Source organism: Solanum verrucosum, unplaced genomic scaffold (genome assembly GCF_900185275.1).
Source record: "Solanum verrucosum unplaced genomic scaffold, falcon-dt-bn FXZP01000060.1, whole genome shotgun sequence".
Taxonomy (NCBI): domain Eukaryota; kingdom Viridiplantae; phylum Streptophyta; class Magnoliopsida; order Solanales; family Solanaceae; genus Solanum; species Solanum verrucosum.
In genome coordinates, this window is record NW_026020129.1 from 2,805,699 (window position 1) to 2,872,361 (window position 66,663).

The 66,663-nt window shown below is 30.1% G+C and overlaps 3 protein-coding genes across 3 annotated transcripts; 2 read left to right on the plus strand and 1 right to left on the minus strand.

Moving 5' to 3' along the window:
* Positions 1-33,781: 33,781 nt before the first annotated feature.
* Positions 33,782-35,412, minus strand: LOC125826832 (probable receptor-like protein kinase At1g49730). The gene is made up of 2 exons (XM_049506175.1): positions 34,980-35,412; positions 33,782-34,395 (listed from the first exon to the last, which is right to left on the minus strand). Exons 1-2 carry the CDS (start codon positions 35,410-35,412, stop codon positions 33,782-33,784), a joined length of 1,047 nt encoding a protein of 348 aa, XP_049362132.1.
* A 3,691-nt stretch (positions 35,413-39,103) lies between these two features.
* On the plus strand, positions 39,104-51,814 carry LOC125826825 (arabinosyltransferase XEG113). The gene is made up of 13 exons (XM_049506167.1): positions 39,104-39,615; positions 41,953-42,249; positions 42,357-42,562; positions 45,568-45,673; positions 47,106-47,362; positions 47,548-47,683; positions 48,491-48,585; positions 48,681-48,734; positions 49,070-49,183; positions 50,432-50,530; positions 50,615-50,731; positions 51,156-51,242; positions 51,358-51,814. Exons 1-13 carry the CDS (start codon positions 39,444-39,446, stop codon positions 51,523-51,525), a joined length of 1,908 nt encoding a protein of 635 aa, XP_049362124.1. The 5' UTR covers positions 39,104-39,443; the 3' UTR covers positions 51,526-51,814.
* Positions 51,815-53,269: 1,455 nt separating this feature from the next.
* Positions 53,270-56,077, plus strand: LOC125826345 (pentatricopeptide repeat-containing protein At4g19220, mitochondrial). Its single transcript, XM_049505652.1, has one exon. The coding sequence runs from the start codon at positions 53,270-53,272 to the stop codon at positions 56,075-56,077; it is 2,808 nt and encodes a 935-aa protein (XP_049361609.1).
* The last annotated feature ends 10,586 nt before the right edge of the window (positions 56,078-66,663 follow it).

Below are 66,663 nucleotides of genomic sequence, written 5' to 3' on the forward strand. Positions count from 1 at the left end.
CTTAATTCTCAAGTAAACACTTCGAGTTTTAGTATGCACATCTAGACATCTTAATTCATTTTTATGTCAGTTATAAACTCTAATTTGCAAAATGATTATATAAATATCACTAAAATTTATGTGTTACATCAGTATCGAGTGTCCGCAAGACACAATAAGAGTAAATTGAAGTATTTAATTGTCAATGGAGGCTAAATAAATTATCTATATGTATATTTTCAAAGTTAAAAGTACTTATTTGTTAACTAAAATCAAATTTATATAATTGTTTATTATGCTTGTCATATCACAAAAAGTAAAAGTAAAATTTATCAAAATAAATAAAAGACCGACTGTTGACCTAAAACTAAAGAAATAAACCATTTTATTTGTCTCTATCTTTATTTAATTTAATTTAAATCATTTTCCATAAAAGGAATGCTTCATACTACTTACGCCATTTCTACTTCTCTGTAAGGGATATCGTATTAACAACTATATCCCATTTAAATTATCTTTCGTAATTTTTAAAAAATAATTATTTATCGTTTTATAGATGCATGGCAAAATTAACTATATTTGTCCATTTATCTTGATAGTATTATTTTTAAATATTATAAATACTTCAATAAAATAAACATTTAATGAAGATAGACTATTTATTAAGAGGTTAAAATAATTTGAAATATTTCCTAATTTATATTTACTTTAAAAACATGTAAAACAGAAACACAACAGATAATTTGAGATGCGAAGAAAAATATAATATAATTATACTCATAAACTTCTTAGCCTTTTAAACATAATTAAACAAATAAAGAATAAAATTAATTTGTAAATAATTCCATTTTATGATCCTTTAGTAGGTTATAATCATTAGGTCTTTCAGAGAGTCGTATACAATTTAGTTTAGTTATATATTTTTATTACTATATATGTTGATAAGATTTCTCTTATACATCAATGTTTCTCAATCGACACCAAGTATTTTGAACTTTAAAGGATAATTTGATATGAAAAATGATATAAACAAAGATATTTTATGAATTATGATATTTCATAAGATTAGTTATCATACAATTTATATCAAAAAATTCATTTCAATTTTATGATAAAACAAATAATTCTAAAATTGATCATTATCTCTAATCAAACGTGGAATAGAATAATTTTATATTTTATTTTGAGATTATTGATTATTCTTTATCCCGTACCAAAATACCGCCAAAGGTATATATCTATAGAGAGAGAATATACGCATTGAGAATCGTATGTAATCTATATATTACGATATGAGACTTCATATCTTTTATGATATCTTATTATATTATTATATAAATTATTTTTATGTTTAGATTTTGCCAAGTGTCCAGTTGACCTATAGGGATTCGAGAAAAAGTTTGACCATGCTGATTTGTGACTTGACCCAATTTTGATGTATCCTTAATTTGATTATTTTAGTTAATTATTACATACATTTGAAGACTTTTGAATGCATAACTACAGGAATTTCCGGGATATTTTCTAAGAACATTATTGTTGAGTTTTAGTGAGTCTCAGTTTGTAAAAAGATAAAAGTAATTTTTCATTCGATGTTTGATATTTACATTAGAATTTGATTATTTTAAATTCGTGTTATGTGGATTCTATTCGGAGGGAAGCATTCCATATTAAGAATTTTTTCATATTCAGAGCTCAAACTCAAGATCTCGGTGATAAGTGAAATTATTGAATTTTGAAGATTTGAATTGAATTAACTAACTAACAAAAATTATTGGAACTTATATTAGAAGGTTGGTTATCAAAATTTGGAGTTTATTTGAAATATTTTGGATCAACCTTGGAGCAAAAATATGTAATTGAAATTTTCACACGACAAATTATATATACTGATCGTTAGAATTAATTTTGTCCATAAGTCTCGACAAATTATCAAAAAATTTAATCAGAATATTAAAAGTATTATGGTGATCATCTGTCGAGGTTTGTGTTTAATTTAAATCATAATGATCCTCATAGCTTGCTGTTAAGACAATTTATGATTAACAAAAAATATTTATTATTACATTAATTTTCATAATTAATCACAAAATTGTGACCGTGAATTTGAATTGTCAAAATTGAACTTAAAAGGCGTCTCTTCATCTCTTTTTAAGTTGTAATTATATTTTAAATATGTTGTAATTAAACGTTGGTTATATTTAAACAGTAGTTCTAAAAATGAATACCAAATCCTGGTCTAGAAGAATAACACTAATTAGTAATTACTATTAAGCAATAACTGATTAACTAATTTGATCATTAAATTTTTTTAATTTAATCAGCATAAATTTTTTGAAAAAATGAGTGTTAATTAAGGGGTTGAAAGTCATTAATTCAAGAACGGACGTGGCATTTGATCCCAATTCCCATAATTTCCCGCAAAGCCTACCGCCAAAAATATCATTAAAAAAATAATATTACAAAAAAAAAACTCAACATATTACAAAAAAAATTACTTTGAATGTTCAAGGTTCAACATATTTTATTTTACGAAAAAGAAAGTTTTTACTACTAAAAGTCTTCAGTCTCCAAATTAGAATTCAAATAAAGAAATATTATTACTTCGTCAAATTTCAATCATTTAGGGGTGTTTCGTGGATGATAGTTATTTCTTTTTTTATTCCGCATAAAATAATTCATAAATTTCCTTATGCATAATTTAACTTATATGTAATTGTTATTCATTTTGACAATTTATATGTAATAAATCTGTGTGATACATGTCATTTAACTACAAACGAAGGAGATTTTGGTTAGAGATATGCCAGGAGTAATGCAAGATTTAGTTACGTAATTAGGATTATATTATTCAGATATTTGTTAATCTTCTATATAGTTTGCATAAAAAAATACATAAATTCCTTCGTAGTCCATAACTTATACATTTATATTAACTATATAGAATTATAAACTGATAATTAACCAAACCCCGTATTTAATGTGCTGAATTTTATATAAAGCAACTAAAATACTACCAAACGAAACATTATATTAGTTATATTAATTTTAATACATAAATAACTTATCTCTTTAACCAACTTTTCTTTCATAAAATTCCTACTTCCAGTCTTATAAGAAGCATGAAATATACCTACTTTATTCATTTAAGTTCTGTTTTGTTATTTCCCTAACAAGAATACATGCATTTTTCATTTGGAATAATTGTTTTTAATTTCCATATATTTTGAGTATTTTTGCAAGGTAGTTTTATAAAATTGTTTTAGAATTTTGTACTTCATGGGTTATAGTTTTGTTGGTGGATTAGGAAAAATATATCCAATAATTTAGTAGGAGTACTATGTATGGTTGGGGTTTTATAACTTAATAATTGGTATTAGTTATATCAGTACTATATTATTAATAATTAATCCTTGATTAGTATACTTACTCTCCACATAATTAGCAGGAGTGGACCAGACTACCCCTGTGTGTATTGTTTGCCAGAAACGAACTTTTTACAACTACAACAATTATTTAGAATTGATTTTTCATATAGTACTCAACTAATAATAAATGTATAAATATATATAAGTATCAATTGAAATTTAAGGCGATTCAATAATTTTTCCGGATAACATTTTTGTGGAGCACCAGGGAAAGAAAGAACTAAAAATATTTTATTTTATTGTAATGCATGGTGGTATTCGAACTAATTATGTATATCGATACATCCATCGAGTCTGCTTCATTTCATTAGCACAAGTATTGATTAACTTTTTCTTTATCTGCTATCTACTATTCCATAGTCTATTTTATAGGTTTCTAGCTTCATTGACTTGCGTAGTCAAGATTCAGTCACAATTATGATATTTCATCTGTCTCAATTTATGTGACATTATTTGACTATTGACACAGAGCATAAGGATAAACGACGAACTTTAAAGTTGAATCGTTCTAATTATGGAAAAGTGATCATTTTTTTGGACGATTTTTTTTAAAAAAGAAGTGTGTCAAATACATTGAAACAAAGGAGGGAGTATTTACTTCCTATATCCCTTTGTGGCAAATCTAAAACGATTCACGTCTTTTTTCCTTATTTGTTATTTGTTGGAATGGTGAATCATAAAGATAGTATATAGTCCGTTCTATATTTCATCATTTTCTAATGTTTTAAAAAGTGTAATATTACTATAGGTTTAGAATATGATTCTATGTTCAATTCTAAATAGATATATACTATATAACAATCTCAAAGGATATTGCTATAACACGTCTCACAAAATTGCTAACTAATTACTTTTATAACCAACCACTTTCTTGAATTATTATACTTCTCTTTTTGACTAATTGCTTTTGTAAAGATCCAACAAATTTTAAGTTTTTTTTTTGTTTGTTTTGGAATCAATTTTACTTTCTCTTAAAATCATTTGTTGATATTTCATTTTCTTCACAGTTGCTTAAGTTATGCCAAATTAATAATGTAAGAAAATCCTGTATCAATTTCTGTGAGTTTTTAAAAAAAAAATTATTTATCAGGATAACAGTCTTGTGAGGCTAGCTTTATGTATTAACCGACGCAAACATAATTTTCACTAAAAAAAAATTCAAAATTTATGAATAATATATAAGATTTTGGAATGACTTAGAGAATAAGTAATAAATATTGAGGATAAAAAATAAAAATATTATATTTTTCTCTTGATATGTTAAAAGTGACAAGTAAAATGAAAATATATTTTTATTCTCCGTTCACTTTTATTTGTCCACTATTTCAAAAATAGAATTTTATTTTTACTTGTCACTTTAACAAATAAAAAAATACCATTTTTTTCTGTCATGTTTTACCCTTATCATTAACTACTTATTCCCAAATCATCATTTTTCAAGACCTAAGTACTAACATCAATTAATATGAATATTATGATTGAATTGTCATATCAATCATTGTGTCTTTATAAGAGACAGTGCAAAATCTAAAAGGATCAAGTAAAAATGCACGAAGGGAGTATAACACTATAGCAAAAGAGACATCTAATGACAATAGATTTTTCTTTTAACGGTAAAATTTATTGCGCATAAACATTTAGAACAATTTAGTTAATGTCATTGGAGCTAAAGTCGCTAAACCCTTTAGCAACATTTATATAGAGTGATAGTTACAAATACCCATATTTATCATTAGCTAATTAAATTTTCTGTTTGTTGTGGCGTTATAAGTAAAAGTGAACGGAGAAAATAATTTTTATTTTATTTTCTCTGAATTCCAAGTTCAGATAATTGTCATGATTTTCATCAATCTCATTTTGCAGAAATGGTTGTAAAAATAGTTAGACACAAAAGACTTGTTGTGCATGATTGGTTGATCATGCATATAACTTCAGTTGTATATATATATAAAAAAAAAGACTTGTCAGTATTAGGTACATAAGATTAGTCACCCCTTCAATAATTTTAAAAATATCTTGGTAGGCATTGTGTCCCTTCACCTCCATGAAAAATATACATATTTTGTGGATGAAATAAGTGACACAAAGATATCACGTTTTAACGTACAAACTCCACATTCAAACTTTCTATATGAAAAGCCTACAAAAGTAGTTGATAAATATGACTACTAACAAGTCAAAATAAAATTGGTTGCCCTATATATGCTGAAAATATAGAGCATACTAATTAATAAGATCGGACGGTATACATGTTAGGTGAGTTCAGAATAAGTGTAATTTTTATAGTAATATGTTTGAGTAGGAAATGATTGTATTTAGCGCGCATGAATTCATATATAAATCAATGTTTATATGTAGATAATGAGATATTTTTGCAAATAGATGTTTGTTATATACTTTTATCTGTTATTTCAACTAGAAACAAAGAATTTCATCTGAATTCAAAAGTTCGATTTAAAGAATAATTCAAGAGATATAATTTGTTTCACGTTTCATGTTTCACAAACCTCAAGTTCAAATATACCTTATCTACTTAACATAACTTCACCAAAAATAGTCTAAATAGACCCTACAGAATCCATTCTGAATCCGTTTCCGATTGTGATAAGTCGATAGAAGATTAGAAGTCAATGTGTGTACAAGGACACAAGTTGACTATGGTGGTATCATTAAAAGACGGCTAACTGTTATTAAGGGCACACGCATACGTTTCTATATAGGAAAAAAAGAAGTATATATATTTCTCTAGCTTCTATATATATATATATATATATTATCTTTAACTTCAAATTAAATATCCATATGTCATATGAGGATTGATATTTATGTTTGTTTGAGGTGCATTGTATGTTATGAAGTAGTAGAGTTTGAGTTCCACCTTTTTGGACATTTTAAAAGTATCATGACTAACCCCTTTAAATTTGGGATATTTTCACTTGATATATGTTTGGATATTAATTTCTCTTTCTTGGTTGTTGAAAGAATTGAATATACATAATAACATAAAGACATCATCAACTCTGCCTTCTATATATCTTTGAAAGAAATATCAGAATTTGTAGTCGGTGTGGATTGACTTTTGACTTATAAGTTAAAAATTTTTATTTTTTATTTTTGAATTATTTTTACTATTTTTAGCTTAAAACTAAGCACTTATAAACACAATTTTAATTTACTAAACATACCAAAAGCGTTCAAAAACTATTTTGACTTAAAAACACTTAAAATAAGTCGATTCAAACAAGCTCTTTGTCACATTTTCTTTTGTGTTGTGTATTCGTATGAATCATATGTTTTATATATGATATAGAGTCGTGAAGAAATTATACATTCATGTGAAATGAATTATTGCATAATTTGCTAGAATTAAAACATTTGGACATGTTACAACAACACATGTACACCCAGTGTACGTAATTCCACAAGTGGAATTTAGGAAGGATCAATGGTGTGTACACAATCTGGCAAATAACCTCAACCTTGAAAAGATAGAAAGACAATTGCTGATAGACATCGACTCAAATAAAACATATCAAAACATAACATTTCGACATGTTTTATAGTAATATAATGCCTAACTCGATCTGGAGAATGATCATCTGGTCACGTCATGACTTTGTATTTTGTTATGATGCATATATTATAAGCTATTTAATTAGTGTTATTCTCATTTCTACCAACAAATTAAAAGACATTTGTAAGTTAAAAGGGCTAAATTAAATATCAGAGTCAATCTGGATCGAAATATGAAGAGGATGAGGTTATTAATTATTGTGGGCAGGAGGGAGATAGGGGTGGAGGAAATATTCACGTAAATAATATTGTTGCATGTGTATAATATATGATCAATATGCTTCATACGTGCTTGGTATTCAAGAAATTTATAACCCGAAAAGGACCAAAAATATCTTTTAACTACCCCAAAAAAGTTTAAATATACCCCCGGTTCATCTATTTGACTAAAATTACTCATATGTTCACTTATTTAGCCCATTGTTACCCTTAAAACTAATTACTATATTTTTTAAAATTAATTATTATTTATTATTTGGCGTCTTCCTATTGGATATAATTAAATCTCCAACCCATCAAATTTTTGTTGGAGATTTAATTTTATCCAATAGGAAGACGCCGTGTAATAAATAACATTAATAACATTATTATTATTCTGTTAATTTTAAGGGTAAAAGTGGACCAAAAAGGTAGACTGAGAGATATTTTTAACCAAATAAATAAACGAGGGGATATATTTTTTTTTTTTTGAATAATCCAAATATATTTTTAGCCCTTTATGGATCTATATATATGGAATGGATCAAGCTACGTATTCTTCTTTGTATTGTTGTGTGCTAATAATTAATGTGAAATAGCAAACAAATTTGTAAACTTCATCATCCCCTTCAATTCTCATGGTGCCTAATAATTAATGTGAAATAAAAAACGATTATATAAAATGTTGATAGGATAAGATTAACTGCAATTATGTTAGTCCTCCATTTATAAGTTATAACTCGACAATATTACATTTTTTTTATATTAAAGTAGTAATATTAAAATTGTATTATTTTGTCATGATTATGAAGTTAAGAAAATGGTTGAATTACTAGAGGAGGGTCGAGTTTGGTGGAAATCCAAAATGGCCGTAACTCCTCCTAAACCACTATCTCATGTTCTTTTGTTTTTTTTTTATAATTGTGATATGCGTTTTAAGTTTTCGTGCAGCTCGATCAAATGAAATATTTATCATTTTCCACTATTATCATATTAGATAACTTTATCCACGATATTTCATGCTATACCATGTTCTCCATGTTGTCATAGTAACTTTTTACCTCACTATCTCCAAATTTATTCTATTGAAGAATTACTATACCCTTAAATATATAGTAGTCATTTTTACACTATGACGTGTGAAAAATATTGTCGAGTGAATGAAAAGGTGAGGTTAATATTGTAAAAACAGTTTTATTTGTTAAAAAACAGTGTTCTTTTTAGCCGATTATTAATTTGAACTCATAACTTGTTCAGAATTTGTTCGAATCATTTAACATTGTCAGATGATCATATTTGTATTCTGAAAAAGTTAAGTCACGAGAATTATATATGGATCGGTGAAAGTTTGAACTTAAATTTCCTTTAAAAATCGAGATATCTCCACTTCAATACAAAAAAAATATTTTTTTTATTTTCTATTTTCCAACTGTGAATGTATTTTACAAATTGTATTCCTGACCACATATTATAGTTTTAGGACTTAGGAGGGTACTTAAACAAGTAACTAATCCACCAAGTAACTTATAACTAAAAGATTAATCTATTATGTTCATAAGTTGTTATACCTGGCTTTCAAAATCCCAATTGTCCAATGATTTTCACCTTGAGTGGTTTTTTCCCAATAAATCCAATTAGTTCAATTATATTTTATTTATCTAACATAAAACAAAATAAAAGAACACATGATAAAGACATTATACCCGTGTCATTTTGTTCCAAAAAAAGGTTGTAAAACTAGCAAAAAGTTTTAACTTTTCGATTTCCATTAGCAATTGCGCCACAAAAATAATTAAAGTTTCTATTTTAAAAACAATTAATACCGACCTACCAATGATAAAACAACAGAGAAAATAAAAGTCTAAAACTATATTGAAAAAAATGTATAGAATAAGATGTGAATATCAACTTTGATTTGTCCTTCTGCCTAACAGTGCCAGCTTGAATGGTTAAAAATCGAAGAAATAATTAAAGTGCTACAAATTATTATATAATTAAACAAATTGTATTTTCATATGGGAACTTTATAGGAAAGTCACTACTTATATACATGGTACAAGTGTTCAATGAGGATTTCTGCCGTACAGAGATCCACCACCAACCCACACCCCACCCACCCAGTCTTATTTTTCCGTTCAAAATAAGTGTTCTTTTAATCAAAATCGTATTCATTAGAAAATTAATAAATGTAATTGTTTATCATACGATCAATATTTAATAAAAGTCTCTTGAAAAATTGATAGTATTATAAGAATACGTGAAAACATTTTTTTTTGTCTTTAATTTATGTGACATATTTAAAATTTCAAGATTCAAACTTCTAAACTTTAATTTAATTGTGCGTTGAAACATAGAAGTTTTAAGTTTTTTTGAAACATAATTTATATATATAGTCTTGTAATTTTTCCTTTATATATCTTAAAACTACGTATCGACATGAAGACATGGTTGAGTGGGAGATATGGAATTGAATTCAACCTATATTTGCTACTCAGCCATGAATTGATCGCATAAGGCTTGTCTAGTGCAATCTACATCTCCTATGCGATTTGTAGTCTGCTAGCAGTATTTAGGGCAGTCACAACTACACATGTCTAGGATGCATATAAACTGTAGTTATAAGAAAAGTAGAAAAATATTTATAACGTTATACCTATTTATTTATGGCCAAATTCATCAGTGGCCTCCTAAAGTTGACACTAAATTTCACTTAGACACTTTAACTGGACAATGTTCATTTCAGATACCTCATATACGGTTTTACTATGTCATTTTAAGAGTTTTTGGCCAAGAACATCCTTAAACTATATCTCCAACTTAAACTACATCCTCAAATTATTTTTCTTAATAGAGAATATCCCTCAATTATTTAAAATTGACAACTTTCATCCTTTTGTTAAAATTTGTCAAAAATTAACAATTTTTTCACAAAAACTTGTATAGTTCACTCTACTCTCAGCAAAACTCCCTAAATCACTCTCAATAAACCAATTTTGTTCATTCTACATGCATCTAAAATAAAAATTGTGATTTTTTCTAGCAACATCGTTTTGCATTGTCTTCCTTTTAATTAGCAATTTTATTTTTATTTACTTTTCATTTGATTTGATATCAAAAAATTATCCATTGTAATGTTTTCTTCTCATTGAATCTGTAAAAAGTGGTGTCGATCAGATACTTTTACTTCTAATAATGGAAAACAAAACTCGAGTACTAGAGATCAAAATTAGTTGAATCTTCATTACCTCAACTATCAGTTTGCCCAAAAATATTATTGATCTAACGTAATTTTAACTTTGCAAGGTGAAGATGGTGTAAAATTAAGCTCCAACTCCATTCAGTTGGTAAAGGAGAAGAGCATATAATGTCTCCTCGTAGACTTGCACTGCCCTAACATTGTTTATTTTTTAACAGCAAACAAGGTTCTCAGAAAAAAAGTTGTGGAAGCTTTTTCCAACAAGTAATAAAATATATTTTTTAATGAGAATAGTATGAACTGCATATGTTTTGGTATGGAATTTGCTAATTTTTTGACAAATTTTAATAGAGGGATGAAAGTTGTTAAGTTTTAAATACTTGGAGGATGTTTTTTGTTGAGAAAAATAATTTAAGGATGTAATTTAAGTTGAGGGTATAGTTTAAGAATGTTTCTAGCCAAAAACTCGTCATTTTAACACATTTTAATGACATGTCAAAGTGGTGTGATACACTCAATAATGACGCGTGGATCTCCATTTTTCTGGTGAACAAAGGGGTGGAAATATTTTTCAGATCTGAATAAATAAAGTAAATGGTGATTGAAAATTATATTTAACTCACAAATTATTGTTAAGTAAAGAATTTAAAAAATAAAAAATAAACCAAAAAAAAAAGCAGAGAAATGACCGTTCACTTCCAAATCTTAAAGCTTTTTGGGAGATGACGATCAGCAGGGGTGGCGTGGTAGGGGTGGGGCTGCTTCTGCATTTTTTTTTCAATTGGTCAAACATCTTTTTTTTTAAAATTATTTGAAAAAAATGTCACATGTCATTGATTCATTGGTCATTTTTTATCTTTACTCAAAATTCATTAGTTAATAATTATTTTGAATATCAATGACAAATATCGTCATTTAATTCGTTACTTTACATGTCATTCGCGAGTGTAACACACACATTATATATTTTGGCTGATTGTTAAAAAGTGTCAAAACAGCACAATAAAACCCTACAGAAGTGTCTAAAATGAACATCACTTAGTTAAGGTGTCTAAGTGAAATTTGGTGTCAACTTTAGGGGCTACCTATGGATTTAACCTTTATTTATTGAATTATTTTAGCATATCATTATCAATCAAATTCCACTAATAAATAACACGCTTTAAACGAAGAAAAGACATTCCGGCTGTTTAAAACAATAAATGTTTCTTTTCAATTTTCAATTTTATCTTTTTATCCTTTTGAAGGCATCTAAAATTTATCGAATAATTCTAAAATTTGCTTTTAATTTTATACAAAAACTATCCAATGAAAATTATTAAAGACATTCATAAATTTTATTTCGTGGATTTAGGCTGATGGGTTCATTTTGTTTTGATTTTTTTATATTTATATAATATCAGCCTGATAAAAACGACGATGCAAAGTTCACAAATACTTATTTTGAGGCTTTTATTTTTATTTAATTGTGTTTGACTTCAAATATTTTTATAAATATGATCTTGTGAAGCCCAACCAACAAATATTAACCTCTATTACGTTATGTATGTGGATTGAACTAAACTTGTGCTTGTTATAGTGCATGTGAATATCGTTCAAAATAATTTTTTTATATTCATATATGTCAAAATGAATCAATATTAACTATTTAAAGTTAAATTTTTTTAACAATTTAAATTTTGAATCGATCTGTTACCAATTATAAATTATAATGATTAATAAACTTGGAAAACAATTCCTTTTAAAGGAAGATGCTATGCGGGTTCCCGTACATGCAGCTCTTTGTATTTAATTTATATATGTAAAATAAATAAAGAAACGGGTAAATGATAAAAAAAAAAAAAAAATCTATTTAATCAAATTTATCCTTAGCATTATTTTTAGATTTAAAAATATTCCTCCATTAACGACATAATTACATAATATTTAATTAAACATATGATCATTCTTTATTGATCCACATAAAAATAATTTTACCCAACCCAAAAATATCTGGTTCATCCATGACCTAACCAACATAAAACCATTTTAAATTAATGCAACTAAGTGATAAAATTAATTATTATTATTTTTTAGAACAAGATTGGTCCTTTAAAATAATGATACAAGGCTAGCTAATTATGTTAAATCTCTATTTTTAAGATTTGGTGTTTTTGAGATTTGATGGACTAGCTGTACACTCAATTTGGACTAATTTAGATTTTGATCTTTCCAAAATATCCTTATAGATTCATATAATAGTATGGCCTATGAACAAATCAAAAATCTAGTTCAACTTATAAAGCATATTTTACATGATATATAGTAATATATTTTACTCGACATGTTGCTATGATATTAGCAAAGTTAAAATTGATAGTTTTTTCTTTTATATTTTTTTATCAAATATTCTGTATTCGTATTAGAGTTTGATTAATTTGAATTTACGTCAATGCCATTTTGGATACCCTTAAGAATTTTTTTATACACAAAAATTAAAATCATGATCTTTAATTAAGGAATGAGTAATCTCTTCTGCTGAACTATATCCTTTGGTGATAAGTTAAAATTAATTAATATGTTGTGCAATAAGAAGTTGCTTTAGTTGCTCTAGCATATAGCCACAATAAAGATCTTGTTTATTAGAGTATTATTATATTATATATACAAAAATAAGAGGCCAATATAGTAAGAGTTAAGTGGGGATTAGTGGAGTCAAATTTCAATAAATTTGTCTTAATTTTTAGTATATGTGTACATACACGTGTCACCATTATTATTTTTTGAAGTAAATACTTGGTTACAGCTATTATATGTGACGTGTTTTAGCATAAGGACACATTACCTTTTTGGCATAATATTATGTAATCTTTTCAACTAATTAGGGAAAAGGATAGTGATCAGGCAAAGATTTTATGGTGTCCTAATTGGAAATAATTGTGATTTTTCTCTAATATTTGCTCTTTCTTTTTTGGTAGAATTGACATTTCCACACTTTTTATGTCTCAACAAAATAAAGCTAACTTTTGGTAGAAAGGTACACACTTAGCAAAGTATAAGAAATTTCATTATAATTTGATATACGTATATTTATTAATCTGAATTTTGTTCTAGTGAATCATTAATTCCCTAAAAGAATTAAAAAGTAATTCAATTCGAGTCGATATTCTTAAAATATTAATTAATTGTTTCTCTTTTTCGATTGAAAAGGTTCTCGATTTCAGTATTTATCTTTTATAACCATTAAATAAGTTAGATCACGCTCTTTTTAATTTGAAAGGCCAACCATGTATAGTGTACAAAATTCACACATAGTATGTATTTTTTTGTTTTCTAAAGAATGACAATTAATTAAGTATCAATTAAGTTCTATGTTCCTTAATTACTTTCTCAAAAAAAATATTCCAATGCCTTTCTATATACACTAGAGGGAGAAAAAATAGGAAACATCATATATATAAAGGGAGTAACAATAATAATATATTCAGTGTAATTTTATAATATATTAGTGGAGTCTGAAAGGATAAAATGTACATAAATCTTACTTCTTTCTCATGAAAATAAAGAGGTTATTTCTGATAGATCCGTGACTCAAGAAAAACATTTCAATGGCGCAAACTAAAATAGAAAAAACAATAATGAAAAAGACATAACAACAAATAAGGAAGCAATATATAGAGAATAATAAATGTATATTCTTGGTATATTTTCTTTATACTTAATAATCAACACAACAATTTGAGGGAACTGATTTTGTGATTTTGGGCTGTAAAATTTAAAGAGAAACTTACCTAAATTCCCCTAGAATACACTCCAATTTATAATATTACAAATATTATCAGATTTTGGTGCGTTTAGATACGTCCAGATACTATATCTCTGGATAAATGGGTCAAAACTGGGTATAGTTTGTTCTATATATTATATCCAAGTGGAATCACATGTATATAATATACATAACAAATCTCGCCCGCCTCCCTCCCTCACAACTCTCCTATGTATCTGGTGTCCCAGATACATGTGAATCACACTAGATACGATAGATACACGTATGTAGTGTATTTCACATGTATCTAAGATACATGCCTATTTCGCTCGTCTCCCTCCCTATCTCGATCGCCTCTCTCTATTTTAGTGTATCTGATAGCAAAAATACATGTATCTTCATAATGTATAGTAGAAAACTCTTAATTAGTGGTAAGATACATAATATTTTTAAAATATAATTAATAATAATACAAATGGTAATAATATATATATATATATATATCATTTTTGGGAAAATCAATCATTATGGTATGGGCATAATAATTTATCAGAAACACTTGACCCTTAACACTAAAGACATGCATGAATATACACAGCTATATAATTCTTCTGTTGAAGTCATGTCACGATTTTAATTTCTGTTGTACATGCATGTAAGAATATTGGACTATACCCCTAAAAACAATACAAAAAAACAAAGAAAAAATAATTTCCTATGTGCCTCACAAAACCAGAGTTTGACTTATGGTCGTTTGGTGCGAGGGATAGAAATAAATAGTGATGGGATAAAGTTTTTGTATCTTGTTTGGTTGCAATGTTTGGGATAACTTATCCCACCATTTATATCATAGTGATGGGATAAGTTATCCCAAGATAGCTAACCCCAACATAACTTATCATGGGATAACTTGTTTCCAACCAAACGACCTCCTAGTTTTCTAGAGAAAAAATAACAATTATATACATTGATTATTTGCAAGTTGATCAAATAATTATGATTCAATTTTTTTCGTTATTATTCTAATCTTATGCACCTCTCAAAAATATTCAACGGTGTATGCTATTGTCTCTAGGATTATAAATCAAAACTAGGGGCTAGTTTTTCTTTTTAAAGTTGAAAATGAAGTTTTAATAAACTTTAAAGTATAATTGTAGAAATATATATATTTGTCAAAAAAGTATGTAGCGAAGGGAAAATATGTTTATAATAGGAAAATTGATTAATTTCGTAGTTGAACTATTCAAAATAGGACAGTTCCATCCTTCGTTCCTTTTTTTGCACAAAATTCCTTTGTTGTTAGTCAAGTGGTTCAACAATATTATTAAACTAACGATTGCCCCAACTCAAATAAAAAATGATCAATTTTGCATCGCTCGCAACAAATATAGTTTTTTAGACTCAACATTGTAACAATCATTCAGCCTCCCTCCCACCTGACCATAAAACAAATATACATACATACAATACTATATAATAAAATAAATATGTTCTCTCTGGATTTATTTCGTTAATTATTGGGAACAAGACAATGAAAGATGGGATGGCATTTTGAAAATTTCATACATGCACAATTTGTATTGAGAAATTAAATGAAAAATAAATAAAATTAAGCAAATCAAACTTAATTTGGTCCCACATATTGTTACTGCCTCCATTTCATATTAATTGAATTTTTGACGTGTTTCACACACTTTAAGAAAAGTAGATTAAGACATAAATTGAACATAGTTTTCCATTTTTACCCTTATTAATTATTGTCAAATTTATAATTAAAATAACTAAACATTAATTAAGTTTTATTGAAGTCATCACATTGAAAATCCAAATGAAGAATATTTTAAAAATAGTCTTGAAGACTGAACAATTAAGTTAATTTGAAAAATGAAAAATGCATCAACAATTCAATTAATATGAAATGGAGGGAGTATTATATTATATTTTTCTTTGGTGTTTTTTTTTCTATTATTTTTTACAACTTGTGGGAGTGGAAATCACTCCAAAACCACCTTTTTATAAGATGACGTTATCAAATCCACTGAAACAGTGTTCATTTATTTCAATCAACTTTGACTCTCAAACGTTAGCTACCAATTTCATCGTTAATTGATCGTTAAATAGGATTAAAAATAAATTTTATTATATTTAGTTACAAATTTTGTTCAACGTTAATTCCTTTTCTTCTTTTTTTAATAGTGGAAACATAAAAGATCTGTAGATATACAAATATGATATATATGTGTATATGTTTTAGAAGGAGTGTGATGTAATATTGTCCGTTTCAGATATTGCAAAGATTTCACATCATTAAGAGTATTAATTTTTATATTTTATGTGGGTTATTTTATGCTAGATATATATCACTTTCATTACAAGTCATTCTTATACTTTACAGATAAGGTTTTATTTGGCTGTTTTGTATATAGTGTCACATAGCACTTCCACTATTCCTAATTTTACTTTATTTTGTGTAAAATAATAGTTAGTTAAGATGAATAATGTTAATTAAAAGTACTCGACCCTTAAATTATACTTTCATTGATAATGCGTAAGTTATCATGTTAGAATCCATCTATTTAGATGCAGATGCAGGGCCAGAGTCCGATTTGAAAATTTATTTCCAAATTTTAATTTACTTGATTCTAAATTAATAATTTAGTATATTGAATGAATTTAATTTCATAAGACAAATGCAAAATTTGAATTAAAAAGATACCGAATTACTAATATTTGCGTAATATACTTTCTTCGACGACAATTTTCTCAACATGTTTTTCTATTTATGTAACTTTATACCAAGTACTGATTAATATAGTACTTTTACAATATAGTTTTCAAGTACTATGTAAATTATTATTTTTAGAGTTAAAAAAGATAACAATTATAAAATTTACAAAGTTTGTCCTCTAACACTACTCCATCATTAATAATTTAATTTTGATTAAAGGAGATAGATTAATTAGTTTAATTAAGACGACTAAATCATGCAGCCGTGGACACGTTCTTTTTGTCTAGTACTCATGCATGTACGTATTACGTACATGTATAGATTATTGAGCAATTAATATCAAAACTAATTATATATCCTTTTAATTAATTAATTTATAATAAGATGAGCATTAAAAAATAATGCCATACTATAGATACTGAATATTCGAGGAAACACCTTACTTAAGATGAGTCAAAATTAACATGCCAGTTGGCTATGTTGACTCAAATTTTCTAAAAATAATATATAGCTAGAACTAATTAATTAATAGCCATGCTTAATGTTTGTCCATATTTCTAGTTTTAATTTTTAATTATGAATTTCAAAAATAACGACTTCAAATTAAAATATCCTAAAATGTTTGTCAACACTTTAGGCTTTATTGCACTATTTTATGTATTAATTCGGGAGGAGACGAATTCAGAATTTGAGATTTTACAACGATCTTAAATTAATATTATAATATTAATAATTGGATTCAGGATTAAATATTCATAGATATTTAATAGGTTTATTTATGATTTAGGTAAAAAACACTAAATTCACGTGAATATGTAAACCGACTTTTAGACCAGCCGCCTAAGACTTCAAGATTAATGTTCAACCAAAATCTACAAAATAATTATCTATACATGGAACAAATTAAATTAAAATATATATGCAACATACTCAAGGGAAAGACTTTTTAACAATTAATCTACAACTTAATGCAGGTTGATTTAGGGGAGCAACTTACTAATAATACTAACATAAATAATAATATAAAAATAAATAAACATATACTAAAACGCAAACTAAAATAGAGAAGTCAAATCCAAAACAAATGCCAGTTGGCTAAATGCATAGCTAAACTACTTTAAACAAGTCAATAAGCAACACATATTAATTTATATATTTTGTTACTATTCTAGATCTTTGATCTCATATTACTAAAGATTAAATAATTGCTAATACAATTAGCTGTCAAAAATTGACTCATTATAATAAAGTTAATTTGAAATTTAATGTGGCTAGAGTAGACTTTGAGAGGTTAGAGCTAGCGTTAAGTAAATGCAATTAAAAAGGGAAAATTTATAATATTTATCTTTGCTATATCCTATATGTAAGCTAAGGATATAGGTATGTGGTATATTTTTTTTTATATAATTACATCGTTTATACATAGACTGCTTTTTAACTTTTATAATGAAATGTTATTACAAAAAACATTTACTATAACATAACATGAAAATTTTGTTCCAAAAGAAACATGACCGTTATTGTAAAATGTTACTCCTTATGAAGGAAGATTGTTATGAAAAGGTCTGATCGTATATTAAAGAATAGTTGACTTTTGTTATCATTAATTTCATTGCTTACTAACTAAATATGTGTTTCCAAGTCATTGAAAATGTTGAAAAATTCTACCATTAATTAACTCATAATTGACCCTCAACTCGATCTTTCTTCTTTTTTAATTTTCTGTATGATTGGGGTTAGGATATAATTAATTAATTTGTAGGTCTAATTAGCATGACTTAGCCCTTGACTTCGATTAATTAATTCACTGTCATTTGATGTTTTAAAGAGACGTTTGATATATAATGATTAATGAGGAGACTTTTTACCCTTAAAAAAAATTAAAGGTTTTTTAATTACGTTTAATTAGCTAGAATAGAAGGTTGTATATATAAATATTGTAGATATATTAAATCTGTTTTTCTTTTAAATTTTATTCATTATTATCTCTAAGAAATAAGAAGGAAAAGAAGAAATTATTCAGAAATCTGTGACAAACAAATTATTTTCGGTCGTTAATTCTAAATGTGAGCACAAGATATATAATTAAGATTGTTTATTTTCACAACATTTGAAAATGTATATTTTATCTTTGTTTAAGCTCATAGGTATAAAATTCAAATAAATAACAACTAATCAATAAAATATTATTTTAAAGAGAATCTTAATTTGTTTGTTGTTATATATAATTATTATTATTTTTTAGTGAAACACACTCTAAAAAGCTAGTAGCTGAGTAATGATGAATATGAGATGATGACCAATGGTAGTAATAACTATATCGAAGATGAAGATGGAGGTTTAGCAATGGTGAACATAAGTGATAGTTTGTATGAATTAATTTTCACTAAGAAAACCATAAAGTATTTTATATATATATATATATATATATATATATATATATATATATATATATATATATTGTTTCCCATTTAAACTTTGGAGTCTAAATTGGAGCCCCGACTAAATTCGCGTACTGCAGGACCTATTCGGGAGTAGCTCTCCCAACATAATTTTCTCCATTCAGGGGTGACACTCTCAACTATCTCTATTAAAAATGTATATGAAATAATTATCATATTTTCATTAATTTGATATACGCATTGGTTGTGATTATGGACCTTACCTATCAATGGGCTTTCGGACTCAAAAGCACCAAATTTGGGTCAGCAGTCAGCCCATTTATGTAATATCAATGGGCTTAGAACTCAAAGAACATTCACACAAATGACTATTTTAATAGAGAAAATTGTACATAATGACAAACTATTAATTCAAATTAAATGGTATAACCACACTTTGATTTAATTATGCTCCGTAGCAAACTGTTTGCCAGTCGCCTCTCTCCCTCAAACTCTCGCTCGCCACTCTCTCTCTCGCTCGCTCTCTCTGTCTCTCACCTCTCTCGCTTTATACAACAAAAATGTATAAATTGTGTTTCTATTTGTATAAAGCCAGAGAAAATTGTATTTACACATGCAAATACATATATCTTCGTCCTATACACATATAATTATACAATACAAATATTTTCCTGTCCAGTTCTCTTTTGTCTTTCTCTCTTTCTCGCTTTATACAAACACAGATTATACAAAATACAATGTATAATTTATGTTTGTATAAAGCGAGAGAGTGAACGATTTTTTGATATACAAACGTTTTATTTCAATTCAATTGTATACAAATTCAAATTTTATACAGATATACAAACACATAAAATTAAATTGAGAGACTCTCAACGATTTATACAAACGAGAGGCTGACAACAATTTATACAAATGGCCTGTCAGCGAAATTATACAGCGAATTATACAATTGCTTCTTTTGTATATATGTATAGCGAAATAGCCTAGTCATAGCATGTTTGCTATGGAGCGCAATTATGCAAACTTTGCTATAGCATACAAATATGAATTTTGTATTTGCTATATGTGAAAGTTGCTCATTTTAGTATGGTCTTTAAAAAAACTTATTTAATTTCTTTATGTAAAAAAAACTTGGTCGAAAATATCTTTGACATCGTAATAATAAATATTTTTTGTTTGACATAATTAGGTTATATATTTTTTTGTATCATAATATAAGACGAATTGAAAAGCATAACTAGTTATGCCGCTAAATTCCCTCATAAACTTATATCGATCAACAAAAAGGTTTAATTGAGAACCTACAAGTTATATCATAAGAAGTATAACTTTGTTCCTATGGAACTTATGATGAGCAAGGTAAATGTTTAGTTTAAGAACCCACAAGTTACGCCGTGAGAGGCTTAAATTATGTCGAGCGAGGCAAAAGTTTTCGAAATTTATACCAAGCTAATTAGATACTATACAACTTATGTCGGACAACTTAATTTTTACAGAACTTGTCGGACGAGGCAAAAAGTCTCTTAACTCATGCAAAGTGAAATTAGGTCATAATTACGAATATTTTGGCCCATAGATTTTCTTTTAAATGAGCAGCAACGGAAAAATTGGGGTGTAACTTCGTAAAATTGCCGCTAGCTCTCTTTTGTTTTATAAATTTATGGATGTTTTAGGTCACAATTTAAGGATCATTTTCACCAAACTGAATTTTTTTTGAATTATTTAAAATCATACATTTTGTAATTGTTAGGTAACGGTCTAGTATTTTATCAGTTTCAAGAACTATATTTGCTAGGGATGGCAATTGAGCGGGTTGAGTTAAATTTGAACAGGTCATTATGGATTAAGATAACAATCGGGGTCAAGACCCAATCCAATCCAAATTTGCTTGGGTCAAAATGGACTATGTAATGGGTTACATTATGGGTCAAGACCCGACCCAACCTAACCCAATTTTTACTAAGTTTAATTATTTTATTTATTCTTTTAAGGTAAAATTATGCAGAATAGTAAACATTTAGCCTATATTAGGTATTATAGCTACATTTTAAAAAATTGTAATTCGCGGCTATAGTTTTTCCAATTCTTGCTATTCGCTTGATTTGTATAAATCCGGAATTTTGTATATGCTTACCTTAGTTATTTGTATACAATTTATGAAAAATTCATAATAAATTACCATGTTTGTATATTGGCAAGCGAAATATATAAATAGAGTTCTAAAAAATTAGTAAATGTATAAATACAAAAATGTATATGCTTACCATATTTGTATATTCAAGCGAAATATAAATATACAAACCGCATCATCCATGCATAGCAAACAGAACTATACCTATAAAGTGCAATTATCGAAACTATAGCTATAAAGCCTTATTATGTCTTATGTGATCGCTATTTCTAAATATTTCTCTTAAAAACTATTTTAGTACCTAATAAAATTATTGTTTTCTTTATTACGACTATATATAACATATCAAATTGAAAAAAAATATTTTGACAAGATTTTTCATGAGCCAATTCGGGTTACATATCAACCCAAATTGAAATAGTTGAACTAATGAATAAGCGGGTTAATAACCAGTTCAATTTTAAACGAGTTGGACGGATTGAATTTGATTTGATTTTTCCACCACTAATGTTTGTCAAACTTATTAGAAATAAAAATAGAGTTTAAAATGTGACATCAAAAGGGGATGTTTGTGTTAATCAGTCAAATAAATAATAAATATTTTAAGGATGTAATCTAAATATTTTGTAAATATTTTTAACCAAAAACTATAATCAAATAACACAAAGAGTGAACTGGATATAAATAAGATTGAAAGAGAAAAACCAATACATTTATTTAATAATTTTTCCAATAGGTTCAATACCATGGACCTATATACTTAAAATCAGAAGATTGAGGATTAGAGCCAGTAGCAAAATAAAATCCATCAGTGTTCATTACATAATTGCAATATTCATTCTTGAACTCAACTAAATTACAAAGATCACTTTTATTGCTAAATACATCAAAAGTACTATTTTTTAAACCCCAACGAAAATCGCAATAAAAAAGAGTATTTGTTGAAGCATGGAATGAGAAATGATATACTTCACTAGTGTTAAGCGTTTGAATTTCAAGATCATCATCTCCAGATTGACAATGAATTTGGGATGGTGGAGAATCTGCAGGAAGGTTATCGAGAAAACGAAGAATGTATCTGGGGTTTAAAGTAAATGAATTTGTCATTTGTATTAGGATAAAAAAGAAAACAAATATGATTTTGGTGTTGTTGAGAGTCATCATATTGAGGAATTCGACTTCATCAATTGGTTTTTTCTTAAAGGGGGATGCCCTCACTTTATAGGAGTGCTTTTATATTGGAATATGTATATGAATAAGGTTAGAAAAGGAAATTAATTAATTGTTTTCTTTTAGGAATTTTGTTAATAGAGTTTGAATACAAATCTTTAAGGCCAAAATAATATATTTATATATAATATTTCATAACACTCATATTTTAAAAGTGTTTTTGGTATGATTTTTCATTCTTTTCTATATATGACTGGTCAAAATATGTGATAAAATATACATATGTGGTCAATTTTTTTTATAATGATGTCATTTATACATTAGACTATTTTTTGACTTTTATAATGAAATGTTATTATATAAAATAAATACTATAACATAACACGAAAATTTTGTTCCAAAAGAAACTTGACTGTTATTGTGAAATGCTATTATGGAGGAAGATTAAAAAATAATTGACTCGTGATATCACTAATTTCATCGCTTACTAACTAAATATGTGTTACCAAGTCATTTAAAAATGTTGAAAAATTCTACCTTTAATTAGCTCATAATTGACCTTCAACTCGATCTTTCTTCTTTTAAATTTTCTGTATGATTAGGGTTGAGGATATAATTAATTAATTAATTTGTAGGTCTAATTAGCATGACGTAGCAGTTGACTTCGATTAATTAATTCACTGCCATTTGATGTTTTAAAGAGACGTTTGATATATAATGAGGAGACTTATTACCTTAAAAAATAAAATAAAATAAAAAAATAATAAAAAAATAAAAAATATATATATAGGGGTTTTACGTTCAATTAGCTAGAATAAAATGTTGTATATATTAAATCTGTTTTTTCTTTTAAAATTTTATTCATTATTTTCTCTAAGAAATAAGAAGGAATTATTCAGAAATCCGTGACAAACAAATTCTTTCCGGTCGTTAATTCTAAATGTGAGCACAAATATATAATTAAGATTCTTTATTTTCACAACATTTGAAAATGTATAATTTATCTTTGTGTAAGCTCATAGGTATAAAATTGAAATAAATAACAATTAATCAATAAAAATTTATTTTAAAGAAAATCTTAATTTGTTTGTTGTTATATATATAACTTTTTTTTGTGTGTGAAACACACTCTAAAAGCTAGCAGCTGTGTGGTGATGATTATGAGATGATGACCAGTGATGGTAATAACTATATCGAAGACGACGATCGAGGTTAAGCAATGGTGAACATAAGTGATAGCTTGTATGAATTAATTTTCACTAAGAAAACTATAAAGGGGAGATCTACAAAGTCATAAATTCGTATTTTTTATTTTTATTTTTAATTTTACACCGGATGTTCGGAGCATATATTGGAACTTCGATTAAATTCGAATTGCACTCTGTAGGATCCATTCGAGGGTGGCGCTCCCAATAGAATTTTCTCCATTCGGGAGTGGCGCTCTCAGTTAACTTTGCCACAATTTTATAAACTTTTGCAATTTCATATCAAATTAAGTCTTGCTAATTAAAATTGTATATATGAAATAGTTATCATATTTTTATTTTTATTTGATATACACATTGGTAGTGATTATGGACCATACCTATCAATGGGCTTTCGGACTCAAAAGCACCAAATTGGGCAAACCACATAAATCCACTAGTTTAGGTCTTAATTATTAAGATTCCCAATAGTTTCAAATATTACTTCCTCTACCATATTTCATGTTAATGATACATGAGTCTGAATCCATAAGATACATGTATCTGCCGAATTTTAAAATTGAGATACAAAATTTATTTATTTAAATTAATTGGTTGTAACTGATTTCCTTAATTAGAGGAGTAATTGAGGATTTTCAAAATATATAGATAATTAATTTCATTTTATTATTCTTTGAAATAGTAAATTCATTAATATTATTAATATAGGATAAAAACATGTATATCTTGGTAATGTAATTTGATTAATTTCAAATTATTACTCTTATAATAATAAATTCATTAATTTGATGTATCTATTATCAATATATGATGTATCCAACAAACTAAACACTTAGATACATGATTGTCATACAAGTACATTCATATGTATCATAGAAGTATCTAGCATTAATTTCATGTATTTGTTATAACGTATCTAGTACAAATTTTATGTATCTATTTATATATATATATATATATATATATATATATCTAATATTAGTTTCATGTATCTTTTATATGTATCTAGTATTAATTTGATGTATCAAGTATAAATTGCATGTGTTATATCCAAAAACATGTATCTCGAATACATAGTAAGCATAGTAATGGATGTATGTCTAATAAGGTAGTTTATCCCACCAAATTTGGGTCATCCGACAGCCCATTTATGTAATAAATATCAATGGGCTTAGAAACTCAAAGAACATTTACACAAATGACTATTTTGGAATGGTCTTTTAAGTTTTGTTCTCAAATATGATGGTCTTTAGAAAAACTTAGTTAATTCTTTAAGTAAAAAAAAAACTTTGACATCGTAATAATTATTTTTTTGCTTGACATAATTAATTTATATTTTTGTATCATAATATTCCCTCCGTCCACAATTGTTTGTCAGGGTAATGTCATGCACACCCCTCAAGGAAAATTTAATACAAGGTGTAATTTGACTAATATAACCCTACTATACTAAGAATACCAAAAGTCCACATAACTTTTCAATTGAACTACACTATCATTAAGGGCAGAATTGGAAAAAAGTGACTAATTATTTCTTGATTGTTTAAATTGACAATTAATCTTGGACATCTATTTTTAGTATACCTGCCAAATAATTGTGGACGGAGGGAGTATAAGACAAGTAATTATGCCGCTTAATTCCCTCATAAACCTATATCGATCAACTAAAAGGTTTAATGTAGAACCTATAAATTATATCATAAAAAGTATAACTTTGTTCCTATAAAGCTTATGATGTGCGAGACAAATGTTCAGTTTTAGAACCCACAAGTTACGTCGTGAGAGACTTAAATTATGCCAAGATAGGTAAAAGTGTCACGACTCAGACCATCGTGATTGACACCCACACTAATCCTCCGGTGGGAGAACGTCCATTACTACTAACCAACTAACCCCAAAATAAACATTTAAAGATACGGAAGCAGGTTTAAATGCAGAAATAAAATAGAGTTCCCATAAACTCCAAAAATTTGACGAAACAATAACCAAACAATTGCAAAAAACAACGCCTAGAACCTGAAAGTCAATGTACCAAAACTTAATTAGCGACAAGTCTAAGAACAAAGGGTACAACCCCGATACTAAACAAACGAATATCTAAAGTACTAGTCTAAGTCCGAACAGAATTGGACTAAACAGAATGAGAACTCATGGCAGCCTGAAAGAACTGGCTCACCCTTGAATTCGGTCTCGATTAGTGATCTCCTAAATGAGGTATGTATGTAGCCGCCTAAAGATGCCTTATACTCAATAAAGAAAGAGCAAATGTAATATCAGTACACAGCCACAGTGTACTGGTAGGATCATGCGGCTACTCCCATAAGCACAATATACGAAGACAATCACAATATAATAAGCATACACATATGGAACATAATTCAGTTATTATTTCAGGAGCAATGTACAATTCCATATTCTCAATAGCAATAGATTTAATCAATATAATGGTCCTCTCATTGAACCCATACCCAAACTGTTAGTGTGTCAGAACGTGACATCCGATCCAATGCATGTGCCGGTACGTGACACCCGATCCCAATTAGTATGTCGGAACGTGACACCCGATCCAATCAGCACAACCACAATCACAATCACATCCACAACGTACAATACTTAAATCATATAGTCAAGTACACAAGTTCATGGCATGCATTGTTCACAACCAATTCATTAGATTCGTTTCCACGTTTTATCGGATTCGCAGACACACATAAATACAATATGGCAATCAATCGACACACATTAAACAAACAGGAAATCAAACCATCGCCTACCTCGAAACCAAGCTTGAATCCTCCTAAGACACTTGATTCTTCCTTTTTGCATTCTTTCCGCTTGTTCTTGGTCTACAAACGAATAATTTAACGCAAGGATAAATAATTAAGGTCTAATTTACCCGGATTATAACAAACCCAATAACCCATGATCCTAAGGTGCAGCTAGGGCTTTTTCCCACCATCAACTTCAGGCCAAAAACCCTCCTCCAACGATAAATACCCATAAATTTATGTTCTACGAATCGAAAAATGGATTCGGGAAGTAAAATCCTTACCTTTAGCATAAAAAGTCATGAAAAAATGTCAAGAATTAGCATGGGGTCGTCTCCTAACTCTTAAGAACGAAGTTTGCAGAAAAATAACGAAATTGGAGTTTTTCCCCGACTTAATTCGCGATTGGCCCGCTACGACGGACCCCATCCCACCATAGCTGCCCCGCCCTAGCGGCTTGCACGGTAGAGAGTCAGATTTTGAGTTCCAAACTCCCATTTCACAACACACCTTCAACCATTGACGTTCACAAACTACATGCTCACGCTAAGATCAGTTTCGGGAGTTCTGCTTGTCGGAATTTGATTCCGTAAAGTCGTACGGGTTCCTTAAAGTCTTAGCTATCTATCCATGCGATCAAAATCAAAGTTAGATCTCTCATTCATTACCAGATTTCCCTAGAACTCACATAACTCAGATTTCGTCCAAATCTGGACTAGGCTAGGAATTTCCAAGTTACTACAAAATAGTTTTCTGGTCCAAATTCTTTCCCCATTGGCTTTTCCCTAACGACGGGATCAAGTCGTTACACAAAGTTCTTTAAACTTATGCCGAGAGAGGCAAAAGTTCTCTAAACTTATACCGATCTAATTAGATACTATACAACTTATTTATATAACTGAATTTTTACAAAACTTTTAAATGAGCAACAACGAAAAAATTGGGTGTAACTTTGTAAAATTGCCGTTAGCTCTCTTTTATTTTATCAATTTCTGGCTGTTTTTTGGGTCACAATTTAAGGATCATTTTCACCAAATTGAAAATTTAACGAATTTTTTAAAATCATACATTTTGTAGTCGTGAGATGACAATCCAGTCTTTATTCAGTTTCAAGAACTATATTTGCCAAACTTATTAGAAATAAGAATAGAGTTTAAAAGGTGATATACAAAGGGGATGTTTGTGTTAATCAACCTAGGTGAATTCAGGATTTGAAAACTCCGAGTACACCAATATTAAGCTAAAAAAAGAGGTTATAGAGCGCTGTTAATTATATTTGGTTTATGTCAATTTTTCAAGATAGATATACATTTTTTTTAAGTTAACGGGTGCACGTGCATCCTCACATACACATATGGGTCTGCCTAGATTAATCAGTCAAATAAATAATAAATATTTTAAGAATGTAATCTAAGTTAAAGTTATATCTAGTAGACATTTTTGACCAAAAAAGTATAATCAAATAACATAGAGACTAAACTCTTATGATATTTTAATAATAATAAGATTGAAAGAGATAAACCAATATATATATATATATATATATATATATATTATTTTACTATATAAGAAGAGTGAATAAATTCACTCCTCTTTCGACACGTGGCACCAAAAAAAAGGAGAGGGTTGAACATAAGTGTGAATGTGAGGGTATTTTGGGTATAAAAATACCCTCACATTCACACTTATCTACTAAAAAAATATTACTATATAATATATATAATGTATAATATAAGTACTAGATAAGTGTGAAAGTGAGGGTATTTTGGGTATTTAAAAATACCCTCACATTCACACTTATCTACTAAAAATAATAATATATAAGTAGTAGATTTAAATATATTTAAAAATAATATAAGTAATACTATACTTAGTATGCTTAAAAATAGTAAAAACTACATAAAAAGTACTACATATCATATTACAATAATTAACAATTATTTGACACTTTCAATTCTATCAATGCCATATAAATTAGGATAAAAAAGGTAACATTTATATTCAAAAATAATCTAAGTAATACTATACATTACAATAATTAATAGCTTAAATATTTAAAAGTTATATAAAAAATTTAATTGACTCTCTAAATTCTATTGCTACCACATAAAATGGATTATATGATAAACATATATTGTTTGAAATTGACGAAAAATAAACTATAAATTACAATAATTAACAAAAACAATTGTCGGCTCCAAAAAATCTATCAATTAAGAACATATATTGTTTCAAATTGACGAAAAAGAAACTATAAATTACAATAATTAACAAAAAAATTCTCTCGACTCCAACAAATCTATCAATTAATGCCACATAAATTGGGACATGGGAAAATAACATATATTCTTTAAAAATTAAGTTCAAAATGTACTATAAAATACAATAATTAACAACTTAATATAGTAAAGAGACATATAAAAAATGGTTAATATTTGAAATTTTGCATGTGCCACATAAATTAGAACAAAGAGAGTAATAAATATTATTTTCAAAATTCTGTAAAAAAAAGGTACTACAAATCACAATAGCTAACAATTTAAAATATTTTTAGAATCATATAAAAATTTCAATAACTTCTCAAATTTCATAATATATGACATAAGAAGAGGGAATAACCAATATATTTATAAAAAGAAATGACATATAAAATGAAATGGACAGAGTATTAGTTTTTGAAAATGGAAAAGGACAAAACACATATAAAATTAAAAGACATATAAAAAAAATTGGTTTAACTCTCAAACATAAAAAGTAACATATGTTATTAAAAGCTTTAATAAAAAGTACTATAATTTACAATAAATAATAACTTAAAATATCTACAAGACAACAAAAAAAAGACTAATTTTTGTACTGCTTGTGTCACATAAATTAGGATTGGGATGATTTTAAAATTTTAATTTTGGTTATACATTATAAAATAGCCGAAAAATTGAATGATATAATTTTTTTAAAAATAACCGAATGAATCGTCCTATCGATAACCCTAATGTTACTTCTACTCTGTTTATTTTTACTTAAATTTAGAAAAATATGTTTCATTTCTACCCTCAATTTTATCGGTACATTTATTTGCTATTTGAAATTGAAATTAAATAGACAAATAACAAATAAGTTTTTATATTAGCTCACTTATGAGCAAAATATATTATAACAATCTTTACTAAATTTATAACAATACATAAACTATACTCTCTCCGTCCCATATTAGATGGGCACTTCCAACTTTACACGGTGATTAAGAAATCATTAATACATTGGAAGACTTCACCATTTTACCCTTTGTTTATATCAATGCACATTGAAATGAGTTACAAAAAATACACATACAATATAGGAATGGTCATATTAATTGTAGGGTAAAATCGAAAAGAATTAATTAATTCTATCCTAATTTAATAAGTGCTCAAATAATATGATTTTTTTTTTTTTTTAGTAAGATTCTCATCTAATATGGGACGGAGAGAGTAACAATATAACTTTATTAATGTTGGGCCCGGGCAGCGCCCGGACTTTCTTTACTAGTATATATATATATATATATATATCAATAGATTCAATGCCATGGACCTATAAACTTAAAATCAGAAGACTTGGGATCAGGCCCAGTAGAAAAATAAAATCCATCAGGGTCCATTACATAATTGCAATATTCATCCTCGAAATCAACTATATTACAATATTCACTTTTATTGCTAAATACATCAAAAGTACTACTTTTTGAACCCCATTGAAAACCGCAAAAAAAGAGAGTTTCTGCTGTAGCATGGAATGAAAAATGGTATACATCACTAGTTTTAAGCGTTTGAACTCCAAGATCATCATCTCCAAATTTACAATGAATTTGCAGTGGTGGAGAATCTGCAGGGAGGTTATCGAGAAAACGAAGAATGTATCTAGGATTGAAAGTAAATGAATTTATCATTTCTATTTGGATGATAAGTAAAACAAAGAGTATGATTTTGATGTTGTTGAGAGTCATTTTGAGGAATTCCACTAAAAAATAGAGGAAGGGATGCCCTCACTTTATAGGAGGAGTGCTTTTTTATTGGAATATGTATATGAATATTAATGTGATCTAATCTAATGTAATAAATATGTAACTGATTATTTTTTTTAGGAACTTGTTAATAAATTTTGAATACAAATCTATAAGGCATATTTCATAATACCCATATTTAAGAGTGTGTTTGGTATGATTTTTTTTTTATATTTGATTGGTCAAAATATATATTTTTAAAATACAAGTTCTTTATAAATGAAAAATAAATAAATTAAATAGCTCCCACATAAATGACATTGCAAATTCTAGAATCTCATATAAATAAAGACTAATTAATTATTGATGATAATATTAGTTGTCCAAACTTTGACTTTGTGAACTTAGAGCTAGCGTTAAGTAAATGCAATTAGAAAAAAAAAGATTAATAATATTCTGCTTTTAATGAAAAAATAGATATTTATTTTAAAATGTTGACTAGTGATCTCATTAATGCCATTTCTTACTAACTAATTTGAAAATCTTATGAAATATATTTGAAATTCTTGTAGCTTGAGGTGTATTAATGATTTAGAGCCCGTTTGGATTTGCTTTAAAAAAGTAACTTTTAATTTAAAAATAAAAAGTCAAACTTAAATGATTTTTAAGTCAAAAAAACATAAAGTAGGGGAGATCTACTTTTGATTTTTAACTTATTTTAAGTCATTTTAAACATTTTCTTACTTATATTAAGTCTTTTTTTTAAAACTTATTTTAAGTTATTTTTTATATTTGTCAAACACTTCCACAAGTCAAAAACTGACTTAAAAATAGGTTTGACCAACTTTTAAGCCAATCTAAACACCCTCTTAGTTTTAAAAGATATTTTCTCAATAAATATATGGGAAATCATACAGAATTGTAAATCTTTGTTCTATATTATGTACTATAGCTAAAGTTTAAAAAAATTATAAATTCGCGGCTACAATTTTCTCAGTTCTTGCTATTTAGTTTCTTAATTGTATAAATTTAGAATTTGTATAATTCAGTCCCTGATTGTAGAAATTCAGAATTTGTATAATTCAGTTCCTAATTGTATAAATTCAGTCTTTATATATGCTTACCCTAGCTATTTGTATACGATTTGTGAAAAAATCATAATAAATAACTCTGTTTGTATATTGGCAAGCGAAATATAAAAAATAAAGCTCTGAAAAATTCTTAAATGTATAAATACAGAAATTGTACATACTTACTCTGTTTGTATATTCACAAGCGAAATATACAAATGGACAGACGAAACATACAAAGCGCAACCTCCCTTTGAATATTATTACCCTGTTTGTATATTTACAAGCGAAATATACAAACGGGCAAGTGAAATATACAAACCGCAACTTCCATAGCAAACAAAGCTATAACTATGAAGTATAATTATCAAAACTATAGATATAAAGTCTTATTATGTCTATTATCTTTGCTATTTCCAAAATTTTCTCATAGCATATTCTTTAGAATTCAACGCTCTTTAAACATGAATATTATACTCTCACTTCTTTGGAATATGTAGTCAACATAAGCCCTTTTTCGTAAAAACATGTGATCTTGTGATTTTAAACTAATGATATCTCTAATGTACTAAGGCATTTTTTAATTTCGTGATCATAAACAGAATATATGAAAAGTTAGAAGATTTGTTAAAACGGGAAAAAAGACATTTTTCTGTTAACAAATTAAAAAGAAAATTAGACAAATAAATTAAAACGGACGAAAGGAGTAATAATTTATAGGAGAAAATCAAATGGATTGCTTTTTAATCATACCATGGAGCTATAAACTTGAAATCAGAAAGCTGAGGCATAGAATTACCCTTAGCAAAATAAAAACCATCATCCCCCATTAAATAATAGCAATGCTCATTCTTGAAATAGACTATACTACAATATTTATTTCCTTTGCTAAATACATCAAAACTATTAATTTTTAAACCCCAGCTGAAACTACAAGAAAAAAGAGTATTTCCTTGAGCATGGAAGGAGAAATCAAATTGATCACCAGATTTAAGGGTACGAATTCCAAGATCATCATCTCCAGATCGACAATGAATTTTCAATATGGAAGAATTTGTAGGGAGGTTACTGATGATATGAAGAGTGTATTTGGGATTAAAAGTAAATGAATTTGCGGTATGTATAAGGACAAAAAAAACAATTATTAAAGGAAATGTCATTTTGGTGCACTTATAATTAATCAGGTTGAAGAATGCACCTTCAATTGATTGAGAAGAAAAATGAAAGTCAGATCCATAATTTTATAGGAGGATTTTAGTGATTTTGAATATGAGGATAGAAAAGGGAATTAATTCTTTCTTTAGATTTTAGGAATTTGTAAATAGATTTTGAATAAAAATTTCACAAGGGCAAAAGAATACTCTCTCATTATAGCAATAACATTTAAAAAAATAAAATTACACCTATATAACAGTTATCTTCTTTTTTGGGCAATATAATAATTAACCAGAAATATTGACCAAATCTTTTGATATTTTTACACACTATTTATGAGAAGTAATATTATATGAATACATATTTTTATCATCAGAAGTGTGCTTAAGCTTACGATTTAACATCTTTTTACTTATAATAGCCAAATAATAATAAAATATCAAATGTTTGTTTAAATGGGTAGACAATTAAACGGGGCAGGGCAGGACATGTCAAAATTTATAACCCATTTTTAGCACTGTAGTAAAGGGCAATTCATTGTATAAAGCATCCCGTGTTGAAAAGATCTGCACCTCAAAGGGTGTGACGTAGACAGTCTATCATAATGCAAACATTACCAGTAATAATGAAAATTGAATACTACTGTACTTATTTTCCTACTAATATACTTCAAAGATTATAAGTAAACCAACACAAATGCATTGAAAATTGAAATATATAATGTTTATGAAGATTATGTACCACTTTACTATTAAGTTTTTTTGGATTAATTATCCAAATTGCTTCACAAGAAAAGCAGAATAAAACACTTGTATAGTGAGTTCCTATACAAAAAATGACTATACAAGGATTGACTAGAGCAGATAGATGGTTTTACATTTATGCTACACAACACGAATCCAGAATAGTCATGCTCCAATGCGGAGATCAGACACCACCACCCGATGGTAAAAAAATAATAATCTAAATTGTAGTACTAATTACAAACACTTCTTAGTTCTATACAGGTAATTCATGTACACATTGAGGCTCCATGCAACTTGAAATTTTATAGACAATTTGTGTCATGTTTTGGTCTTGCTTCACAATTTTCAAGTAAAGATGAATTAGCCACATCAACCAAAACTCTTAACTGTTGTATATCTACATTACCATTGAGTTTTGGATCCAACATACCACTTAACACCTCAACATTCTCATTATTTTTCCTACATTCCTCAGTCCATTCAGCAAGCGTCATCGAGCCTTGTACTGACTTGAGCCCTGTAATGAGCTCGAGAAGTAACACTCCGAAGCTATAAACATCACTTTTTGGTGACACTAGTCCTGTGTTAAGGTAATATGTGTCAACATAACCGAGTGAACCTTTTACTTTAGTAGGTGTAGTCGCGCTTATAACATCATTGCCTAATTTGCATAGCCCGAAATCTGCAAGCTTGGCATGATCATCGTTGTTTAACAGAACGTTTGATGACTTAACGTCTCTGTGTATGACAGGAGGATCGGCTACTGAATGGAGATAGTTAAGAGCACGAGCAACATCTAACGCGATGTTTAGACGATTAGACCATGATAATGTACCAGAGGATTGGCCATGGTATGTGTGCATCCTCTCAAAGAGGCTTTTGTTAGGAACATACTCCAAAAGTAGTAACTGTTCTCCTGCTTTAATTGATAAATGAAGCTGAATTTGAATCAGTTATGAAGCATTATGCATATATTACAACAATGTATCCAATGTAATCCCACTGGGGAGGGTAAAATATACGCAAACCTTGCCCCTACCTTGAGAGGTAGAGAGGTTGTTTTCGATAGAGAAATAACAGAAGTGAATAAATCATGGCAAAATACAAAAGAAAGCATGGCAAGACATCTGAAAAGAAAAAAAGAACATTAACTACAACATAATAGTGTGATAATCTATATGTAAAGTGTATCAAAAATGTCCTTTTTTTAAATTTGTGGTCTTAAACAGGTCATGTGGAAAGTTAGAATCGTAGAGTAGCCAAAAAAAGTAAATAGGTCTTAAACAGGTCATGTGGTTGTATCAGTAAGAGAGCAGACAAAGGTCCTGTGCTTGAGTTTCACCTCCACCCATTGTCAAAACAAATTTACATGTAGTTAGTCCGTAAAAAAAGAACTAGGACCACATGTGAAGTACATAAAAGTGTGTTTTCTCTAACGGATTTCACTTTTAGACGAGACAGTCACACTTCAACAACATCTAGGAAATTGAAGTTGATTACCTTTATCCAAGCAAAATCCCATTAAACCAACCAAGTTAGGATGTGATATCCTAAGCAAGACAGAGACTTCATCCAAGAACATCTTTGTTTCTCCACCTCTTTCCTCCATAACACGCTTCACCGCGCCTAATCTTCCATCTCCAAACTCAGCAAGATAAACATATGAAGTTGCTCCAACACCAATCCGAATCTTGAAGTCTTTGGTTGCCATTTTCAATTCTTCTAGTGCATAAGTTCTTATAATAGTACCATTTGAATCAACACTAACTTGATTTTCTTCATCAGGTTTGGTTTTTGAAAGTTGCTTATTGCCTTTACAATCTAGATAAACTATCAATTTCTTTAAGATGATTAAGAGAATGATAACAAGAGTTATTGCACTAGCAATCCAATAACTTCTTGGATTGGATTTGGAGAATCCAAGGAATCCCATGTTGGGATTCACGTTCGATCAAGAACTATAGTACTTGAATTTAATCAATCATATAGACATGTACATTTGGTTCTTTCTTTTGTTTTTGCATTGTTATGCTTGGATGATAACAAAGATTCATGAATTTGGCAATATGTTGCATTGACAATGATAAAAGGGGTGAAAGCAACTTATTGTATTGTTTTATGCTTGTGATTGTGAATAAACATTTGCACAAGGGTCTATATTGACCTCTCAAACACAAAGATTTGAAATGAAAACAACAAAGTAACATTATTTTTTAGAAGTTGTATTGAATATATGATTTCCCCCCTGTTTTATAGTGACTAGAAGATCCAAAAAAATGTAACATTTCAATCTACTATGTTTCTATCCCAAATTACTTGTTTTACACTTTGGTCTTTTTTGGGCATAAGTTTATATTTTTTCATCATAATATTTCACAAGTTATTCCTTGCGTTCTTAAAGAATTTATGCTCAGATAGACCCGAGTTTGATTTCTAGAGGCAAAAATAAAAGATCCATCTATTTGAAGGACAACAATTAAAGACCAGTCATCAAAAGGGTCAATCATGCAATTAAGTGTTTTTGTTTATATAATGGTTAACTTATTTACATACTGGGTACTTGAGAGTCGAGAATACACAAAAATTTTGTAACGAAACAGTTTCATATAAGTATGCTTTATCATGTATCTAGTTATTAAATTAAAATTAGACGTAGTTCTTTTTTGACAAATTCAAGAGGGCTTTCCATATATTTATAAGCCTAAAATATTTATGTACAATTACAATATTTCAACCTGTTATAACATAGTACTTGCTTTATTTTTCAGGTCACATATATTATAGACGACAATAACGATAACAACATATTCAATATAATCTCATTAGTGGGGTATGTTGTGAATAGTGTATACATTCTTACTCCTATTTTGGAAATTAAAAGTTTTTGATAGATCTTCAGCTCAAGTAAAAATATTACAAAATAATTCGATAAAAGAAAAAAATAAGAGTGAAAATACGAATCTAATTAAATTCTTATCAATTAGTATATAAGATCAAAAGGTGTCATGTGACCACTGACATGTGTTAGTCATGGGTAACATGCAAAATATGTATATTTTTGGTAGCAGCTAATTACCACTAATTTCCTTTTTTATATTATTGCAAAGTATTCCTTTTCCTAAATGGATTTTCTCATTAATTACAAAACCACTCTTTACTTTTAGCTGAATGATAGTAATAATTTCTCAAGCTAGACTGTTTTTCATTACAGTACATTTTTAGGGTTGGTTTGTACATACATTTTTAGGGTTGGCTTGTACATACATTTATAGGGTTGGCTTGGGCTAAGATAGGAAAAAAGTATTAAAAAAATTTATTTTCCAATGTTTTCGTATCTGTATTTATATCAAATTAATAAATATATCTCACATATTTTCTTCATATACACTCTAATCATTAAATCATAAGGCAAATAAATTAAATTGAAAAGAATTTTTAAATTTTTTTTATTCCATGTGTCTGATACCCATATTAAAGTCAGAGTAAATTAGAAAAGTAAAGCGGTCGTAGCAAAGGGGAAAAGAGCATCTAATAATACAAGTCCTTTACTACTCTTCCAAAAGGATTAGATTACTATAATTTCATAGTTTCCTTCATTTATAACACACCAAATGGCTTTTGCTCTTTTACCTATGATAAATCTCATCAGAAAAGTCTCACCAGTACCACTAGCCATTGGTTAATTTTTCAAATAATTAATATTTTTTTACTTCTTAATTTATGTAATGTAATTTGAGTTGATTACAAAATTTAAGAAGCTTTTTTTGAAAAAAAAACTTATGATCTAAAATATATCATAGAATTGTCATATTGATATTGATATGATTATTAATTATTTCATAAAATAATAGTACACACATTTTAAAATTATATTACTACAATTAAATAGAAAAATATATCATTATCTTTTCGGTCCTTTTTTCCTTTTTGGTTTCTTATCCCCTGCCTCATCAAAGTTCAACTAAATTTGGATTCATATTGGGGCTCTAGAAAGTCTCACATTGAAGGTAAAACGCTCTCTAACAAAAATGATTTTCTATCTAAGAAGACTCAAATCAGAGACCTCACTAAATCGGAGGGGCACTGAAAAATCTCACATAGAAGGTAAAGTGCTCCTAACAAAGACAATTTCGTACCCAATGGACCCAAATCCTCTCTCTCCTCTCTTCTCTCTTATACATATACAATTATATGACTGATAGAGGTGTACAAAATCGAACCGAAAACCGAACCAAACCGCAAACCGAAAAAAACCCCGATTAGTGGTTTGGTTTGACTTGGTTTGGTATTGGAAAAAAAACCCGACTATATTTGGGTTGATTTGGTTTTAACTAAAAAAAACCAACCCGACACCAAACCAAACCGACATTATATATGTAATTTTAAAATTTTATTTTATACATAAAAATATTTACTTTGATATAATTTTAAAATATTTCTTATACTATTTCATAGTTTTTATCTTTTAATATATTATTTCAAGTTTAAAACTAAGAATTCGGAATGATCCAATAAAGATTATACTTCATAGATATTGATAGTAATAATAAAACTTAAATCAAAATCAAATTAATACTAATGCAAAAAGAAAATCAATTCAACTCTAAGAATGACAATAATATTGAATATTTGTTCTTTAGTTTTACATTAGCTTAGACAATTAAAATACATAATCTAATTTAATTTTCCTTAAATATTTAGTATTGTAACTAATGCTTATTAAATTATAATCATTTTCATTATGACTTTGCAATATTTATTTTATATGATGATTTCATTATTATTTTTATTGAATATTTTAGTGTCATCAGTACTCATCTCATATTTTGTGTTATTTTCTTAAGAAACACCTTAGATAATTGTATTTTGATTGGACTAAAGAAATATTTGGAGCACAAGTTAATTATATGTTTGTATGCAAACTTTACCGAAAGAATTCAAAAATCTGAAAAAATCTTAGGTTTATTAGTTTGGTTTGATTTATAAATTTAAAAATTCGACACAATGGTTTGGTTTGGTATTTGAAAAATTCAAACCAACCCGAGATTGAAAAATCCGAAAAAATCCAAATTTTATTAGTTTGGTTTGGTTTATAAATTTAAATTTTTTACACAAATGGTTTGGTTTGATATTTGAAAAACTCAAACCAACTTGGTCATGTACACCCCTAATGACAAATATACAAATACAATTCGCCTCTCTCCACTCTCTGCCCTGTCTCCTCCTCCTTCCAATCTCGCTTGCCTCTCTCATCCCTCTAACATGTAGCTACAAATCGTAACTAACAAACTATAACTATGAACCCTAATTAAATTATTTTTAGTGGCTATTTGCAAAACTTTTCCCCATACCGTATCGGTACCCACATTGGACTTGGACTAAATCTGGATTCGAGTCGAGGCTCCGAAAAGTCTCACATTAGAGGTAAAACGCTCCATAACAAAGATGACTCCGTATCCAAAAAGACTCAAACTAAAAACCTCACTAAATCGGGGGGATTCGAGAAATCTCACATTGGAGATAAAGTGCACCGTAACAAAGCTTATTTCATATCCAAGAAAAATCGAACCCAAAACACAAAAACGAAAGATTACTTACCAGTCGAGTACAAATTTGTTTCTTTGTTTTGTAGCATGTGACTATCTGTCATAGACCGAAATATAGAAAAAGATGAGCACCGATCCAAATATTACTACTCCACTAGCAGCACGATTTCTACTTAATCCAATAATTCATTACTTATTTAATCAATCAAATTAATAATACTAATCTCTATTCACACAGATTCCGATTTCAGACAGCTTTGATGGCGGTTGACTTTTCGCCACCTTTGATGGCTGCTATACTACTAAATCACTAGTTCAAAACTCCCACAAAATCCTCAAAAATATAGTTAATTCCTCTGTTTTCTCATCTGGGTTTTCAAGAATGGAATAGATTAGGAGGATTTAAGAGTGAAAAAAGATGGCTTGGGAGAACCCATTTAAGGAAATGGCGAATTCCAAGCCATTGTTCTTGACGATCTATGCTACTGTCTTGATCGGAATTGTTTTCTCTTCGGTTTATGTATTTTCAGCTATTTACTCTTCTCCTAATTCCACCTTTTCCCTTTCCATGGCTCCTTCCACTTCTTCAGGTACCCATTTCTTATTTCGCTTTATGCTTTTTCTAAAAAGTTTTGATTTTTTCATATCCCAGTAGTGGTTCATTGACCATCAAGGGGAGCATGGGTCACGGGTAGAATCTTGTGTGTCTGGCCCTTCCTCGGATTCTGTGTATAGCGGGAGGTTAATGCACCGGGCTGGCCCCTGTTTTTTTTTCAGTAGTGGTTCATTGACTTTGTTAATTAACTGTTTTTTTCTCTTGAGAATGATTATTACAGTCTATTTTATAAGATTCTGAGGTTTTTGGATATCTGCATTTGGGGTTTTCTACAATACTTGTATGTTTATAGGGGTGTACTGGAGTGTACAACAACATACCCAGTATAATCCCGGCTCTGGCAGTATAGGATGTACGTAGACCTTACCTCTACCTTTGTTGGGTAGAGAAGCTGTTTCTGATAGACTCTCGGTTCAAAAGAAAGAAATGTACTGGAGTGTCTGAGAGAGAAAGAAGTTCGCATTTTTCCACTGACTTTTCAATCTAACAATGGGATTTAAGTAATTTGTTTATATACCTGTTATGTCTTGGAAAAAAGAGTTTTCTTTTGTAGTTTCTCCTCAATTGTTCATCATTGATTGTTCAGAAACTTAGTTAACATTCAACGGGTTTAAATCTTATGAAATCACAAGATTAATTTTAAGGTCTGAAATCTAGTTTGACTGGGTCGAATACAGTAAGAACCTGTTTAGGAGAGTTAGTTTGAGTCTTAAAGCCGTGAAATGGATAGTTCATGTTGTTAAGCAACCTCAAAAGTTCAGAGAATGCCAGTTAAAGGATGGAAAATCAAAGATTTCTTTGCAGAGTTTTATGGCACACTGGAGTACATTCTCCTTCCCTGGTTTGTCTTTTTTGTATGAAGATAGTTAGAGAAGGTAGAATGTTGAAGAGAACTAGTCCTTTGAGGATTCCAATATCTTGAAGTGTGATAGCAAATTATTTGCATTTGTGGAGCGGAATATGAAGAAATAAAAAGGAACAACTGGATGCAATGTTGGATCGACAAATGGAATATCGTGACAATGTTTGTATTGGAAGGAGAACATGTTGTCTTGGATAGACTTTTGAATCCAAGCAGCATTTGGTGCTTAAATTTTAGTTTTGAGGAGACTGATTTATGTCAATGTTTCACAAAGAGTATGGTGGGTTGGTTCATTTTTTTCACCTATCTTAATTTGGATTTGGCTTTTTTGTCATACTAGTTGGACTTGGGCGTGAGCTGAGGTCGCATTCTGACTTATCAATTTGACTTTCAACACTTTTTGGTTCTTATAATGGGAAGGGGAGTGCAAGGAGAGAGAAAGTAACTGATTTATTTCCCCTAGGTGAAGTATTGATGATTACTTGTGGTTTTTGGTATGTCCGGAAGGGAAGATGAGTAATATACATCCTCCTTTCTTTTAGCTCTGGACAGATTGTAGAAGCTGAGGTGGAAGGGTACTCAACCTTCTTACTTTTACTTCCTTAGAATAGGAGGAAGTGACCTGCCCTGCTACTTTTACTTCCATTCCCCAGCTCTTTTACTTTCTTAGCTATGGAGGAAGCGACCTGCACCTGCTACTTCTACTTCCATTCCCCAACTCTTCCTCCTTTTCACCCTAACCAAATATGTCTTTGCCGATGGTTTTTATTAGTTTCCAAGTACTAAATTTTTATTGTATAAATGATACATGAGCTCTTGGATACAGACTTACGAAATCATTCATTTGGAACTCTTATGAGATGCATGCACGGAGAGAGTTACCAACAATGGATTTCAAATTTTGTATATACATTTGGAGCCTATTGGTTTGAGTAATATTTTTGTTTACCCCTCCCAGGAGCTCCCACCCCTTTTTTCTCCCTTGGTGACTCGAACCCACAACCTAAGGGTTGGAGGTGAGGGGTGCTTACCATCCGAGCAACTCCCTCTTGTACTTTATAGTAGTTTGGCTTGCTTTGAATTGCGGTTCTCTAGCGCTGATTGTTGTCCAGCTATCATCCGCATCTTTACAAAGGTGCTAGAATGCTTGCTTATTTGATTAATTTTGAAGTATATTCTTAGAGTTTATAGGACCGGTTACCTCCAGTCATGACTGAGGTTTCTGGAGAATCATTCTCTCCAGAAGCCAACAAGAGATAAAGAGCACCTCAAATGCCTAAATTCTGCTGTTGTCTTCAATTTACCTTCTGTCAACATTTGTGTATTCCGTCTGTGTAGATATGTTTAAAACGATTTTAATCTATATTTCCTTCTTCTTCCTTTCCTTTGCCTATTTTTAGTTCTTTATACTGTACACAAGAAAATCAAAGCAATGCATTTCTGTTGCAGATGAAAAAGCAGAACCTTCAGTTCAAGCATCAAACTTTTCTCATCGACAAGTAGAGGATGCTTCAATACCAGTGAAACCCCAGCATCAAAGCAAATTATTGAAGCCGATTTGGAAAGTTCCCCCTGCGGGTTCAAAGATGCCAGATTTAGAAACTTTTAAATTATCAAAAGAACTGGTGCAGGAAAGAGTTACAGACAATATTGTAGTTGTGACCTTTGGTAACTATGCTTTCATGGATTTTATCTTGACGTGGGTTAAACATTTGACAGATATGGGTGTTGAGAACCTTCTAGTCGGTAAGTGATACATATATTTTTCTTTTACTAAGTTTTGTTTTGTTGGCATAGAGGGTAATATTTGTTTATTTGAATACTGAAAAGACCACGAAGTTTGAAATTGTCAGGTGCAATGGACACAAAGCTATTAGAGGCGCTTTATTGGAAAGGAGTGCCAGCTTTTGATATGGGTAGCCATATGAGCACTGTAGATGTTGGATGGGGCTCACCAACATTTCACAAAATGGGGAGAGAGAAAGTTGTACTCATAGATTCTATCTTACCTTATGGCTTTGAACTCCTAATGTGTGATACCGATATGGTGTGGTTAAAGGTATGATTTGTCTATCTACTCCTCGTCTTTTGAACCAGCTGATCTTTTAGAATTTCTGGTGATTGATAACAAATTTAAGATTCTTTATGACTGGGACATTGGTGTGGTTAAGGGTAATGCTTTTCTTATCTACTAACCCGTCTTTCGGAAACTAGCTGATATTTCTGGATTATTGAAACTGTGGGTCTTATTATGAGTTGTTAATTGGTTAAGTTGATGGTGTTAGTACTTCAGTTTGAAGATTTCAAGGTAGGTGAATGAAAGAGAGAATATTTTTGGGTTCAAAATGACAGGATTTCATTCTTTGACTTGTCTTGCAAAGACCATGAGTGGGACAAGATGCAAAAAAAGAAGTAAAAGAATTGATCTGAATGTCATTAGGTGAAACATGAACATCACATTGCCTCAGGCACTGTATGAAATCAAGATGAAGACCTAATATTCATGAAGATCAACTGATAATACTGTACCATAATATATCAATGAAAGAAATAAAATCTCCACCATTTAATTGGATCAGAACACGGATACTTTTGAATGTACCACCTTTTCATTATTGTATGAAGATTGGAGCAGACCAGTTCGAAAGAACTCATCCGTATTTTAGTTGTAAGTATATTAACCCTCCAGATGAAGTCGGACTAAATAAAACATTGAACACTGCAAAGCTTTGTAAATGTGAACAAATTATCTCTATCATCTAGTGGATTCATAACTTGGTAAAGTTAGGCTAGATCAGACTAGCTGCAATAGGAACAGCTGCTGATGCAGGAGGCATGCACAAGAAAAAGCGAATATCTTGTCTTGGCTGTTTCTATATGAATATAGAATTGTATGCAAATATATTGATTCTTTGCTTGTTAGTGCTTTATTGGTGGCATGTCTAGCACTTCTCCAGTTAACATGTGTGAGAAATATAGGAAAAGAATATTATTGAATTGTTGTTGTTTACATTATTACATTGAGACCCTATTTATAGACCCTAGAATACAATCCTTTACCAAGTAGGATACTATTTAGTATTCCTATTTCTATTTCTATTTCTATTACTATTCCTTTTCCTTTTCTAATAGAATTGTATATACCTATTTCTATTCTAAGAGGATTGTATAAACCTATTCCTATTCTAATGGGATTATATAAACCTATTCCTATTCTAACACTCTCCCTCAAGCTAGTGCATACAATTCATGTACCTAGCTTGTTACAAATGTAATTAACACGAGGACCGATGAGGGGCTTGGTGAGATATCTGCAAGTTGATCACTCGACTTCACAAAATTGACAATCAATCTCAATGTGCTTGGTCTTCTCATGAAATACTGAATTTGATGCATAATGCTGATAAAATACAGAGTGATAAAATTACAGTGTTGGAACTTTCCAAACCAAGCTTGCAAAGACTGTTTCAGACCATAGAGTTACTTACGTAATCAACATACAAGGCTACTAAACACCCCCTGAGCAACAAAATTAGGTGGTTGCTCCATATATACTTCTTCACAATGCAACGGTTGTTGCAAGTGCTCAAAATCTAGTATAAAGTATATGGATCATGTTGGAATCAATAGACGAGTTGATATTAAACAAGTCATCGAAAAACTAGCCGAAACATGCTCAGATGTCGGAGTATTAGATTTGATGGCTAAAAGTGGTCACAATCTAAGAAATAAAATTATATGGGTAGGGTCGGAATGATGTCATGACCCAACTAGAAAATGGAAATTATATAGGATAGTTCGAATTGATGGAACGACCCCATTGAAAAAGAGAAATAATATGGGTAGGGTCGGAATAATGGCACGACCCAGCTGAAAAAGTAAAATTTATACGGGTAGGGTTGGAATAATGGCACAACCCTACGCAAATCAGATTTGAGGAGTCACCGAAAAGACGAATGAAACTATGCAAATCAAATTTGAGGAGTCACTGAAAAGACACATGATGCTATGCAACTCAGATATGAGAAAATAGTTCGAAAAAATCCACGGTACTACACAAATTAAATATGAAAAGTAGTCCTAAAAGATGCACGGTGCTACACAAATAAGATATGCAAAAAAAGGTAGTCACCAGAAGGATGGCATGGTGCTACACAAATTAAATATGAAAAAGTAGTCACTGGCACGGTGCTACACAAATTAAATATGAAAAAGTAGTCACCGGAATGATGACACGGTGCTACACAAATTAGATATAAGAAAGTAGTCACCGGAATGATGGCACGGTGCTACACAAATTAGATATGAGAAAATAGTCATCGGAAAGATACACGGTGACTGCTAACATAATCGTTGGCTAGACGGGCAACATATATGGGTGCCACCCGTCGGCAGCGGAAGCTCTTTGATTTTCTATCAAGATCGCAGAGGCTCTGATACCATGTGAGAAATATAGGAAAAGAATATTATTGAATTGTTGTTGTTTACATTATTACATTGAGACCCTATTTATAGACCCTAGAATACAATCCTTTACCAAGTAGGATACTATTTAGTATTCCTATTTCTATTTCTATTACTATTCCTATTCTAATAGAATTGTATAGAATTGTATGTACCTATTTCTATTCTAATAGGATTGTATAAACCTATTCCTATTCTAATGGGATTGTATAAATCTATTACTATTCTAACATGGATGCTGGTGTAATGTGGTGTCAGGGGATAGTTTGGAGTTTCTGGGTCCATGTACCAGAACCTTTATTAACTGTGGAATTTAACTTTGTCTACTACTTATCCTTAAAGATGTTAATGTCTTCTTTATTTTTTTCGTTCACTAATTTCTGAAGTGTTCTCCTATTGCTGCATCCTTTCATATTTTCTTGCTGTTAAGTTGTTGACTGCATAGTCACTATCTATCTCTAGGTGCTTTAGGGAATTCTTGTTTCACATTCTTTTTCTTTTTATTTTTTGTGTTCTTTTGGTAAGTGTAATTCTTGTGTTGCTTTATCTTCATCTTGCTAATTCTAATGCCAAATTCTGCATGCTATGTTCAACGAACAGAACCCTCTTCCTTATATAGCACGTTTCCCTGAAGCAGATGTATTGACCTCTACCGATCAAGTTGTACCAACAGTTACCGATGACAGATTGGACCTGTGGCAACAAGGTAATACTTTTATGGAAACAAAGCTTTTCACAGTTTGAATCACCATCTAATTTCAGATTATTCTTTTGTCATCCTTTAATATCAGTAGCTTCTATATTTGTTATATAGGAGGTAAGGTTTGTACCAAGAAGTCGCTCTTGGCTTAGTTAGATTTTAGGTTTAATGGAACTCGCTTATCACGTGGGTTTTACTTGTGGTGGAGAACTGCTGTGTTCTATTCTTGTCTTAGATGTGATCTTACTTAATGTCCAGACCTTCTTCTCTTCACTGCTATTACATTTGAATGAAATCTGGAGCACGTTAAAACAGATTATTAGTATTTGATTCATATCTTATTAGTTGTGAAAGATAAGTGTTTAAGTGCGAGTGACATTGCATTCAATACTGTTCGCTGGCTAAATGAGCAGCAGCATGCTTCCTTTTTAATAATTTTTGTGGAAGATGTTGCTTTTACTTTTGATATCCAGTGAAATTCATTGTCCTATTCATTAAGTGATAGGGTGTTTACAGGTACTTGGTCTTGCTGAGTGCAAATAGTCACTTTAAATCTTAAAGGGTTCTGACTTCTGTTGATCTCTGGATCTTCTAAGGCTCCACTGTGAAACTTTGACATGTCTTATGCTCCACTTTATTCATCACATCTTATAAGGCTCCACTGTGAATCTATGACATGTCTTATGCTCCACTTTATCCATCACAACAGACTCATAATGATCAAAATGCACAAGAAATTATAGTTGCCTGAGATGCTTAGATTAATTTGTTTGTTTTCAAGTTGTGGCTTTGAGATTCTAGAAAAGTACTATCATGTGTATTTGGATGGGATTATGTGCAGCCATCTTTAAATTCAACGACATACCAAGATTATAGTTCTAAGATGGTTCCCTAAATCTTGAAGGTGAAGGCTATAAGCTTTAATGGGCTTAGAGAAATTTGTTAAGGACATGGAGAGATGCATACCCTTAGTGTCAATCTTGATTTTTGTCTACACATTTAAGGAAGGACTACATTTTCTTTTTAAGCATTTTTTGGGAGGTCTTGTCGTCCTCCTACTTTATGCTCTCTCTTTGTCTTTCTTCTATCCTGTGAATTTATTTATTTGTCTGTGGGGAAGTCTACTGATGGGCTGAGCCATATGCATGGAAGTTAGAGAATTGTACTCCTTTCTAATAAATATTAGAGAATCAAACTCCTATGTGAAAAATCTTAGTATGATTAAGATCAGGTGTTAACTGATCTCTGCAGTTTGCAGATCCGTCACTTCTCCTGAGCACATCATAGTTACTGTTATAGTTGATGGGTCATTAAATTGTCATTAGTTGTTTATATATCTGTAGTTTGTGGACTTATTAGTTTTCCCTTATTCGTTGAGCATTAGGACATCTTCATCAGTCATTTTGTTAAATAAGAACTTTATCTCTTCCTTGCATAGTTGGCGCTGCTTATAATATTGGAATCTTCCATTGGCGGGCTACTGAGTCCGCAAAGAAACTGGCCAGAGAATGGAAAGAAATGCTTTTAGCTGACGACAAGATATGGGATCAGAATGGTTTCAATGAACTTGTGCACAGACAGTTGGGACCTTCTGTTGATGATGACAGTGGGCTCGTCTATGCTTATGATGGAAATCTCAAACTTGGTCTTCTCCCGGCAAGTATTTTTTGCAGTGGGCATACCTATTTCGTCCAGGTAATTCCTCATTTTGGAGGTTTTGTTTCTTTTCTCAACTTTTACCATCCTGATATCAAATTCCTGTTACTTGCTTGGTGAAAATGTTAATCTTCCTTAATTAATTTCTGAACTAGCTAGATTACTCCTAAGCTTGCACTGTAGTCACTGCAGAATGTTTTCTTATGCCCCTTTTGCTGTTGCAGTCTATGTTTCAACATCTAAGACTGGAGGCTTATGCTGTACATACAACATTCCAATATGCTGGAACGGAAGGAAAGCGTCACCGATTACGTGAAGGCAAGGTGTTCTATGATCCACCTGAATACTATAATCCACCAGGTTTCTCCTGCTTTACCCGTATTAGCATTTTATTCTCCTTGTATTATATATAAAATAATATGTTTTCACTACTGGGTCAGCATTCACAATTTTCTTCCTTTCTAGCTTGCAAGTTGCAAGTCTCCCTCGGATATCTTTGTTTTGCTTTTGCATCTTCTATGCCTGCTCATTGGACCTTCTAACTATTGTAACTTGAAGAAAAAGTGAAGTGGTCTTTTTCCCACCTGGCCTCCATAAATCCTGTACGGATCCAACAACCACTTCAAGATGATGGAAGTTGTCAAAAATCATGAACCAACATAACTTTTTAGATTTTATCTGTCAGGACAGCTGCAGTCATATCTCTTATACAACTATACCTCAATCCCAAGCAAGTTGTGGTCGGCTATGAATCCTCAGTTACCATGCTGCGCAATTAAGTTTATCTTAGACCCATATTATACTTTTTCAACTTTAGTAAAATACAACATATTTTGATCGACATAAGCATTACTTCTTTTTATTTGTATGCAATATATGATCAAGAATCAGGATTTTATTGCCTTAGAAGGTCATACACTTTTCAATCTCAAAAATAAAGCTTGGACAAGTGAATTTCCATACAAATGTTACCCCTTAATGTTGAAAGGAATAATTGTGTCTTAAATCGTATTTAAATAGATGTCTAGATCAAGATCAGACTTTATCGGAAATATATCCTGCTTTGTAATAAATTTTACTAACAACAAATTTGGTGTAATTATTCCTTTTTTTTTTGTGGAAATAAACAAGTATAGTTTGGTGTGTGTTAATTAATCCTTCGTGCAGGAGGGCTTTTGACTTTTAAGCCGTCAATCCCCAAGAACTTGTTACTGGATGGAGAGCATACCATAGATACACACTTCACTCTTGTTAATTATCAGGTAAGCAACAACCAACACTGTTGTACTGTTTTATTTATTATTTTACGGACTTGCTTGCATTTCTTAAGTATACTTATTGGATTATTATTCCTTAGATGAAACAAATAAGGACTGCGCTTGCTGTTGCTTCAGTGCTGAATCGTACCTTGGTGAGATACTACCCTGATCATTTACTTTTATCTTACATGCTTCATATATTTTGTGAACTCTGCATCTCCACCATGTATAGTAGTGAGCTATAATATGAGAAGATAAAAGATTGTCTTTTATATGGATACTTCACACTATAAATTACAATATGTTAGCAACACTTCCTGCTCTTATGTGTAATAAGCATGGCAGAATCATATTTGAATTTTTAGATTCATTTTGATAAGATCTGGAGTCCTTGTTCCTTTAACCATGCAAGCTGGTGAATTACCTTATCTTTCATTGTTACCCCAAAAAAGTACACTGTGATTTATGTTGTTCTTGGTGATTTTAGGTAATGCCGCCACTATGGTGCAGGTTGGATAGGTTGTGGTTTGGACATCCTGGTATTCTGCCAGGTTCTTTGACAAGACAACCTTTTGTTTGTCCTCTAGATCATGTTTTTGAGGTACGTATTTCGTTTTTTAAGCTTTAATATTTGGATGTACTCACCCCATGAAACGAAATAACTGACACGAGAAACTGTTCTATACGATTGTCAATGAATTACTTTTGCATTCTTTTTTATGTATGGGATCACTCTGAGATGTGAATGTGGAGTTTCTGGAATTTTAATACCCGTGTCTTGATAATGTAGTCAGTTTCTCTCTAGGACTATTTAAGTTTCTATTGGTTCAATTTCATGGATACTGTAAAATAGTTTTGTCAGAGATTAGCAAATTATATCTTCTTTGACCAATATTTAGAATCTGCCAAATTACTAAGGGGTCGTTTGGTAGAGTATTAGCAAAAATAGTGCATGTATTAACTCTGTGTATTAGTAATACCTTGTTTGGTACTCTTTTTCATGCTATGTATAACTAATACTTGCATTAGTTATACACTCTATTGTGTGTTAAAATATGTATTACTAATACCATAGATTTCTAGGTATTAGTAATGCAAGGGGTTTTAATGCATGCATTAACATGGTTAAAGACTCAATTACCCCTCAAAATCTTTTTTACATCTTTTCCACCATAATTGTGAAGGGTATCTTTGTAAATAAATATTTTTATGCAATGCATACTATTTTTATACACCAAACCAACAATGCATAAGAAATAATCTATGTATTATTATTTATTAATGAAAGCATTACTAATACACTTTACTTAACATTATTCTTACACACTTTACCAAACGACTCCTTAAGGTTAATGAAGGTTCATTGTGTTCTTATAACTCAATTGCTCTTTGGAGTGCACTTATTTACATTCTAGTTCACTGTTCAGAAGTTATCAGATGGTCAATGATGAGACTGATGAAATCTCGCTGCTGGGTCAGTCTTGTCGTAGGTTCATTTAAGGAATGCCTAAGCCTTGAAGCTCTGAAAATCTCAGGGGAGGTGCTTCGCCTCGCTTAAGCTGCACGTTAGTGTAGGCAAGGCACTAACATGTGCCTCAGTGCACTTGAGTAATATCTTGAATCGAGCACTACTAAACATTGTTAAGGAAAACATTATGAACGAATCTGTTACTTCTTTTCTTGCTTCATATACATTTTCTTCATTGTGTCTCTTTTTTCTAAAGCCCATACTTTCAACTGCGCTTTGTGCTTGAAGTCCTAATGGATTTGGAGTGCTTTTTATAGTGTTTCGCCTTTGACAACACTGCTGCTGCTTGGAGTTTCTCACCCTGATTTTCTATTTGTACAGATTAATGTGATGTTGAAGGAAATGGCAAATGAGGAATTTGGACCTGGGATCAATATTAGGGAGTACTCACTATTTGAAAATCCATCAATGCCGCAAGAGGTGTTCCATTAGTTTCATACCTACTTTACATAAAAGCGTGCATCATACAATTCACAGATTAATACTCTCTTATTATTCTTTCAGGTTAAAAAGTCATGGCTTGATGTACATCTCTGCCAAGAAGGGTCACCGGGCTGTCAGGTTAATAGTACAAGTCAAAGCGGGGTTCTCAAACTTCCCAAACATAGTACAGAAGAAACGGTAATTCTGATTTTTCTCTTCCCCTTTAATCTTTGACCGGACAAGCTCCATGGCTGCAAAATCAAGTACTATATAAATGAAACATGCTTACTGGAGTATAACAAAAGTCAAAGCTGAAGTTTGGAGAGCGAGAATAGTAACAGCCATGAATTCATCTGGTTCAGTGATTGCCAGCTTAGCCCGCCTGAGCGAATGATTCAATTCTCACCTAGAATTTCTATCTCATTTTTTTTTACTTTCATTCCCCTCTAGACCCACATTCATTTTTACCCAGGAAATAAAATTTGGAGGGGTGAGAGCAGTGTAAGACATAAAGGGTAGAAACAGCAACACAATGCTATCGTCTTCTAAAACTTTGAGCTTTAATGAACTCATTGTCATCAAATAAAAAGACAGTTCACTTACTTGGTTTATTTATAAACAGTTGAAGACGGCATTCTCCAAGTTTAAGGATGTGAAAGTAATCCAGTTCTCATCAATGCAAGATGCCTTTGATCGTTTTACGGACAAGGTAATATCCCCTCAGTCTACTCCCCCTTCCAGCAATTCTCTCCCTCTCATTCGTTCTCTATGTATAGTTTTCCATGAACTAAAATGGAGAATAACATGTACTCAATTTGTATCAGACAAGGGAAGAACAATTCAGGAATCGTGTCAAGAGGTATGTAGGCATTTGGTGTTGCGTGGAGACTCACACACCAGGTCACATATACTATGATATGTATTGGGATGAGAAACCTGGCTGGAAAGCAGCTCCTCCCAACTCTACAAAAGACGATCATCCGCCTTGGTGAGTCCTTGGACTCCATTACCCTCAGAGAAGTGTGAAAAGAAATGCTCTATAACACCTTGCAATTCAAGAGGGATGTACCATTGTTTCATAGTGAAATGTACTTTTGAAATCTATAGAGTTGGTATGAAGGATTAGTCCTTCATTAGGATAGAACATATGTGCTTTCTTTATGTACAAGCAAAAAATTTTGATTGTTCCAACATTAGAAAAGTACAAAATAATGAAGTGTATAATTTTGATTTGAGTAAAGATGGCAGATAACCAAATGGTTATCATTAGTGCAGTATGCAGAGGGGTTGAAAGTTGAAACTAATCAACTGTTCAAAACCTTCATTTTCTACTTTTCCTGAAGAACAATTTTAGCATATTTCTATAAAAGAATTATATTCATAAATGATTAAAATGGAAAAGGGTCACTCATTTATAGAAAGTCACTTAATAAAATCTGTTTTTTATACCTCTCCTTAGAAGCTCCCACACTTTATTTTCTCCCTTGGTGACTCGAACCCACAACTTAAGGGTTAGAGGTGAGGGGTGCTTACCTCCGAGCAACTCCCTCTTGTACTCTATTGTAGTTTGGCTTGCGATTCTCTAGTGCTGATTGTTGTCCAGTAATCATCCACATTTTTACAACATGCTAGAATGCTTTACCTTTGTTAGCGTTCTATTTTTTCCTTATTTTAAAAATAAATTATATTTTCACTATGAGTCAGCATTCTTACGATTCAGAAATCATGTCAAGAGTTATGCAGGCATGTGGTGTTGCTTGGACCATTAGGTACTATGATATGTATTGGGATGAGAAACCTGGCTGGAAAGCAGCACCTCCCAACTCTACAGAAGACTATCATATGCTCTGAGACAAGTGTTAAAAGAAAGGCTGAATCTATCGGTAGCCCCTTAAAGTTAACATCAACTTTCACTTAGACATCTGAGTGTTAAAAGAAATGCTACTTTAGTATCTCTATAACACCTTACAATTCAAGAGGGATGTACCATTTTGTTTCATAGAGAAATGTACTTGACTTACTTTCTCACCCACAAAATATCAAAATCATAGTACAAAGATCTCTCATATCTTATTCTTTATAGTTTTCATATGTAATTATAAATTATCTTTAAAAAGAGATGAAATAAAAATTAAAATTATAAAATAGAAAGACGAAAATTAGTTCTACCCAAAAAATATAATCTTCAATCAAATTTTCACGTTATTGATGAAGATTCAATTCGTAAATCTCTTCCCCTTACCCCAAAATAATATTCTCCATTTTATGTTTCCGTTTCTAATTCTCAGTCACTCACATAGTACCACGATCAGAGTATCTCCACTAAAACAAGGTCACACACTTCACATAGGCATTTCCGGTTAATCTCCACCCTCCACGTAACAACTTTTCACTACGTGTCATCATCTTAACACACTCTAATTTACCACTACTCCTTAACCCCCGTCACTTTAGTGTAACAATCCCTCGGGTTGGAAGTGGAGGATGTTTACCATTCGAGCAACTCTCTCTAGTCCAATAGATATATAACATGCGTAGACTTCTAGCACTTTTGTCATTTAGTTAGTGTTTACTCCAAATCAATAAAACATGACATGTGTTTTAAAGCTATTCAAGGTGAATGCATAATCTCATATAACATTGATGTTTTCTTGGGTTGTCACTAGGCATACTAAATGAGCAAATTTCACCATTTTCACTTTCAAAAATGTGTTGAGAAACTGAAATGGGCATAACATGAAAAAGCTGTCCAAATATGGATATAAAGCTCTTTTCTTTTGCCCATCACTGTCCAACAAAATCTCTCAACACGTACCACCTTTGCACCTCTCTTCTCATACCCTTTTCCCCAAAGATAACTTCTTTATTACATATGGGAAAGCTCAAGTTTGTGCTTACACTTCCCCTGCCACCCACCAGTTGTTTGACAAAATGCCACAAAGAAGAATTCAAGATTTCAAGAATCGCAAAGGGGATGAAATATTTGAACTTGTTAACATGGTTAAAGAAAAGCCTGATATCTTAAGTGCTTCACAAGTACATGGCTTAGTGCTTAAAGTAGGCATGCTTGCTCATTTGCCCACTGTTACTACATTCCTCATTATCTACTCAAGAGCCAAGAATTTAAGCTCTTCAATGACCCTTTTTGCTGAAATTGTCAATAAAGATATAGTTACCTGGAATGCTATCATGACTGCATGTATAGAGAATAATTTTTTTGGATTTGCAGTGAATATCTTTGCTGAAATGGTGAATGAAGGAAAGCAGTTCGATTCTGCCACGCTTGTTATTGTAATTTCTGCATTATCTAACATGAGAGAGTTGAGAAAGGGATTGGTTGTTCATTGTTTAAGTATGAAAATGGGAATGCTTTTGGATTCAATTTTGGGAAATGCTCTGATTGATTTTTATGCAAAATGTAGTCATTTGAGCTCATCGGAGTGTGTATTTCTCGAAATAGAATGTAAAGATGTTGTTTCCTGGAATTCAGTTATTAGTGGTTGTCTTTATAATTGTCATCCTGAGAAGTCTTTGTTATACTTCAAGCAGATGGCTACTTTGGAAAAAGGTGCTGATAGTGTGAGTCTCTCTTGTGCTATTGCTGCTTCTGCATGTTTAGATGAGTTTGGTTGTGGTCAGGCTATTCATGGATGGGGTATAAAGCTAGGATATGAGGAGAGGCGCCACCTTTCAGTGGCAAATTCCCTCATTTCATTGTATTCCCAATCTGGGGACGCTGATGCTGCTGAATATATCTTTAATAAAATGGAATATATGGATATAATAACATGGAATTCAATGATAAATGGATTCGCTTTGAATGGAAAAATTAGTGATGCATTTGATGCTCTTCATGAAATGCAGTTCATAAGGACCACAGAACCGGATGCTGTGACATTAATTTCCATTATTCCGCTAGTTGCAGAATTCATGCTATTGAGAGACGGGAAAGCTATGCATGCCTTTACCATGCGAAGAGATATGGGAGCAGAACTCTCGATGATGAATGCTCTCATGGATATGTATTTTAACTGTGGAAGGGTCAAGGACGCTGAGCAGCTTTTCTTAAATATGCCAAAGAAAGATAAAGTTTCATGGAATACCATAATCTCTGGGTATTCCCAGAATGGCTGGTGTAGAGAAGCTCAGTCATTGCTTAAGAAGTTCCACAGTGGGAACTCAGAATGCAGCCTGTCGACTCTCTTGGGAATTCTTCCTGCTTGTGATTCCCCCAACTTGATTCAATTTGGAAAGTTGATCCATTCGTGGGAGGTGAAGTTGGGATTTGTAAATAATGTCATCTTAGTAAATTCGTTGATGTACATGTATATTTGTTGTGGAGATCTAGTAGCTTCTTTCAAATTGCTGGAGGAGATAGCTTATACTGCTGATGTGGATAGCTGGAATACTGTGATTTCGGGATGCACACAGACTGGCCACTTCTGGGAAGCTTTAAATGCTTTCAAGTTAATGAGACTCAAATCAAATATCATCCATGATACTATTACTCTAGTCAATATCATACCAGCCTTTGGAAATCTTGAATTGACATGTGAAGGAAAGTCAATTCATGCCCTAGCTTTAAAGACCTCAGCTGGTCAAGATATTCGTGTGCAGAATGCTCTCACTACTATGTATGGAAAATTGAGTGACATGGAAAGTGCAACATCAGTGTTTGAACTTTGCTTATATCATAACTTATGCTCTTGGAACTGCATGATATCTGCTTTAGCTCAGAACAAAAATTCTAAAGAAGCAATAGAATTTTTCCATTTGCTTGACTTTGAACCAGATGAGATCACCATGGCTACCATTCTTTCAGCTTGTCGGCAACTTGGAATTATTAGACATGGCAAACAGATCCATGCACACCTCATCCGATCTGGTTTTTACATAAATGCTTTTGTATCAGCTGCTCTTGTGGATATGTATAGCAGTTGTGGCAGGTTAGACATTGCTCATCAGGTATTCCAGAGTTCAGCAGAGAGATCTATTGCAGCTTGGAATTCAATGATTTCTGCATATGGTTTCCACAGCAATGGTCAGAAAGCAATTGACATCTTTCATGAGATGATTGATTCGGGACTTACTCCGTCTAAAGTCACATTTATCAACTTATTAACAGCTTGCAGCCATACAGGGCTTGTTGACCAAGGCTTCTGGTATTACAATCATATGCTTGATGAGTTTGGAGTTCAATGTTCGACAGAGCATCATGTCTGCATGGTTGATATGTTAGGCCGATCAGGGAGGCTGCACGAGGCATATAGTTTTATAAAAGAGCTTCCAAGCCCACCTGATCCAGGAATCTGGGGTGCTTTGCTCAGTGCTTGCAATTATCATGGCGATCTTCAATTAGGGAAAGAAGTAGCAAGTATACTGTTTTTGTTGGAACCTGAGAATGTCGGATATCATCTTGCATTATCCAACATATATGTTGCTACTGGAAGCTGGAAGGAAGCTGGAGAGTTGAGGGACATTGTTCACATAAAAGGGTTAAAGAAATCTGCTGCTTATAGTATTATTGATCTTGGCTCCAGCTGAAACATCATGAAGGAAGCCTCATGGTTTAATGGAGCAAAACAGCTAACAGAGCATTTTGTTGAGTGTCTAGAAGAAACTATCCAGCTTCTATTGGCCTTTGTTGCTGGTAGAACCTGAGGTTCTTTTTCTTTTTTTCACCCCTTGTAGGTGCTCCCACCTTTTTGCTCCTTTGGTTACTCGAACCCATAACCCTAAAGTCGGAGATGGAGGGTGCACCTACGAGGGGTAAAAAATTTTTTCTCTTGATCCTTAACTATGCTTAATGTTGAAATCATTAATGATTGGTAAATCAGTAGATCCATTTGCAATCCTTTGGAGTTATTATCTGAATGTTATGTATTTCAAATACTTCGCGTGATGCCTAAAGAGAATACATCTTTTGCACCCTCAACTTGATCCTTGAATCTACTTGCACTAACATAAATCTCAAGCTATATAAGAACATTGAAGAAATGCATACTAAACAATAAGATAAAATCACTTTTTCAATATTATTATTTGTATGAGGGTCACAAAAATAGTCATATATATACTACTTTTTACAACTGGGATCCTGAGGATTAACTGTGCATTTTTGGTTTACAAAAGATTGATCCTCATCATCAGAAGACAAAAAGTCTAGTGGGGGGAATAAGTTGCAACGTTGACAGAAGCAAGTGTTGTTTGCACAAATTGGAGTCTCATTGTCTCTACACTTAATATTGCAATTTACTGTTGTCTGACATGGTGTCACTGAAGGTGCATAACCTGTAAAAAATGAACAAATTTCATATTATTTTTTGGGTGAAGTCCCGAGAGGGCGACATCCTCCTATAGTAGTTAGTAGTATTGAACAAGTGAGTTAAGAAGCAAAAGATCCGCAAGTCAAGAAGAACGATAAATTGGATCATATATAGAGAACAAAAAAAATCTCCCTGGACTTTCAAAACATCACAACAATTATTAAAAAAATTATGCGAAATCAAACTCAAAGAAGGATTAAAAAAAAACAATTCAAAAGCAACCTCTAAATAGAATTTGATCTATTTGTTCTTAATAATATTTGCTTTTTCAATTGAGATGGAACAATACTTTGAATCCAAAAATAATCAACATATATTATCTTTTGCTTTGATCGATAAATTCAACCTTGTAATGTAATGAAATATTTGAACTAACCTTTGGAAAGGAGCAAGAAAGTGAACAAAAGGGTCAACTTAAATGAAAGCATATTCATGTTTTCGAGATAATACTTAGTGACAATATGAAATAATATTGGAATATCAAAACCTTTGCATTTTATGTTATATATATAGGGAGAATTGAAGTCTATAACTTATACTAGTCTCTTCAATGTCAAATAGTGCAATGATATTCCTAAATCAATCACTTAAAAAATGTCCTTATTAAGAAATGCATGTATGTATGGTCACTTAAAGTTAATTTGGTGATAATTTTAAAAAAAAAAATCCCTATTAAGATATGTGCAATTGTGCATAACCTTTAAATAAGAGGATATCTATAGAAAAAAATTTAATTATTAGTGGTAGTAAATGGATGAATTGAATCGGATTGACAGATTAAAAAATGAATTGAACTAAAATAGAATAGATTGAATTGGATTGGATTTGAACGGATAGAAAATGGATTGAGGAGCCTTAGAGCCTGTTTGACAATGCTGTTAAAAATTGCTTGAATCTAGAAACATTTTTTTAAAATAGAAAAACGCTTTTGAAAAAAAACATTTCGTATTTTACCAATCTTTTTTTAAAAGTGTTTTAAGAGTCGAATTATGAAAAAAAAAGATAAGTATCCATGTATTTTTAATATTAAGATTATTTTATATAGAGAAACTATTTTAAATATATATATTATAATTTTTTTTAATTAATTTGTTTTATTAAATTAAAATGTGCATATTCAAAATTTTAATCAATATTATACCTTTTGGGGAGGGCTGAAATCTTTAATTATTTTTTTGTTTTTTCTAATCTTGCAAAAATATTGTTGTTACCTTTTTTCTAATACTGCAAAATAATATTTAAAATGATATATATATATATGTAATGACCCGGAAGGTCATTTTTGGAAATTTTGAATATTCATTTAACTAGAGTGAACTAATTGATGGTTAATTATTAAATAACTAATTTTAGTTAATGCTTAATGGGTTAAGTTTATAATTAGTTTAATACAACTTGACCCATATAGGAAAATAATTAGTAGGGTTGACACTTTTAGATTATAATTTAAGAGGGAAAAAAAAAGGTTAGAAGAGAACGCTGAAATTTTAGTGGTGGCTTCGGCGAGGGTATTGCGTGTGTATTTCAGGTAAGTCATCAAAATTGCCAACATCTTGTTGTATTGTATATATTGATATGAACTATATTAATGTTATTATTATAGTATTGGTTATAGAAGAGAAACCAATAACATGGTAGTGTAATTGGACTCGAGGGAATAATAGTAATGGATAAAATATGTAATTTGAGCAATGATTATGTCCCATCATTGATTCATTATAATGGAAAATCATTTGAGGTTAATATACTTATAGAAGAGGTCGGTGATTATCGGTATATATGTTTGTAGTTAGGCTTAAAGATGTATACATTAGGTTTCTCAAAGTTGAGTGACTGACACGGTAGCTACTTGATACATGTTTCTATTTAATCTATTATTATTATTATTATAATAACAATATTGGCTTAGATAGAGAAACAAGAGAAATTGAATTTAATAACCTATGCTAACGTTTTCTTGGTGGAAAATTGTTAATGGCTAATGTAATCATTGGATAATGATTATGGGTAATCATTAGGTAATATTTGGATTTATATGATGGGTGGTTAATGATCACAAAACATTTTTTTCGAGTTACTTACTACATTATAAACTAAGTTATTGATATATTGAGACTTATCCTAGGCTTGAAAATTTGAGAAGTATGAAAGTTGGAATGTTAATTGGCATTAAGATTAGGAACTTGACTATATATTTGAGTGAGTTTTTGGGTTTAGACTAGACATGCAGTGATATGAGTGTTGTTAGTTTCGAAATCTTATTGTGATTATCTATTTGAGGCAAGTGGATTTCTAAACCCTTGTTAAGTGTATGGAATTCGTGTATTTCTTTGTAATATGTGTTTGGGAGTAATGAGACGTGGTGATGGGTTGACTTGTACATATTGATTATTTTCTAATGATGAAAAAGGGGTAATAAAAGGCAATGTGTTTAATTATTGATGTGTGATGTTTGAGACTGAGTTGAAAGGCTTGTTGAATCATTGTTGATGTTGTATCACAGTTTTATTGTTGTGAATTGTGTATTGTTATGAAAATGGTCATCTCTTCATTATCTGTGTGAACATGTCATTTGCATTGGTTCTGAGACATGGTTGTGATAAGAGGATGTACCATTTCGAGGGACGTATCGCGCGCCGCGATGGATACTATATTTTGAGGGACGTATCGCGCGCCGCGATGGATACTATATATCGAGGGACGTATCGCGCGCCGCGATGGATGCATGGACAGATATGTCCCCCATGGGTCCTGGACTGAGAGACAACGAGTGTGTATCACTAGGTCAGACATGCATCACTATACTTGACATTGCATTCCATTGCATTGCACATATTTATCATTAGTGAACTTGATATTGTGTTTTGCTGATCTTGTGAGTGCCTTTCTGTGGAACTTTGATTGGTGAATATTGAGCTTGTTGTTGAGGATATGTAATTGTTAAAGTGTTGCTATTGAGATAAATGCTATGTGAATTGTGAACTGTTAGGTTGGGCTAGTTTTAAGCAGGCAGTAGTCATGGAGATTGTAATTGATGAATATTGAGCTTGTTGTTGAGAATATGTGATTGTTAGAATGTTGTTGTTGAGATATGTGCTATGTGAATTGTGAACTGTTAGGTTGGGCTGATTTTATGCATGTTGTAGTTGTGGAGGTTCGATTGGGGTGTAATGAGTACCCGTATTCTATCCCCTTAGCTTGTGTTTAGAGGTTTACTTGCTGAGTACCACGTGGTTTGGTACTCACCCCTTGCTACTACATTTTTTTGTAGGTTACTAGCCCGGACGTTTGTGATATTTTCTCTTCTCCTTATCCGAGGCTTCTTGTGGTGGTTTGTGAGGTAGTTGCTTGTCATTTCAGCGGACCTTCTTTCTTCTTAATTATGATCTTGTTCTATTCTAGAAACAAGGTCATTTGAGACTTGTGTTTTCTTTTGAATCAATTGTAATACTTTAGAGGCTTGTACACGTGACAACCAGATTTTGGGGGTATTTTTTAGTTGATTATGAATTTTTCCGCATTTTATGTAATGTTTGAGTTTTAGGCTGACTGGTCTTGGTGAGATAAGACGAGTGTCATCACGTCCATTTTTGGATCGTGACAATATAAAATAATAATATATAAACGTAAATAAAATAAAAATTTAAAAATAAAATTCTTAAATGAAATCTAATCAAACTTATTATATGTGCTAACTTTGATAAGAGATATATTGGTAAATATGTATATAAAAAAGGGATATTTTAGTCTTGAAAAAAATAATTTTTTGCTTCTACTTTTTTTTAAGAAGCAGAAATTTTTAGTTTCTTCCCAAAAGCAGGAAAATTATTTTTGCTTCAATTTAAAAGCATTTTTACTGATTTGCCAAACACTTAATTTTTTAAAAAAAAATATTTTTTCCTCAAAATAAGTGTTTTTGACCTCCCAACAGCAATGTCAAATAGGCTCTTGGAATAGGATACAAGATAATCTTCATAACAATAATTAATGATTGTATGTATCATTGTCCGCAACAAATTTTAATAATTTTATTAATAAAATAATGTGGGTACAAATTTATGTGTTCCCTCATTCTTCTCTCTGAATTTTCTTTGTGATTTGAAGGATGTAATAGTGTATTTCTTGAATGTATGTAGGATGATTTGAACCTTCTTAGGATTGATTTATTTGATCTCTCCAAGTAAGGAGGATTTTGTGCATCTTCATGACGTATAAATTTAATTGTCAAGAAAAGTTCGGCCAGATTCAATTTGATCTTTGTGAATATTCTATTAATTTATGTAACTTTTGAGATGCCTAAATATATTACTCTTCTATAGGCACTAACTAGGGTTTATGATATAGTAGCCTCAGAAAATTCTAACTGAAATTGAACACATCTTGTGAAATTCAATTAGAACTAAACATGTTTGGTAGAGTCCCAATGAAAATTAAATACGTCTTGTAGAGTCTCATCAAATTTTGTTATCTACAATCGTAATAATTAATAAATTATTTACATCACATCCTAAAAAAGAATATAAATATAGATATTTTGTACATTAAACTACTTTTTATTTATTTCCAGAAGGATGATTTATCAAAGAAAGTATGTTCTTTTGAGAGACCTTGATTTAAAATCATATAAAGGAGGGTTTGTCAAGGGTCAATCTGAAACAATAGAGATCAATAGAGACCCATAAAAATAGAGGTAACTGGTAAGGGTGTGCACACATCTTTACCCTTTCAAAGACCTATTTTTAGAAGAACAATAAAGTTTTTGTTGTAGTTATTTTTATTAAGATAATTTAAAATCAATATTACCGATTCTATGAAAATGTATTGAAGTATAAATTGAAAGGATAATTGTATTGTGAACTGAAAGTGGAGGACATAATCTTAAATAAAAAAGCATGGTGATCCAAAGTTAAAGGAAAGAGTTAGTGTATAGTCGAGTGATTCTCCTTTTATGTGAGAACATGATTCTAGCTTAGTACATCTTATTTTCTCGCTCTCAAGTCTTATCCCAAGATAATAGAAGAACAACCATGATTGCATTAAAAGAAAATCCATGCTAAAACAACAAGATAAAAATATCTTTTTTTTAATATTATAATATTATTTTATGAGGATCATCAATATTCATATTAAATGATGTTTACATTGCAATCGGGATAGGGAGAATTAATTGCTCATTTTTTTGTTATGAATTTAGGTTCTTCATCATAAGAAACTAGTGGAGGGTATAAGTTGCAACGTTGGCAATAGCAAGTGTTGTGTGCACAAATTGGAGTTCCATCATTGCTACAATTAAAATGGCAATCTCCTGTTGTTTGACATGGTGTTACTGAACCTGCATAACCTGTTAAAAATAAATAAAAAAATCGATATAAATATAATAAGTCATAATTATTAACAATTCAAAATATTTATTAAAAACACACACACAAAAATTCATTCAACTATCCAAAAAATAACTTATCACATAAAATGAGTTAGAAAAAGTATGAAAATAAAAAACATTGAAAACAACTTCTTCTAAAGTTAAAAAATACAAATGAAGATGTTAGTCAAAATAAAATTTAAAACTAAACATTTTTCTACCATCAAATCATTTAAAAAAAAAAAAAAAAACTAAAGCGAAAAGAATGTGTATCGGATATAGAAAATAAAGAAAAATCTCCCTATACTCTCAAAACATCAAAATGATCTTTAAAAAAATTATGCGAAATCGAACACCACAAGAAATAAAATAAAATAGTGCAAAAGCAACACATAAACAATATTAGAGGGGTAAATTTTTTGAAATAACACAAAAGATACATAGGAACCAATAAGATCATTTACTTTTAAGAAAATAATCTAAAACTTACATTGCCAATTGAGCAAAAAGATGGAAATCAAGATCACTTTGAAGGAAATCATATTCATCTTTTTTTTAGATAATAATACTTTGGTGACTATATAATAATTTTTTTTAGTGTGAAAATCATCTTTACAACAATTGTATTTATAGAGAAGTGAAGACAATCCAAAAAAAATAGTCTATGTAGGTTCTTAAATGTAAAACCCCATTTTTCTAAATCAGTCACTATAGATTATTTCTTTATAAAGGGTAGATAGTTACATAATTTAAGATGGTGAAAAAAAATTATACTAAGAAATCAAAAAAATGGAATATGCTATTATTGTTTCTTTTATTTAGAAGTTGAGGGGTAAAAGATTGAATTGTAGAGATAAGAACAGTTTTAATAGTTATTTACTTGTCAAATACAAAGGAAAATAATGGTTACTTTCTGATCCTATTTTTTGGGAAAAAGGAAAATTGTAATAACATCATAATAATAATAATAAGAAAGATTTGTACTTATTTCTGAATTATTTCTTGCTTTTCTTGTTTAAAAAATGGGAAAAACAAGTGGACTCGTAAAAGTAGATTCTGGTCTTTTAATTAAGATAAATTGACTCTGCTTATTTGAGCTCGTTTATTTTATCGATTTTAAATTCGTATAAAGGGTGAGGGTTGTTGAGTATCAATTTACACTACAAGAAAACTGTTAATTATATGGGGATTTTCCTGAGGATTAGTATGAAAATTTGCAGAATTATAAGATTCTTGCGGATTTTCATACTAATCCCCAGAAAAATTCCCATGTAATTCACACTTTTTTTTGTAGTGTTAAAACAATTTCTCTATCTCATAAATGTAGAATGCATATATTTATTTTTTTAAAAACTCCACTTATAAAATTACAAGTGATGATTTTCTTGTTGTTATTGTTATTTTAATTAAGATAATTTAGATTAAAATTGTCAACTCACTGAAAATATACCGAAGCGCAAAATGAATGGATAATTGATATTGTGAATTGGAATTTGAACATGACATAGAAAAGTATGGAGGTCGAATATAAAAGTAGACCGTTAATGGATAATTGAGTGATTTTTCTCTTTTTGATAAAAGAGCACGATTCTAGCTTAGTCCACCTTGTTTGCTCTCTCTTCCGCTTATTATGATCATTTAATGTTTTGTTATTATTTTATTTTTCGATTTTATTATTTTTTTTAACTTGGATTTTTGTTACTATTTTTATATTTTTATGTCAATACTTTTCTTTTCTACATTATTTTTATCATAACTTTTACTCTTAAATCTGTCAAATCTATTTTTGAAAAATACTTTTGAGCTAACAAATCATCAAAAATAACATTTTTATATATCACAAAATAGGAGTAAAATCTTGGTATGTTTTGTACCCTCCATATCACATTGAGCAAGTTATTGTATAGTTGAGTTGAATGTTAACATTTTACGTTCATAAAGTTATTGTTGAGGATATAACTAAATGATATAATTAAATAATAAAAGTGTATAATAACTTAAACGTTTAAATGAGATGATCGCACATTTATCATGGTATTAGGATAGGCAAAGCTCTTGAGATTGAATCTCACTGCATCCATATAAAAAAAAATCTACTTGGCTCATGAAAAAAAAAACCGAAAAATTCAATTTGAATTTTGTTTTTTTAAATTTTTAATAAAACTAAAAGTCTATATATTTAATTATTCTCATGAAGCTAGTGGAGTAGTATCAAATCCTTCGTATACATGAAATTTTTGTCCACTTCAATTTAATGGCTAATTTAAATTTATTATTTTAATAATAAATTTTATTTTCTCACCCATACTCTTGTTAAATCTATTACTATCTGACCAAAAAAATAAATAAATCTATTACTATGGTATAGCCGAAAACAAATTTATGCATATACAAAGAATGAACTACATTTTTTTATTTTTTTTTTAGATTTGGAGGGTCATAATCTGAAATTTGTTCATCATTGTTTTAAGTATAACTTACCTAAATACCATAGTGTAAAATCTAAATTACCTTCTATCCCTACTCTTTTTTTAATTACACAAATTCCATATTTTGAGGCATTTCGGATACATAATTAAGGATCTAGATACATTATTGTTGATTATCAATCTATTGCACTTATTAAGGGAAAAAAACTGAAAAATCAAATTAAGATCTCATAATATCCATCTGTTGCACTAATTATAGAAAAAAAAACTGAAAATCAAATTAAGATCCCATAAATTGTGTTATTATTTCAAATTATTGTCAAGAATTCAATCATATAGTGTAACAAACCAAAAAATTTAAAAATTCAAATTTCTTCTTCTTGTTCATCATTCTCTCTGTTTCCTCCATTAGCCGAAAATTTCACGATACATAATGAATATTTCGATCTTCTTACATTTCTTTTTACTTTCAATCATACAAAGATAAATCCTAACAGAACGAAGAAATTCAATTTTTCAAATTGCATCAGCCCCTTATTTAGCAAAGAAACCTTTCAGATTTGATTCAAAAACTTTTATCGAAATTTTGGATAAGCGAAGTGAGTTAGGAAGGATACAAAAGTGATGGAATTGTTGTTGGACAAACGATTTCTTTTGTTAATCTTCAAGTTCATCGAAGATCCTTTCAATTTTGATTCAAGATTGTCAAAAATTTTGAGATTCAAAATTATTCTCCTAGTTCATTGAAGATCCTTTCAGTTTTAATTCAAAATTGTTGAAAATTTTGAGTTTCAAAATTATTCTCCTAGTTCATTGAAGATCCTTTCAATTTTGATTCAAAATTATCGAAAATTTTGAGAAAATACATCATGAAGATCCTTTCAATTTAAATGATAAGTGTTGTATTTCTACTAGATACATTAAATAAGAAAGTTTTGCCCATAAGATTTTAGGTTTGAGATCGATACATTATTGTTTGGTAATTGTTATGTATCAGATACATTTAGTATGAATTCGAATTTACATATCATGCCTAAAAAATTAGTCATGATACATTATTATTTATGTAACTTATTTTGTTTAGTGCATGATACATTACTATTTATGTATCTCATTTAAATTGATAAGTATTATATTGTTTGCCTTGAAAGATATGTATAACTTACATAATGTATCATTTTGTAGTTGATAATAATGTATCTGATACAATAAGGTTGTGAAAGAAGTATGTATGTAAGCTGAAATAAAGCGTATCTATAAATGTATCACAATAAATAAGAATTGAGCTATCAAATAGATACATGAACAAACACAATCCATTAAAGAAATTTGATTATGAAAAACACTAGGAAAAAAGAGGAAAATATTAGACTATTTGAAATTTTGGTGAAATTGAAACTAATATTTATGAGACAATGAGAAGATTAAATAGTAATACAAGAATCCTAATCAGTTTCAATGAATGATTAGTTGTTAGAGTCCATAACCAACTCAAATTATGAAAAAATTCTAAATATTATATTAATTATTACCGAATAATATGCAACTAATAAAAAATCAGCCTAAAGTTAATTAAGGAAGTGTTTCCAACAAATCCATTTAGCCGTATAGGATTTTAAAGAGGAAATACACTTCTTTTAATTCAATTTTTACTATTATTGGATGTGATTAGTATGCACAAAATATGAAAAACGAAGTTTGTATCTGGTATTATGGAAAACATTTTTCGTAAAAATAAAATAAAATAAATAAATAAATAAATAAAATATATTTTTATTATTATTATTTTTATTTTTTTTATGTTTGGTTTAGTTTAAATTTTTTGATTTTTTTTTTTTTAATGTTTTGTTAGTTTAAACTTTTTGAAAATCAAATTTGGATATTGAATTTGTAACTGCTAAGAATTTGGAGTGAATTTAGGGAGAGAAAAAGGGAGTGGTGAATGTGGGTTTGCCAGGTGACTTTTATATATCCGGTAATTTTTAAAATTAAGAAAAAAAAGGGATTTAAGTA

Bases quoted from the DNA above. Each gene is read 5' to 3' on its own strand.
- LOC125826832 (XM_049506175.1), bottom strand. From the start codon at position 35,412: ATGGGATTCCTTGGATTCTCCAAATCCAATCCAAGAAGTTATTGGATT. The intron at 34,396-34,979 runs GTAATCAACTTC...CAATTAAAGCAG, and splicing joins GGGATTTTGCTTGGATAAAG to GAGAACAGTTACTACTTTTG.
- LOC125826825 (XM_049506167.1), top strand. From the start codon at position 39,444: ATGGCTTGGGAGAACCCATTTAAGGAAATGGCGAATTCCAAGCCATTG. The intron at 42,563-45,567 runs GTATGATTTGTC...TTCAACGAACAG, and splicing joins CCGATATGGTGTGGTTAAAG to AACCCTCTTCCTTATATAGC. The intron at 48,735-49,069 runs GTGAGATACTAC...TGGTGATTTTAG, and splicing joins CAGTGCTGAATCGTACCTTG to GTAATGCCGCCACTATGGTG.
- LOC125826345 (XM_049505652.1), top strand. From the start codon at position 53,270: ATGAAAAAGCTGTCCAAATATGGATATAAAGCTCTTTTCTTTTGCCCA.